The sequence below is a fragment of the Triticum urartu genome, chromosome 2 (assembly GCF_003073215.2).
Source record: "Triticum urartu cultivar G1812 chromosome 2, Tu2.1, whole genome shotgun sequence".
NCBI lineage: Eukaryota > Viridiplantae > Streptophyta > Magnoliopsida > Poales > Poaceae > Triticum > Triticum urartu.
The window spans coordinates 607832696-607904784 of record NC_053023.1 but is presented as its reverse complement, the minus strand read 5'-3'; positions in this window follow the sequence as shown (position 1 = coordinate 607904784).

Genomic DNA, 72089 nt, shown 5'->3' with positions numbered 1-72089 from the left:
TCAGTTTTTGAGAACCAAGGTATCAATCCAGTAGGAGGCCACGCTCAAGTCCCTCGTACCTGCACAAAGCGATAGCTACTCGCAACCAACGCGATTAGGGGTTGTCAATCCCTTCACGGTCACTTACGAGAGTGAGATCTGATAGATATAATATTTTTGGTATTTTTGGTATAAAGATGCAAAGTAAAAAGTAAAAGCAAAGTAAAAAAGCAAAGCAAGATTAAAGTGATGGAGATTGATATGATGAGAATAGACCCGGGGGCCATAGGTTTCACTAGTGGCTTCTCTCAAGAGCATAAGTATTCTATGGTGGGTGAACGTATTACTGTTGAGCAATTGACAGAATTGAGCATAGTTATGAGAATATCTAGGCATGATCATGTATATAGGCATCACGTCCATGACAAGTAGATCGAAACGATTCTGCATCTACTACTATTACTCCACTCATCGACCGCTATCCAGCATGCATCTAGAGTATTAAGTTAAAAATAGAGTAACGCCTTAAGCAAGATGACATGATGTAGAGAGATAAATTCATGCAATATGAAATAAACCCCATCTTGTTATCCTCGATGGCAAAGATACAATACGTGCCTTGCTGCCACTTCTGTCACTGGGTAAGGACACCGCAGGATCGAACCCAAAGCTAAGCACTTCTCCCATGGCAAGAACTACCAATCTAGTTGGCCAAACCAAATGAATAATTCAAAGAGACTTGCAAAGATAACCAATCATACATGAAAGAATTCAGAGAAGATTCAAATATTATTCATAGATAGACTTGATCATAAACCCACAATTCATCGGTCTCAACAAACACACCGCAAAGAGAAGATTACATCGAATAGATCTCCACAAGAGAGGGGGAGAACTTTGTATTGAGATTCAAAGAGAGAGAAGAAGCCATCTAGCTACTAACTATGGACCCGAAGGTCTGAGGTAAACTACTCACACTTCATCGGAGAGGCTATGATGATGTAGAAGCCCTCCGTGATGACGGCCCTCTTCCGGCGGAGCTCTGGAACAGGCCCCAAGATGGGATCTCGTGGATACAGAAAGTTGCGGCGGTGGAATTAGGTTTTTGGCTCCTGTTCTGATCGTTTGGGGGTACGTGTGTATATATAGGAGGAAGAAGTACGTCGGTGGAGCACCGAGGGGCCCACGAGGCAGGGGGCGCGCCCTAGGGGGGGCCCGACCCTCGTGACCTCCTCTTTGATTCCCTAGAGTAGGGTCCAAGTCTCCTGGATCACGTTCTGTGACAAAATCACGTTCCCGAAGATTTTATTCCGTTTGGACTCTGTTTGATATTCTGTTTATCCGAAAAACTAAAGTAGGCAAAAAAACATCAATTCTGGGCTGGGCCTCCGGTTAATATTTAATCCCAAAAATAATATAAGTGGAAAATAATGCCCAATATAGTCCCAAACAGTAGATAATATAGCATGGAGCAATCAAAAATTATAGATACGTTGGAGACGTATCACCATGCAATAGATACGTTAATAGATACGTTGGAGACGTATCACCATGACAAAATAAGAAACTCTCTATCATGAAGACCATGGTGCTATTTTGAAGCACAAGTGTGGAAAAAGGATAGTAAATTGTCCCTTCTCTCTTTTTCTCTCATTTTTTTGTTTGGGATTCTATGGCCTCTTTTTTTTATTTGGGTTTCTTTGGCCTCTTCTTTTTTTCTCACATGGGACAATGCTCTAATAATGATGATCATCACACTTTTATTTACTCATAACTCAATGTTACAACTCGATACTCGAACAAAAATATGACTCTATGTGAATGCCTCCGGCGGTGTAACGGGATATGCGATGAATCAAGAGCGACGTGTATGAAAGAATTATGAAAGTGGCTTTTCCACAAATACGATGTCAACTACATGATCATGCAAAGCAATATGACAATGATGGAGCGTGTCATAATAAACAGAACGGTGGAAAGTTGCCTGGCAAAATATCTCGGAATGGCTATGGAAATGCCATAATAGGTAGGTATGGTGGATATTTTGAGGAAGATATAAGGAGGCTTATGTGTGATAGAGCGTATTGTATCACGGGGTTTGGATGCACCGGCGAAGTTTGCACGAACTCTCGAGGTGAGAAAGGGTAATGCACGGTACCGTAGAGGCTAGAAAATTGCGGAAAGGTAAGAGTGCGTATGATCCATGGACTCACATTAGTCATAAAGAACTCATATACTTATTGCAAAAGTTTATTAGCCCTTAAAGCAAAGTCCTACTACGCATTCCCCTAGAGGGATAGATTGGTAGGAAAAGACCATTGCTCGTCCCCGACCGCCACTCATAAGGAAAGCTCTCAAAGAACACCCCATGCTTTAAATTTGTCACACAACGTTCACCATACATGCATGCTACGGGACTTGCCAACTTTAACAAAAGTATTTCTCAATTTCACAATTGCCCAACTAGCCCGACCCTAACATTACCACCTGTATATCTCAAAACATCTATCAAGAATCAGAGTATTCAATGCACTCTATATGAATGTTTTTATCATACCCATCTTGTATGCCTATCATATTAGGACTAGCTTTATAAACAAAGCAAATTACCATGCTGTTCTAAAAGAATCTCAAAATAATATAAGTGAATCATGACAGATCAATAATTTCTATAAAATAAAACCACCACCGTGCTCTAAAAAATATAAGTGAAGCACTAGAGCAAAATTATCTAGCTCAAAAGATATAAGTGAAGCACATAGAGTATTCTAATAAATTCCGATTTATGTGCGTCTCTCCCAAAAGGTGTGTACAGCAAGGATGATTGTGGTAAACTAAAAAGCAAAGACTCAAATCATGCAAGATGCTCCAAGCAAAACACATATCATGTGGTGAATAAAAATATAGCCTCATGTGAAGTTACCGATAGACGAAGACGAAAGAGGTGATGCCTTCCGGGGCATCCCCAAGCTTAGGCTTTTGGTTGTCCTTGAATTTTACCTTGGGGTGACTTCGGAATCCCCAAGATTAGGCTCTTGCCACTCCTTATTCCATAATCCATCAAATCTTTACCCAGAAACTTGAAAACTTCACAACACAAAACTCAACAGAAAATCTCATGAGCTCCGTTAGTATAAGAAAACAAACCACCACTTTAAGGTACTGTAATGAACTCATTCTTTATTTATATTGGTGTTAAACCTACTGTATTCCAACTTATCTATGGTTCATACCCCCGATACTAGCCATAGATTCATCAAAATAAGCAAACAACACACGAAAAACGGAATCTTTCAAAAACAGAACAGTATGTAGTAATCTGTAGGTTTCAGATACTTCTGTAACTCCAAAAATTCTACCAAATTAGGGAGACCTAAATAGTTTGTATATTAATCTACTTCAGTTGTAATCAGTATTTTATCGCTCTCTAGTTAAAAATCAAAATTATTTTCGTGAGCGCATACTTTCTGTTTTTTCAGCAAGATCAAATAACAAGCATCCAAGAAGATCCTAAAGGCTTTACTTGGCTCAAACACTAATTAAAACATAAAAATCACAATCATAAGAGAGGATAGATGATTTATTTATTACTAAACAGGAACCAAAAGCAAGGAACAAAAATAAAATTGGGTTGCCTCCCAACAAGTGGTATCGTTTAATTCCCCTAGCTAGGAATAAAAACAAGAATAGATCTAGGTATTGCCATCCTTGGTATTTATCTTTTTTACGGAGTTATGTTCGGATCCGGGAGGTTCCTTATGTTTCCCTTCATGCTCGGAGATCTTTATATCTAAGGCATCCAACCGCTTATTGCAAAGTGTAATCAACATATTCATGCGGCTAAGATTTCCACCAACATTTTTAAGAGGTTCAACAAATTTTTTTCAGTTCACATAATTTCTCTAAGATTTGGGTTCCTTCTTGCATAAGGTGAAGTCCCTTTTGTGGGGGAAGTACTCCTACTATCCCCTCTATAATATCATAAGCAATACTACGGTCAACCTCAATAAAGTTCCCTTTGTCGGAAAAATCAAGGAGTTGTCTATGGGGTAAGGTAAGCCCAACATAAAAATTGCAAAGTAAAATCTTGAAATCTCCCTCTATGGTGCAACTACGATAAGATTCTACCATCCTATACCAAGCATATTTTAAGTTTTCTCCTTGTCTTTGTTTGAAGTGGAGAACTTCAAAATCAGGAGTACTAACAGTAATAGAAGGACTAGGCATAACGGGAAAACAAACGATCTAACACACAGACACAAAAGAAGCAAGCCAAAAGAGACGAACGGAAGAAGGGGGAATAGAAAATAGGCGAATAAAATGGCAAGGGTGAAGTGGGCGAGAGGAAAACAAGAGGTGAATGGCAAATAATGTAATGCGAGGGATAAGAGTTTGTGATGGGTAGTTGGTATGTCTTGACTTGTGCGTAGATCTCCCCGGCAGCGGCGCCAGAAATGGCTAGTTGACGGGAGATCAAATCTTGACTTGACTTGGTGCAAATTTCCCCGGCAACGGCGCCAGCAATCCTTCTTGCTACCTCTTGAGCATGCATTGGTTTTCCCTTAAAGAGGGAAGGGTGATGCAGCAAAGTAGCGTAAGTATTTCCCTCAGTTTTTGAGAACCAAGGTATCAATCCAGTAGGAGACTACACGCAAGTCCCCTAGTACCTGCACAAACAAACAAGAACCTCGCAACCAACACGATAAAGGGGTTATCAATCCCTTCACGGTCACTTACGGTAGTGAGATCTGATAGAGATAATAAGATCAATATTTTTGGTATTTTTTTGGTATAGATTGGAAAATAAAGATTGCAAAATACATAGTAAACTAGAATTACGGTGGGTGAACAAATTACTGCCGAGCAATTGATAGAAAAGTGCATAGTTATGATGATATCTAAGGCAATGATCATGAATATAGGCATCACGTCCGTGACAGGTGGACCAAAACAATTCTGCATCTACTACTATTACTCCACACATCGACCGCTATCCAGCATGCATCTAGAGTATTAAGTTCATAAGAACAGAGTAACGCATTAGGCAAGATGACATGATGTAGAGGGATAAACTCAAGGAATATGATATATACCCCATCTTTTTATCCTCGATGGCAACAATACAATACGTGTCGTTTCCCTTTCTGTCACTGGGATCGAGCACCGCAAGATTGAACCCAAAGCTAAGCACTTCTCCCATTGGAAGAAAGATCAATCTAGTAGGCCAAACTAAACCGATAATTCGAAGAGACTTGCAAAGATATCAAATCATGCATATAAGAATTCAGAGAAGAATCAAATAATGTTCATAGATAATTAAGATCATAAACCCACAATTCATCGGATCTCGGCAAACACACCACAAAAAGAGTTACATCGAATAGATATCCAAGAATACCGAGGAGAACTTTGTATTGAGATCCAAAGAGAGAGAAGAAGCCATCTAGCTAATAACTATGGACCCGAAGGTCTGTGGTAAACTACTCACACATCATCGGAGAGGCTACGGTGTTGATGTAGAAGTCCTCCGTGATCGAATCCCCCTCCGCCAGATCACTGGAAAAGGCCCCAAGATGGGATCTCACGGGTACAGAAGGTTGTAGCGGTGGAAAAGGTGTTTCGTGGCTCTCTCCGAAGGTTTTAGGGTATAAGAGTATATATAGGCGAAAGAAGTAGGTCGGTGGAGCTATGAGGGGCCCACGAGGGTGGGGGGCGCGCCTGACCCCCCTGGGCGTGCCCTACTACCTCGTGGCCGCCTCGTTGCTTCCTTGACGTCCACTCCAAGTCTCCTGGATCACGTTTGTTCCAAAAACGATTCTCTCACCGGTTTCATTCCGTTTGGATTCCGTTTGATATTCCTTTTCTGCGAAAGACTGAAATAGGCAAAAAATAGCAATTTCCACTGGGCTTTCTCTTAATAGGTTAGTCCCAAAAATAATATAAAAGGTATAATAAAGCCCATTAAACATCCAAAATAGATAATATAATAGCATGGAACAATCAAAAATTATAGACACGTTGGAGATGTATCAGTGGGGCAGTCAGCTGGTGCAGTTGCAAGCAAAGCGTCATGGCGGTATCTACGGGCACTATAGAAAAAAGACACATCCGTGAAATTTTGGGCCGAATGATTTTTTTTCCTCTTACTTATGACACTTCTAGGACGATAATTGTGACAAAACCCGGTATCATCATAGATGTGGTGGGCTCATACTTCTATGAAAAAAATCATGATAGAAAATGGGCTTTTCGTCCTGGTCGGGCTGGAGACGCAACTGCATGACATTCTTTGGGCCGTCCATGATGGAAAAAACCGTGGTAGAAGTGAGGGCGAGGAAATTATCGGGGAGTTGCCGGTTAAGGTGGCTGGTCGGGGGCCGAGCGATGCGTGTTTCTCTCGTCTGTACGCGTGTGTGTGCGAGGCGTTGCACTCTAACCAAACCCGAGCGAAGCGTTGGGCTCTAACTAAACCCAAGCGATTGCACTGCAGGCTACGCGTTACTGAACCCGAGCGATCGATCGATGGCTGTTAACTGAACCCGATCGAGCGATTCCTTCGCTACTGCTGCTAACTGAAGCCGATTGATGCTGCCTCTGGATGAACAGTGAGCGTTGTTGGGGGGTTTGGATGAATAGTTCCCGGTGGGGGTTGGATGAACAGGAACCCGTGGTAGTAGAGGTCATTGCCGCTGGATGAACAGTACCCCGATCGATCGAGCCGGTGGATGAACAGGACCCCGTGGAGGGCTGGTTGAACAGTAGGCGGTGGAGGGCTGGTTGAACAGTAGCCGGTGGAGGGCTGGATGAACAGTAGCCCGTGGAGGGGTGGTGGAACAGGACCCCGTGGAGAGGGCTGGTTGAACAGTAGCCGGTGGAGGCTGGACGAACAGGAGCCCGTGGATGAACAGTTGCAGGTGGAGGCTGGAGGAGGTCGACGGTGGATGATTAGTAGCCCCCGGAGGCTGGAGGAGGTTGATGGTGGAGATGAACAGTATCCCGTGGAGTCCTGTTTAGTGGTACGCCACACCCCTCCCGATGAACAGGACCCCCGTTTCGACCGTTGCGCTCCAACACAAGTCGGTTTCCTCCGTTCTGCGGTACGCCACACCCCTCCCGATCAACAGGACCCCGTTTCGACCATAGGAGGTCCAAGAGAAGTCCGTTTCCTCCGTTTTGCGGTACGCTAGACCCCTCTTGATGAACAGAATCCCGTTTCCACCGTGGCCGGTCGAACACAAGGCCGTTTCCTCCATTCTGTGGTACGCTAGGCCTCGTTTCCATCGGCTGTTCCGTCCAAGCCGGTTGGCTCCCGATGAACAACACGCGTTCTGTTTCCTCCCGATGAACATGAAACATTCTTTTGCATCCCCATGAACACAACGACGATGCAGTTTCTTCGTTCCGACCCAGCCACAGCCACGTACACGAGCCCTGGCCATACATATGCGTGAGTAGACGTTCAAGACCCCGCCCGTATGTACGTACGTGGCCGTATTTACTTTCTTGCACCCTGGCGGCTGTACGTACGTGTACATGCTACATGCGCGCCTCTACTACCACACGTGCGCGCATCTACTACCACACGTGCCCTGCCTTACACGGCCACGGTTCATCGCTGCAGGCTACTGATAGACCGATCGACCAGTACGTTACGTACACGTTCGTGACCAGAATGACAACGCTACATACGCTTCGACTGGGTGGGTCCTGATTGTTAGGCACTTCCTTGCATGCGAAGATGTAGTTGGTGGGTCCCAGCAGTTAGGGGGCGAATCATTTTTTTTCTTGTAATATGGATGCACTTCCTTGTGTGCGAAGATGTAGCTGGTGGGTCCTAGCAGTCAGGGGGGAAACATTTTTTTTCGTGAAATACGGTGGCCCGTCCGGTGGGTCCCCGCTGTCAGGTGGAGGAATCATTATTTTCCGCGTAATAAGGAGGCACTTCCTTGCTACGGTCGTGGACCCAGCTGTCAGCCTCTCCACGTATAGTACTCTTCCGATGGAAGTCGTTCCTTGACCATGTTGACCACACCGCGCCAACAGCACCAGGGCGCTGGACCACGGCGAGGCCTAGGAAGGGGATGACGCGGAGCCGGGGAAGACGCGGAAGTGGATGCCCACACAGAGAGGAGTACGAGGGTTCACTGGTTCGACTTCGGTGTGAGGCTGCTATCGCCGCAGAATAACAGGGGGTGTGGGTGAGTGGAGGGATGACATGGCTAGCGGTGGGAGCAGTAGGGGGCGGTGAGGCTTCCGCGGTAGCACAGCCGGCCATGGGAGGCAGTAGCAGGCGGCATGACCGGTGCTGCTTTGGGCGGCTGGAGCAAGAAGACCAGAGGTTGAAGAAGCAGTATGGCCGTTGGATGGACATCGTACAGTCACTGGAGCTAGAACCGTTCATATGGACTAAGTTGACAAAGTCCTCCGTCCCCATCATCTTAGTAGGCCCGCAAGTCAGCCTCCCACAATGGTGGGTCCCAGCTAGCAGGGGGAGTATTCATTTTTTTGTGCGTAATAAGGAGGCACTTCCTTGTGTGCGAAGATATAGCTGGTGGGTCCGAGCTGACAGCGGGATGAAAATTATTTTCAAGAAATACAGAGGCCCTTCCGGTGGGTCCCAGCTGTTAGGTGGAGGAATCATTATTTTGCACGTAATAATGAGGCATTTCCTTGTGTGGACCCTACTGTCAGCCTCTTCCGATGGTTGTTGTCTGTTAACCGTATTGACCTCGCCGCGCCGAGAGCACAAATGCGGTGGACGAGGGCGAGGCCCAAGAAGGGAACAGCCCGAAGACGGCGAAGCCACCGTAGCGGATGCCCATGCCGAGGGGTGTACGAGCGCTGACTGGTCGGCTGCGGGGTGAGGCTGACGTCGCCGGAAAATAACAGGATGTGCGGGTGTGTAGAGGGATGGCCTGGCGGCAGCACAACCAGCCATGGGGGGAGGGAGCAGGCAGTCCCGCCGGCACTGGTTTGGGCGGCTGGAGCAGGAAGATCAGAGATTGAAGAAGCACGACGGCCGTTGGATGGACATCCAACAGTCACTGCTCTGTGTTGACTAAGTTGACAAAGCCTTGCGTATGCGTCAAATTGTTTTTTAGGACAGCGTCATCGTCAACTTAGTAGGTCCAGCAGTCAGCCTCCAAATCTGTGGAAAACAACATACAACCCATTATCCATTATTTTCAATAATTTACAACCCATTTGCTAATTCTTAAGGATATTTGACGCCCATATTCTTTTTGTTAGCATTACAGACCATATATTCTGGGCACTACTAAAAAATTCAAGAAATTTTTTCATATTTCGGTGGAGTCCAAACTCTTTTAAGCATGACATTTCTAGTCGCGTTAAAAATATTTTTTTAAAAATTATATCAAAATAAAATTCAAAAAACAATTCTCTGCAAAAAAATGAATGAAATTTAAAATCTTAACTAGCAAGATGCCTTTCTATGAGTTGTATATCTTGTGGGAGAAAAGACGATCTTTTAATGTAGTTGCGACTTGGCTTTGGTTTTTATAAGAGTAGAGAGTAGAGAAATCCTGAAAAAAAATATGATATTTTGAAGTAATTGTCGGTTGTCTTTGGTTTAAAAATTTACAGCCCATTTCTTACAACTTATAGCCCATTTTCTTGGGAAGCCCATCCCCCCTCCTCGTCTTGAAAGATTTGCTGCCCAGCAGGGCTGAGAAAAGCAAGTACACCTTGGTTTTGGTGTTCTCCAAAAAAAAGAACTGGACTAGCCATTTTCAGAAAGAAAAAAGATATCAACTGGGCTCGTCATGTGCTTAAATAAAAGCGTAAGCGTGGGCTAGACGGTCCATAGCCCCCGAACAGCACGCAGTTGAGCTAGGTCTCTAAAACTAAAAAAAAACTGGGCGAGCTTCTGGGTCCCCGGTGTAATCCGCTCGTTGTGTAATTTTAACAAATCCGCCGCCACACCGGCCTATGCATCGCCGGTGTGAGATGAGATGTCGATGACTTGTCCTGGCGACATGCAGCCGTTGGTGGACTCCGCGTCCCCCTTGCTGAAGTCGACCGCGTCCTCGTCCTCGTCCTCGTCCTCGTCTTCGGCGCCGCCCTCAAGGTTGTAGTACTCGTAGTAGTGGCTGCGCCAGAGCTCGCATTGGTACTCCATCGCCAATTCCTCGACGGACAGACTCTTCTCTACATCGACATCGGCCACGCGCAACTCCTCCTCCCGGCGCTCCTCGATCTCCGCCACCTCCTGCAACTCCAGCTCCTGCTCGGCGACCTCATGAGGAAGCATGTGCTCCATGGCCACCGCCGCCTTTTCAGACATGGGTTGCATGCTGGAGTCCGACGTGGCCTGTAATATCTTGGCGTGTGCATCCTCGATCTTGGCGTGGATGGCCTCGACCCGGGCCAGGGCGACATCCGTGGCACAAACGGCAGCTTGAGTGCTCTCGGCGTTTGCAGCCGCCGTCGCAGCAGCAGCTGCAGCTTTCTCGGCTGCCCTGTCGGCTGCCACAGACACCCTCTCAGCGGAAGCGACCGTGCTCAATGCGGATGCGGCAGCACTCTCGGAGTAGGCGGCCGTTCTCTCGGCATAGGCGGCGGTGCGGGGGGGGGGGGGGGACGCGGCCATCATACAGGCCTTGACGAAGCGTTTCCATGGCGTCATCTTTGCAAGAAGGTGGTGCGGTAATGGCGATTGGGATTCGTGGATTCGGGGGTTGCCGGCACTGGAGCAGACGAGCCGATGAAGCTTAAGGAGGGAGACTTAAATAGACCCAGATGTTTTCATCGCAAACGGTTCCTAGAAAACAACTGTGTGTGATGTTGTACATATTTTTATTAGCCGTGAAAGATGAATTTGGAGTAAAGTGGCAATAGATGGTGTTTTAAATGAACGAGAAATTTTGTAGTACTAATAAAACTGTCATGTCAAATTTTGGAAAATTTCAGGGGTCAATTGACCTTTTAAGACATTTAAGCAATTTTCTAGCAGTGAGGAATTAGGAGGAAGTATTATTTTTTGGCTTGTAATAACGAGGCACCTGCTTGCGTAATGCAATGACCCTGGTGGGTCCCTACGGTCAGCCTCTCCACGTACAATCATCTCCTGATTCCTCTTGGTTGTTGACCATGTTTTTTTTGCTGGGAGGTTGTTGACCATGTTGACAACGCCATACGGCGGCGGGCACAACGAGCGAACCAAGGCGGATAATGATGGTGAGGCCTCGGACGGGAATGGACAACAGTCGTGGAAGATGCGGCAGTGTAGTGGCAGGTGGATGGGAGTACGAGGGAAACGAAATGTAACTCAAGCTTACAAATGGTACAAAAAGCCCAAGGATTAATTGTTCATCAAAATTTTAGACAAAAACCAGATTGAACATGGCAGCAACATCTAACCCAACCACTCTTTTCCGCAGTCACAAACAAATGGATTGGTCTGATCCATAAAATCAACATCCTGTGCAAAAAAATATTTTAGGATGACTACAACTTGTTGTAAATAGAAGTCGGGCACGATTAGAAGCCCATTTGTCCACCTGAAACTTCTTTTTTTGCTGTCCAACGTGTCTGTCCATGAGAAATCTCTTGCGCTAAAACTTAAGCCTCATGGACAATAGTAACCTCGCATTCAACAGGAAGAATGTGACAAAGCTTCTGTTTGCCTGGTTGGATGCATATCCTTCCATCGTTATTGTCCTCAAACAAATGTCATGAGAACTAAGAAAATCCTGGTGCTTATTACGCCACCAATGGGTTATACGTTTTTTCCATGTGGTAGCACTGCCTAATTATACATGAAGATTGAAAACAGTTAAGGTCTGTACAAAGAGTATGTCGAAAGAGCGATAGCTGAACGATTAATTCTTGTTCAATATATACGGGCTTTCAATGTGCATGAAATCATCACCTCTATATATAAATTCCCTAGAGATGGAAAGCATCGCAGCAAGCCAATAATTATGTTCAGATCAAAACTAAACATCCGATATATAAGATCTTGATAGAATCCAGCAACATTGATAGGCTATCCACGGACGAACTCTTCATTGAGCATATAACATAATATTAGTACCCAAAGTGTACTACAAGATGATATAAAACTTATGCGCACAAATAACAAATGTAGCTTATGATTACAAATGTGTAGATGATAATATACGGTACCTGAATAAGTGTGGAGCCAAACACCAACTTGTTTTGATCATCAAATGGTTCACGAATTAAACCCAAGGTCTCCAGTTTGGGCATAGAGATGACATTTATTTACGAAGGTGTATAATAATTATCAAGGAGCAACCTTTAAAGTGAAGGAGCATCTTCGATGATGAGCTGCTGTCCTTCAAAACAAACTCCAATGCTTTTAAGGTGAGGCGACTTTATTTTGAGACAACTGATAGGAATTTCTATTCCCAAAACAATCAGCAAGCACTCCAGGGCAGGGCAACTGGAGTGGATGATGTTGTGCAGTGAGGCCTCCGACAGATAAACCACCACAAGCGAAAGTTTTTTAGCAGTGGGAGTCAAAGTATTTGTACCAGATCATCTGGTATATGGCACCGGGCGAAGGTGGCGGTGTGGAGAGAGGAGGAAAACCGTGACATGTACAATGATGGTGTGGGCACGAATTCTTGGCATGTTCGTGGTATGAAACTTTCGTGGTAATGGTATAACTCAAACTGCTGGAGTTTTCCAAATTCAGGGGATGTCAGCTAAGCGTCCACCGTGCCGGGTATGGATAGCAGGTAGCATGTCGGGATGCAGAGGCATTGAATGGGGCCCTGCTGGTGAGAGGAGATGATGGCTCTGAGGAGATGAAATTCAGGAAGGACAGATATATGACGACAATCGAGATTGTGGGGCGCGGTGCGCCATAGAGGGTGCCACCGAGTTGAGAGGACTTGTGCGCGGCAGCAATCCTTGGTGGGGAGAAGCAAGATGATCTCCTCAAGGATGACGTCCGGGAGATCGCTGATGCGGTCCATCGGAGATTCTACCGGTTCCTTAGATCCGAGTGGGGGGGGCTCGCCGCTTATCCCCACGCTGCCGTCTGCGGGATCTACAATCGGCGTTGCCGCTGGCGGGAGCCTCATCTTCTTTGCGCTAGGGCCAACCGACTCCATTTTCCTTGTGGGCGTCACGCCGAGCTCATGAGTTTGAGTAGAGTAGCCAGAGACGAGCCTAGTGGCAGTGCGAGTGGGGAAGAAGGAGGGATGGGGTTTTCTGTAGGAGTGGAAGAAGAGGAGCAGGCGTTTTCTGTACTAGTGAGGAAGAAGGTGAGCGGGGGTTTTCTGGACGAGTGAGCAAGATGGGGAGCGGGGGGAATTGGGGGGCAACGGAAGCGGGAGAGTCTCGCGAGCTGTAGTATAAGTGGAAGCGAGGAGGAAGGAGGGTTTTCCTGGGATCGCCCCCTCTTCAAGAAATATGGGCTTCTCCTCGCAAAAAACAAAAACAAATGGGCTTTAAGATGGATTAGCTTTTGTATCGGCCCAGTCGGCTGCCCGTGTTTCGTACTGGAGGGCCTTGTGCTAGAGGCAGCCCGAGACACTCTCCAGCTTATTGCCCATTTGAAAGAAAGAGAGAGAGGCCTCCAGCTTATGTCTACTCATCGGTAACCTTTTTCAACTTGGCATCCACCAAATTAGAGGATGCGGTACTGGATGCAGACACTCAGACTGGTCGCGTGGCGCGACAAAGTGAGGTGTCAAATAACAGGCCTACAATATAATTACTAGATTATGAAGGTTCAGAGGCTAGTGAACATTTACATTAAACTAAGCTTCAGAAGATACGGTATGCATACTAACATTCAGAAGAACAAAAGTTCACCATGTTTATGCATCTCAATGATTCACCATACTATAACCAATACAAAGATGTGAGAAGGTGTGGAAATAAAGAAAATCGGTCGATGCTTCTCTAAGCAAAGGGCCTCCCTACGCACACAGTAATTTCCTTAGTTTCCTGGGCATGCATGTTTCTTCTCAATTCGCGAGCACTTTGAGCATGTTGGCAACTCCATAGCTAGCTAGCTGCCTCATCTTGCAATTGATGCTGACACATTTGGAGCAAACACATGAGGCAATAGAGATGACTCAACATGAGTCCATATTGTGAAGTTCCCCTAAAATCATCTTCATTGTCCTGAATCTGAAAAGATAGGAAGAGAATAGCTATACTTAAACGATGCTGCAAAACAGTAGCACATCAATAGCTTGGCATGACAAAACATGATCATCTGGACGAATGGGATACTGACCTGCCCGAGTAAGATTATTTATAATTTCATAAGTCCTTGGTTGATTTCCACCTTTGGCTGCACTGCTTGTTTGCTACTTCACACATGATAGGATCATTCCACACTGCAATCAGCAAGTCAACAGACGAATAAGCTTATTTCATCTTGCGGTGGTGATTGTACCTAGTTACGAATGTAGGAATTCCTGGAGCACCATGAGGTTAGCTGAGAATAGGTAGATGCAGCCATATAAGTTTTGTGCGGTGCTACCAAAATTGAGGTTTGTATCCCTTCCCGTTATGAGAATTGTTCTTCAAGTTGGTAGAATGTGACGGCTTGTTCTTTGCATCAAACTTTCCTTTCCCCTGAGATTTGTTCTTGTTGTTTTGGGGCTGGTTGGGCTAGAAGTTCTTCTCGTGTACCATGTGGGCACTAGAAGCTCCCTCAGCGACCCAAGCACATGTGTCTTTTTCTCTCGCCTTCTCTTCAAAATGAAGAGTGCTAATGAGATCCGAAACTAAAAACTCATGTCTCTTATTTTTCAGAGAAGTAGCGAAATCGTTCCACAAAGGTGGAAGCTTGGCAATGTTGGTCCGAGCAACAAATTTGTCCGGCAACACACACTTGAAGTACTCAAGTTGCTTGGCGAGTGATTGTATCTCATGAGTCTGCTGAACAACAGAGCACTCATCAGTCATCTTGTTGTCACAGAATTGCTGCATGACGTACAACTCGTTGCCAGTGCCCGAGGCCCCAAACATGGCCTCGAGCGCAGCCCACATGTCTTTGCTGCTGTCAAATGACATATATGAATCCACAATGGAATAGTCAAGAACAATTAGCAGGGCGGCTTTGAATAGGGTATCCATGTTCTCAAAAGCTTCCTGCTGTGTAGGATTAAGATTGCCCTCAGGCCTGCCCTTAGTGGTGTCATAGCAGTACATGATCTGAAACCAATATACTGCTCTTGTGCGCCACCTTTTATATTGCACCCCCTTAAAAGTAGGCGGCTTCAAATGCGCAACAAAACCACTCAGAGTAAATTGCCTACAATCAGGTATTTGGATTGGATTGTTGAATATATGAGAAATTTACTATGAGATGTAATCTGAATCAACCGTAAATAGATCATGACGACAATTGCAAAGATCAAAGTAATGACGCGGAGTAAACCAGGAGGACAGAATCACATACTGTACAGCCGGAGTAGAGCCGCTGTGGTTGATGTTGTCACTCATGTTTTTGATGAAGAGGTTACCGTGGTAGGGGAAGAAGGTTGTCGTTGAGGAAGTCGTCGCTGGCAACAGTCATACGAGTGTGCTCCCCAAAAACCTGATCGCCCCTCTCCCGTACAGGATCACGAAAGGCGAGGTTCGGAGGACTATTGTCCCTTCTCGTTGTGCACGCCGGAAGGAGGGATGGAGAAGAATTGCGTGGCCGTGCTAAGATCTGGAATGGCGCGAAACCATATGATACAGCGACGGCTAGGGTAGAGCCTATCAGGTCGGTCGTGCGAGTAAGACCAAGTAGTATAATAGTAGGCCTTTGGCCCAAACCCCACGTCCAAGTCAATAATAGCCCCACTATCCAAAAGAATGAGAAACGGCTGAGTAATTAAGGCATCCATTAATTATTAATTAATGACTTAGTAAATTTTCTAACTCACACCACACTTAGAGCATGGTTAATAGTATAGCCAACATCCGGCTATATGAAGTTGACACATCATCTAGAACCAACCTAATACGGAGCCTGCTTACAATAGTTAGTCCCTTTAGTATAATACTATATCATTAATAATGGCCCCACCTTTTGTCTCACAAAGTATGTGTAGTCTGAAATGCCAGGCGTGCAGCGGGCAGTGCCCTCAGTCGGCGTGCCGCTTCAACGGCAGAAACAGTGAGAGGTCACGTCTCCCTGACTTGCCATCAATGTGGAGCGGCAGGCTCATCTGGTGCCCGGCGGGAAGGTTTCGATTTTTGATTCAGTTCCTATGCTGCTACCGTCCAATATTCGCGTGTGGTTGTTTCTAGAATAAAAAAGGAGGTACTCCTACTTATGTTACTCCCACTATGGCTAGCCTTGCGCTTGGCTCTTTGCCTCTTCCAGAAGTCGAACAATAATGGTTGTACTACAGTAGTACTTCTGGCAATCTGACACCAAATGAACTGCTGCATGTCCATCGCTTGTAAGCAAAAGTTTCTCCTCGTGCTGAGAGCCACCGCACACGCGTTGGCAAGGGAGAAGGCTTAGTAAGCAAGCTTCTCGTCGTTCTCCGAGTTGACGGTACCCATCAAAGTTATTTAGTACATACTCTCTCCAAAAAAGGGCCAACCATGTCATGGCTACCATCCCGAAAAAGGGCTGACCATGTCATGGCTACCATCCCGTGCTCCGTCATTGAGTACGTGCACCATTCACGTGCCATCGAGGACAAAAAATATTGCGTATAGGAGTAGGTGCCATCGAAGTGCATGACTCACTTACGCACCTCTTATCTGATTATCTCCATTTTCTTGCATGACACGTGCACCTTGATGCTAGATGTCTCGCGTGTTGGCAGAGGATGAACAAAGCTCACGTAAAAAAGAGAGTGGAAGAACATAGATTCCCGACGACCGAGAAGGAGTAAGGAACCTCGCGGTGGAGCATCTGCAAGGAACATTGCATGTTTTCCCCTGTTTTTTGCCGCCTGCCTGCCTATAAACAAATAAAAGAACATGAACTCTTCGCTAACCACTAGAGACGATACATCAGGATGCTAAGTTGAAGATATTTTTATTAGTTTATATTGACAACCAAGCAAGAAGCCGCACATGTACAGGACGCATGCAGCTACGCATGTACACACGCCAACGCACTAACTCATGCCGATCCAACTCATGCACAAAGCGCACAGCATGAAGCACAAAACACACATACACAACACATGCATGCACACATACTCGGCCGCAGAATACACGTGAATTACACATGCATGCACACACACTCGGCTGCACGGAGGCGTGCGCCATCTGCAGTGACGTCCGGTTCATCGTGCTACGGCGAAGCTCGCACAGAACGGTGCATACGCATCTCTTGCAGCACCTCTTTGCCATCATTGCTCAACGACTAGCCGGAGACGAAGACCACCGCAGCCTCGGCCTTAGAGCTACCACCGATGGAAAAGCACGCACGCTGCACACACACGAGCACGTACAGAGTGCCCACGACGTGGTGTGTCCCCAGTCGCCTCTACTCCTTCTGCACATATTGTCTATGAATGTGGGTGAGATCTTCTTGGACTCAGATGATGACCAGGAGGGTGTCTCCAATAGCGTCCCTCGGCTTGCACCTCTTGCATCATGGTGGTCGAGCTTGGAGTAATTCATCTGGTACACGTGACATCTCAGATCTTGACACAAGGTGACGTGCACCATCAAGGGGGTCAGGGCGGACGCGACCTCTCACTACAGCCGCCATTTGAAGCGGCGCGCTGGCCCAGGGCGCCGCCCGCTGCACTCCCAGCTATACCCGCCTGCTTGCCGCATTCAAAAACCTACATTTACTAGTATGTATACATGTGCAAGGCACGTCTTAATATAACTGTTCCATGCAACGCACGGGCACCTTACTATAGATTATTACGACCAAAAATTGAACTTACATTATATATAGTACGATAAATGCTGATGCATGTCACCTAAAATTATATCATCAAAAACTATGTTCAAATACTAATCCAACGATATAGTTTTTGTTGACATGCACTAACATTTTATCAATTAAATCTTCAGTCAAATTCAATGGGGGACTAATAAACCACGACCGATGTAGTACTAGTGTAGAGGGTGGCGCTGCACGCGAGTCTCGCGGCAATAAAGCCATCATATCACAAAACCCAACCACTAATAAGTGGCTTGGTAAAATAAATGGACAAGCAACCATCACATCCCTCTGTCTTGATTGTTCTAGAACACAGGTGTGGTAGCAGCAATGTACTGTTCATGCGAATCCTACTAATATTGGCCGTTGGATTTAGAAGATCAATGGTTATGATTGACGTTCTTAGTCCTACTTAAAATTGGTACACTATATAGTAAATATAGATATAGATATAGATATAGATATAGAAACATGCGTGGAATGCGAGAAACCAACTCCGGCCACACACGTCCGTTCAGGAGCAGGACGCCGGCCAAGATCCTCCTTCCACCATTTTGTCCACTCTCTCGGTGGCATCCGACGAGCGGGAAGAGTAGTTCTCCGGCATAAAAGTCGTCTGGGTGGCCCGCCGAGCCCAACAGCTCGCTTCTCCACCTACCTAGCCTATCCCGTCGCAGGTAGTTGCCGCACTAAGCCAGCGCATGGTTCCGCAGCTGGCCTCTCCAATACAGCTTGAGGAAGAGTGCTGACTTGCTCCACGTCAGCTTGTTGGGGAGCACGGCGGCACCAGCATCGTCGCTGCCCTCGACGCCGCCGCGTCGTACAGTGCATCCAGTGTCTGCGACTGCGCCATCCGCCGTTGACGCACGCGTAGCCGCGACATGCAGGCATAGAAAGAGTTCGCCACGGAATGCAACGAGGTGATGCGGCTACGCGGATGTGGACGAGGTGACGGGCAGCACGTCCCCGCCCGCCACCATCATCGAGGAAAAGTAGAACACGGGAGGCCGCGGCCGATTGTATCCCATGAAGGCCACCGCCGAGGCGACGCCGGCGAATACAGCAGGTGTCTTGCTTGATTCTTCTTCTGCCGGATGCTGGAGGAGGACAAAGAGATCGGACAGCGACCATTTGGATTAGGTATTTTAATTCTACTAGGCTGGTTGTAATGGGAGTATTATAGGTAGTATCATGCATGCCAACTAGTCCCTCCAGTCCTAAATATAGGAGTATTATAAGAGCATGGTTAATAGTATAACCAGCTGATGGCTACATGACACTGCCACGTCATCTATAGCCAACCTTGTAGCCTCCAAGTATAATTCTCCCTCTGTCTAGGTGTTATCTTACGAAAATCAAATAATCCCAAAATACTTAGGTGTAGTGCATTAACTTCTACCCCCTTTCTTGTTTCTTGACATATCAACCAAAGAGATGTGGGTGTGCATGCTTTTAATGATTTGAGACTAGCAAACACGACATGCAGTGGTTAGTTCATTACATGCAATGCTATTAATTAGCAAATAAATATTAAGTTCTCTCGTCTCTTCCGAAAGTCGAACAATGATGATGGTACATAGTCGATAGTGTACGTACTTGTAAGCAAAGCTTCTCCTCGTTTGCGAGTAGACCGAACACATCAAAATTAAGTAGTGCATTAGTCTCCAAAAAGGGTTGACCATGTCCATGGCTACCATCCCGTGCTCCGTCATTCAGTGTGTGCTTCTCGTCATTCTGCGAGTTGACGGGACACATCAAATTTAATACGTATTCAGTACTCTCTCCAAAAAGTGCCGACCATGTCCATCAGTCCATGGCTAACATCTCGTGCCCCGTCATTGAGTACGTGCAGTATTCACGTGCCATCGAGGAGGAAAAATATTATGTAGTACTAGGTGCCATCGTAGTGCATGACTCACTTACGCACTGCTTATCTCCATTTTCTTGTATGACACGTGCACCTTGATGCTAGATGTTCCGCGTGTTGGAAAAAAGATGAACAAAGCTCATGTAAAAAAAGAGTGGAAGAACATAGATTCCCGACGACTGAGAAGGAGCAAGGAACCTCGTGGTGGAGCGTCTGCACTCATAGTATTTTATATTATTTAGTGATATAAAATCAACCAATCATCTCCACAGTAGACAGGAAGAGTACGAAACACGGCAGCCCAGTGTAGTTACATCATACTGTACGTGGCCAACCCGCGCTATCATCATATTTCTTGGCCTCTGTGTGACACCTGGCTCTAGTAATCCACGAGCCCGTATCGCTTCTCGCTCCTTGTGTCTCTCAAAGTGCGGCAGGCTGGCGTTTTTGCCGTCTATTGAGGTCGCTTAACTCATCACATGTTAGCGACATGCCAAGAGCATTCTAAAAAAATTAGTGTACTCTATTGTTATGCCAAGAAGAGGAAGCACTTTGACCGATGGACCAAACGAGACTGGTGTGCCATGGCGTAAGTGGGTCCAGTTTCTCATTTTGAACTTTATTGGTGTAGTAGTAACACTTGGTTTTGACTATTGGTAAGATTTTATATACTCCCTCCGTCTAGTGAATAAGTCATCTTAGATTGTGCACCGTGACCAAGGAAGAGGGGAAAACAAGAGAAATTAATATTTATTTGCTAATTAACAACATTGCATGCAATGAACTAACCATTGCATGTCGTGTTTGGTAGTCTAAGTCATTGAAAACATGCACGCCCCACATCTCTTATTGGTGGATATGTCAAGAAACAAGAAACGAGGTGGGAGTTAATGCACCGCGCCTAAGTATTTTGGGATTATTTGGTTTTCATAAGGTGACTTATACACCTAGACGCAGGGAGTAGGGCCTAATGTATTCTTCGAGGATGCCTTTGACTATTGATAAGATTTTATATAATTTGAAAATTATATCATTCGAAGATCCTTTCACGTTACGTTTTCAAAAAGAAAAAAGATCCTTTCACGTATGAATTTGACTATATGCTTTGAGCAACTTGCATGTACTATACTGCTCCTGTTTGGATACTCTAACTTAGCTAGAGATTAGACGAACTCATGACTAACCCTGAACTAACTATATCCAAAGAGGTGTTTCAGTGACAGGGTTAGATTGACAATAAATGCACTTGATGGAGAGAGAAAAGTGATTTTTCAGCGGGCCCAAGGAGGTATTTACTGTGGGAAAGGTGAAGTGATGGTTGCTTCGCCCGAGCAACTTATTACTCTGGGAATATGGGAGTACCAGCTAAGGGAGTCCTGGACTAAGGGGTCCTCGGGCGTCCGACCTATTGGACATGAGCCAGACTGATGGGCTGTGAAGATAGAAAGACCGAAGACTCTACCTGTGTCCAGATGGGACTCTACTTGGCGTGGAAGGCAAGCTTGGTGTCCAAATATGAGGTTTCCTTTCTCTGTAACTGACGTAATGTAACCCTAGATCCCTCCGGTGTCTATATTAACCAGAGGGCTAGGTCCGTAGACATAGATCCTCATAATCATAGTCACACAGGCTAGACTTTTAGGGTTTAACCATTACGATATCGTGGTAGATCAACTCTTGTAATACTCATATTCATCAAGATTAGTCAAGCAGGAAGTAGGGTATTTCCTCCATAGAGAGGGCCCGAACCTGGGTAAACATTGTGTCCCCTGTCTCCTATTACCACCGACCTTAGACGCACAGTTCAGGGCCCCCTACCCGAGATCCGCCGGGTTTGACACCGACATTGGTGCTTTCATTGAGAGTTCCACTGTGCCGTCGTCAAAAGGATTGATGGCCCCTTCTACCATCTTCGATGACGTTGTCCAAGGGGAAGTCTTCCTCCCCAGACAGATCTTCGTGTTCGGCGGCTTTGCACTGCGGGCCAACTCGCTTGGCCATCTGGAGCAGATCGAAAGCTACGCCCCTGGCCATCAGGTCAGATTTGGAAGCTTGAACTATGTAGCGGACATCTGCGGAGACTTGATCGTTGATGGATTCGAGACCGTGGTAGCTGCTCCTTGACACCACGATTAACATGACGTAAATCTGTCATCGGACCATACCCAGGAGATAGTACCTGTAGCTGCTCTGGCCTTAGATCCGGAGCAGATCACACCATCTGAGGACAGGAAGGTCAGCCCCGCCGCGGAAGTCGCAGACTCAACGGTGCTAGAGCCGCACATAGACCTAACTTCAAGTGACATATGTGTCACCAGAACCATTGACTCGTCTCCGGCTATAGGTTCCAAACCTTGTGCATCCGCACACGTCGAGCTTGATTGGTCATCGATTGTCGAATTCAGCTCCACGGACATCTTCGGGAACTCACCTTTGGGCGACGTGTTAAACTCGTTAAGAGCACTATCCTTAGCGGGGGGCTCACAGCCGAAGTATATCCGGTTCAAACTGGAGGCTGATGACGGAGAATTTCGCTTCCCACCCACCACCCACTTCATAGCCACTGTCAAAGACTTAACTGACACACTCGATTACGGCTCCGAAGACATCGATGACATGGACGACGATGCTGATGAGGAGCAGGGCCAAGACTCGTCGTTTACTGGACGCTAGACGGCCACCTCTTCTTATGACGTGTACATGGTGGATACACCTAAAAAATCTAATGACGATGAGAAGGAGAATCCAATTGAGGATGAGCCTCATAAGATAGAACCAAAGCGCCGGCGTCAGCGGCGCCGCTCTAAATCATGCCGCAGCAAAGACACTAAGACCGGCACGGGAGATGATAACACTCCAGACAGTGACGAAGACAGAGAAGATCCCAACGAACGAACTGTCGAACAGGACAATCAGGAAGATGGGCAAGTTAGCCTTAATGAACAGGCCATAAACGAAGACTCGGAGGACAGTAGTTACCTTCCGCTCTCCGAGGAGGAGGTGAGCCTCGGCAACGAGGATTTTATCGTACCCGAGGAACCTCTCGAGCAGGAGCGCTTTAAGTGCCAGCTAATAGCCACTTCAAGGAGCCTGAAAAAGAAGCAGCAACGGCTTCAAGCTGACCAAGATCTGCTCAATGATAGATGGACCGATGTCCTAGCAGCTGAAGAATACGGCCTCAAGCACCCAGCCAAAAGCTACCCGAAGCACAAATTTTTACCTCAGTTCGACGACGAGGCGCCGGAGCCTATACCATCATCGCGCAATGCGGCTAACCGACCACCATGTGGTCGAGATAAAGCGGCCCGCCCCATCGTAGAGGCAGTGATAAAATAGCTCTTGGTCATACATATGACCTTCGACATGACCTAAACAATAGATCAAGACATACCAGATCTATCTACGGATCGCGAGTACGTGCCTCGACACGCGACGATGGCTATCAAGCCGAGCATGGCAAGTACAATTACGTCCGAGCCGAAAGCCGCAGACGGGCTCCATCCAAACTACGTCATGAACTGGCCCGATATAGAGGCACGACACACCCTCTCCGCTTCACTGATGAAGTCATGGAACATGAATTCCCAGAAGGGTTCAAACCCGTGAATATCGAATCATAAGATGGAACCACATACCCCGCGGTATCGATCGAAGACTTCATTCTCCAAGCGGCGATGACCTTCATGCCATTAAGTACCTCCCCCTATAACTCAAAGGTCCAGCCCGGCACTGGCTGAACAGCCTGCCTAAAAATTCCATCGGCAGCTGGGAGGACTTGGAAGAAGCCTTCCTTGACAACTTCCAAGGTACATATGTTTGACCTCCGGAAGCCGATGACTTAAGCCATATAGTTCAACAGCCCGGAGAGTCAGCCAGGAAATACTAGACTAGGTTCTTAACTAAAAAGAACTAGATCATCGACTGTCCGGATGCCGAAGCCCTAGCAGCCTTTAAACACAGCATCCGCGACGAATGGCTCGCCCGCCACCTCGGCCAAGAAAAGCCGAAGTCCATGGCAGCCCTCATGGCACTCATGACCCGCTTTTGTGCGGGTGAGGATAGTTGGCTGGCCCGTAGCAAAAACAATGCAAGCGACGCCGGCACCCCTGAAGCCAGAAGTAGCAACGACAAGTCCCGATGCAACAGACACAAGCGTCAAAACAACAATGACAACACCGATGATACAGCGGTCAATGCCACATTTAGTGGATCTGAGTCCGGTCAATGGAAGAAGCCGTTCAAAAAGAACAATTCGGGCTCATCCAGCTTGGACTGCATACTCGATCATCCGTGCCAGATCCATGGCATCCCAGACAAACCAACCAATCATACCAACATGGATTGTTGGGTTTTCAAACAGGCCGGCAAGTTAAATCCCGAAAGCAAGGAGAACGGATCACAAAGCGAGGACGACGACGAGGAGCCCTGGCCATCGAACACAGGGGGGCAGAAGAAGTTTCCCCCTAAGGCAAAACGGTGAACATGATATATGCTACCCACATCCCCAAGAGGGAGCGCAAGCGCGCGCTCAGGGACATCTATGCGATAGAGCCAGTCGCCCGAAAATTTAATCCATGGTCCTCATGCCCAATCACTTTCGATCGTTGGGATCATCCGACTAGTATCTGTCACGGCGGTTTAGCTGCACTGGTCCTGGACCCAATAATTGATGGGTTCCACCCGACGTGAGTCCTAATGGACGGTGGCAACAGCCTCAAACTCCTCTATCAGGATACAGTGCGCAAAATGGGCATTAATCCATCACGGATCAAGCCCACAAAGACTACCTTTAAAGGAGTCATACCAGGTGTAGAGGCCCGTTGTACAGGCTCAATCACACTAGAGGTCGTCTTCGGATCTCCGGACATCTTCCGAAGCGAGGAGTTAATCTTCGATATCGTCCCCTTTCGCAGCGGCTATCACACACTGCTTGGACGAACCACATTTGCTCGATTGAATGCGGTGCCACACTACCCTTATCTCATGCTCAAGATTCCTGGACCACGCAGCGTCATAATAGTTAATGGAAACACGGAACGCTCCCTCCGCATCGAGGAGCACACCGCTGCCTTAGCAGCAGAAGTACAGAGCGGCCTTTTCAATCAGAACCTTAATTCGGCGGCCGAGCTCCCGGACACTGTCAAGAGAGTCTGGACTATTCTGCAGCAGGACAGCTCGGCTCATTAAGAGATCGACTAGCAATTCGGCCTCCGTCCCAGTCCCAGCCAAGTGGCGGCAACTGTACCATGTGTACATAACTACGCACTCAAAATACCATGGGCATGGATGGAGGCATAACTAGCTTGTGATCCACAATACGGATCGACCGCCCCCGGACACACATATTTTCACTGTTTCCTTTTTCTCCCTTTTCAGGTTTCTTTTTCACAGGCCTTCCCTGACGGCTTGACCATCAGTCCTTTTCGAAGGATAAATACACCAAGACGGCAAGAAGCATGGATGTACTGGGGAAATTTGAGATGGTTTCTTTAACGATCCCTCTACCTGTTTTCAGGACCCACATGTAGCTCTCCCTTGGTTAAGGCATATTAAATAGCCTTCTGCTTATCGCACTACTTGTATAAATGCGCTTTAACGCACCAATGAAATTATAATGGAAACAGTTTGCGGCCCAAATGTTATGGCTCTAGCTTACTACCTTTTCTTCTTTTTCTTTTTTTAACTTTATAAAATAGCACCCATACACTCTGGTACGTTTCAATTTGCCAGGGGCTTCATAGCGCCCCACAACATGGCAACAAAGTCCGAACACTTTTTACAGTATAGTTCGGCACCCCGAATTTAGCACTATATGCATTGGCTCCGAATCATGTCTTTGGTCAATAGTTGGGTTGCCCGGCTCCTGTTCTTGCTACCTTACGTTCTGCTATATCGGCTAGGGTAGTAAAGGGAGAACTACTGCGATTGTGCCCTGGTTTATCCGGATGAGCACCTCAGTAGAGAATGCCAAAAACTGACTGTCATGATGTGGCAAGAGCCGGTCAGCCCTTCGGAGGTTTCAAATCCTTAGAGATTTTTTCCGCATTACGCGAGGGATCGGTACTTACCCGATCAGGTGTTTACAACATCCTAGTTCAGATACTAGGGGCCGCGCCTATCTTTTATTGTCAAACTCCTATGGCTAAGTGAGGGTGCTAAAGCCGCATAGTCCGGTTGCCTGGCTCGTCGCGCTAAACACCTCCTTTAAGGACCAAACAATTGGATCAAGAGTGTTTAGATTACATCCCGAACACCTCCGTACTACCTACTTGGGGGCAGAAGCCGACGACTGGCCAACTCTCAGATTTCACACAACACGGCTACACAGGAGGTGGAATTTTTAAATAACAAACATTATATTACATAACGACTTTGTTTCATCATACAAGGTAGAGACAACATGAATGTATTCATTCAAAAATAATGTCTTGCGCACATTGCGTTGCCACAATACGAGACCCCTCCAACACGTCTTCAAAATACCGCTCGGGCGTGCGGTGCTCCTTGCCCTCTGGCGGTCCCTCTGTCGTATGCTTGACGGCGTCCATCTTCACCCACCACACCTTGATGCGGGCGAAGGCCATGCGCGCGCCCTTGATGCAGACCGACCGCTTGACGATGTCCAACCAAGGGCAGGCATTCACCATCCGCTTCACGAGCCCGAAGTAGCTGCCGGGCATAGCTTCGGCAGGCCACAGCCGGATTATTAAATCCTTCATGGCCAGTTCGGCCACCCTATGCAGCTCGACCAACTGTTTTAGCTGATCGCCAAAGGGCACTGGATGTTCTGGCGCAAGATATTGCGACCGGAACAGCTTATCCGTTGAGCTCCATTCTTCGGCTCAGAAGAACTCCGCAGCGTCCGACACACTGTGCGGCAGATCTGCAAATGCCCCTGGAGAACTTCGAATCCGGGTTAGTAAGAGATACTTCTTCTTCACATACTTGCTTTGCATGCTAAACGCCTTACCCGCCGCGATTTTCCTGGCCTCCTAGATCTCCTGGAGGGCGCCCTGGGCTTCAACCTGGGCCTCTTCCGCGCTTTGGCGAGCCTTAGCGAGTTCGGTCTCTCAAGCCGAAACATCGCACTCCAAGGATTCGGATTTCTTCACTGCATCCTGGAGCTCTTGCTGGACCTCATCAAGCCTGGCCTCGTGCTTCTTACGGGCGGCTTTTTCCTTTAAGCTCTCTCCTCGGCCTTGGACAGGGCATGTTTAAGGACCTCGACCTCGGTCGCCGCTCCTACACATATCATGGCACTACGATCAATATGCATCATTTATTGCTTCCGAATATAAAGCAAATCATTACATACCTTGCTTGTCTTCTAGATGCTTCCTCGCTTGGCCGAGTTCCTCCTCGGCCAACTCTAGTCTTTGCTTTAGTCCGGAGACTTCGGTAGTGTGTGAGGTCGCGGCGAGCAACGACGCCTGCTTATTCATATAAGACATATTTAGTTAGTTTCCTGCGAAAATAAATTGATCCTCTGTCCGGCTCTTCTTTCCGAACACCGGACATTGTCTCAGGGGCTGCTGTCTATATTGGGATTTTCTCTTTTGCGTCGCTTACCTCAAAACCTGTCAGCAGGTTGTTGCAGTCTTCGGTTAGTCCGCTCTTGACGGACTGAACCCTCTCAATCACCGTACCCAGAAGGATACAGTGTTCATCCACAATGGGAGCGCCTCGTAGCGCTTCCAGTAGATTATCCGGTGCCTCTGGTTGGACAGAGGTCACCGGCGGAACACGCACACCCCCTTCTTTCGAAGGAGGTTGCTCGCCGGATTCCAGAGCCGTATAGGCCTCCGGACTTGTATTCAGCTGGGGGCCGAACTAAGCAAAGCCCCATCCCCAGTCGCCATGGGGTTCTGCTCCCCCATGTGTCTGGCAGCCGAGGCTTCGCCCTCTGGCATCACCCAGGAGGCCTCCTAAACCTCTCCCTGGCATGCGAAGGTCCTGTGGGACAACACCTCATCGTCGCCCTTGGCCGTGGGAGAGAGAGCAGCCGGCGGTGATTCGCTGACCATTGCCTTCGAATCCAATGAACCTCTTGATGAGGATCGCAGGGAGCTATCGTGTGCCGGACTACAATGGCATAAATTGACATATTAATATCATGAAGCAAGAGAGGCCAGATACATGGACATATGCGGGTTTTTAGTACTTACGACGCGGCAAGAGGCTTGTTTCGGGGGCGTTGCTTCGGGCTGCTGTTGACGTCCCATGTAGAGTTATCCGCAGGGGGACCCTTCCCCCTCTTGGGCACCTCCGCCTCCAGATTTGTGGAGGGCGCCCTCTTCTTCCTCCCCCCATCAGGGGGAGAGGTGCTTTCTTCCTCCTCCTCGTCATTGTCTTCGGCGGCGGAGGAGAAAGTCTTGTCTTCGGACGACACGTCCGAAGCTCCCTTGCGGCAGGGGCCACTCCGGACCGCCTTGGCCTTCTTCTTGGCCTTCTTCTCCGGTGCCTTATAGGGCGCTGGCACCAGCATCTTCGCCAGAAGCGGGATGACTAGTTCCTCGGGCAGCAGGGCCAAACATTCAATCTGCTCCGCCCTCTCCGTCCATACCTAAAAAGAAATAAAGTTTATATATCCTCATTGAAACAAGCAAGTAGAGGACGCGGCTGGAGATGTGAAAGGCTTACCGCATTGGCAGAATGGGTAATATCGTGCCCGCGGTCCGAGTCTATGGCTGGCGGCGTCTCGTTGCCCTTAAAGAGCAACTTCCAAGCATCTTCGTGAGTGGTTCCGAAGAGCCTTGCCAAGGTTTGGTGCTTCTTTGGGTCGAATTCCTATAAGGGGCAGCTTCGGCTCTGGCATGGGAGGATCAGGCGAACCAGCATCACCTGGATTACGTCGACGGGCTTGATGTTTTTATTCATCATGCTTCGGATGCGCGTTTGCAGCGCTATCAACTCGTTTGACGAAGACCAATTTGCTCCCTTCTCTATCTAGGAGGTGAGCCGCATTGGAGCTCCGGACTTGAATTCGGAAGTCGCGGCCCAGGTGGCGTCGCGGGGCTCTGTGATGTAGAACCACAGTTTCTGGCACTCCTTGACGGTCTCCACAAAAGTACCGTGTGCCATGTGACATTGGGTATCTTGCTCACCATGGCGCCTCCGCACTCTGCATGCTGGCCATCAACCACCTTCGGCTTCACGTTGAAGATCTTGAGCCACAATCCGAAGTGGGGTTGGATGCGGAGGAAGGCCTCACACACGACAATGAAAGAGTTAGGGGCTAGGTCATGGAAATCTAGCCAGTAATAGAACATAAGCCCACAGACGAAAGGGTGGAGAGGAAACCTGTAACACCCCGGATGTAATTTACCTTATCTGTACTCCAACTCTTGCCGTTTCCGGCCTAAGTTATTTTATTTTCCTCGGTGTCGGGTTTTTGTCGCTGTGTGTTGTTGTCTTTGTCATGCATCTCATATCATGTCATCATGTGCATTGCATTTGCATACATGTTCGTCTCATGCATTCGAGCATTTTCCCCCTTGTCCGTTTTGCATTCCGGCGCTCCTATGTCCTCCGGTGGTCCTTTCTACCTCTTTTCGTGTGTGGGGGTTAAACATTTCCGGATTGGACCGAGACTTGTTATGCGGCCTTGGTTTACTACCGGTAGACCGCCTGTCAAGTTTCGTGCCATTTAGACTTCGTTTGATACTCCAACGGTTAACCGAGGGACCGAAGAGGCCTCGTGAGTGTTGCATCCCGACACAATTCCAATTTGGCCCAAAACCCACCAAAACCCCTCCATCATCTAGAGCGTTCGATCACGATCGCGTGGCCAAAAACCGCACTCCATTTGGAGCTTCCTAGCTCCCCCTACCTCTATATATAGACCTTCCCCGAAATTTTCGGATCTCTTCCCCGAAATCCTAGTCTCCCTTCTTCCTCCGCGCGCCGGACAACGTCCGCCGGCGCCGGACGTGTCCGCCCCATCCCCCAGCCACTCTCCTCTCGCCACGTGGCAGCTCCTGCCCTGCCGGCACCGAAGCCCGCCGCGGCCCGTGGCCGGCCCGCCCGCGCCCGTGCCCGGGCCAGAGGCGCCCGCCCGCGCCGCCTTCGTCCCCTTCCCGCTCGTCGCCTCCCGCGTTGGTGCGCGCCGTGCCGCCGCCTCCCACAGAGCTCCGCCACCGCGCCGGCCTAGCTCCGACGAGCTTCTCTGCCGACCTCCGCCGCCGGTCACCACTCCGCCGCGCCGCCCCGAGCCAGCACCGACCTCGCCGCACCACGCCTTCGTCGCCCCCGGCCAGATCCGGTCAAGGGAGGACCGGATCCGGCGTTTCCAGCTACTCCGGCGATAGCCCGCGCTCTCCAGCGAGAGATCCGGCCGCCTTGGTTCGCGCGCCGGACGAACCCTAGATCTAGGGTTGACATTTTCCCTTCCTCCCTCATATTTTTTTTGCAAACTTTGGCATGCTATAACTCTGCATCTGTTGCTCCGATTTGTGCGTGTAGCATATCAAAATGTTCGTCTCGACGAGTACATCATTTCATCTCATTGCATAATTTTTATTTGATCTCATCTTGATGCCCGAAATGCTGTTGGAAGAGGGCTATGTGATGAATTTGTCAGATCTGTTTCAGCAAATAGCATTTTGTCATGTTTGCCATGTTTTATGTGTGCATGCTATGATCCTGAGCTCTACATGTGTTTTGTTATATGCCATGTCATGTTTACAGTGGTGCTTGCCATGTATTTTTATGATATTTGTGGTGACTAGCACAAGCTTGCAAAGTTGCGTAATCGGTAATGCTGATTTCAGGGACTATGATATTTGTGGTGACTAGCAAGTGTTCATTGCTTGGCAGCTAGTTTCACCTAGCACTGTAGCCAAATAGGGGGGGTGTACGGAGAAAACCACAATCCAATCATTTTGTGCAGCTCCACTAAAATCGAGTAGAGCATCCCTTTTTGCAAAGATATCCAGTCAGTGTGATTACAATAATAGTGGAACTAGATGATGAAATATAACACACACAAATAGAAGCTGATCACCTATACGATCTCTGTTTAGGACTAACTACTTGTCGGAGAAGATTAGGCAGGAGTCGGATGAGGAGGATAGCAAAACCAATCTCCCTTTCTACAGCACGTGTGACATTTTGGCAGAACTGCACAAAACACTCTTAAGAAAAAAAGTGATTTGTGCAGTTCACCAAAAGGTCGCAATATCAATGAGGTGAAATGGCTAGCCCTGTTTGCAAAAAAGAGGTAGAAAGGAAACAATTACTGGAGAATAACACAAGTTGAAAACACATACGCCGACAAAAAAGAAGCATATTCCATGTAATAAGGGAAAGATAGCAGCATGGTGGTTTATCAAAAATGGTTTGAGGATGAGATTACAAGATGGAAAGTACGCCGGCCGAGATACGTTTTAAGCAAACAACTAAAGAAGATCCACATGCAGCAACATGGGAAGATGGGAAGTGGAGCAAGGCCGGAGGAAGCTCTACCTGAGGGTTGTCGGGATGTTAGTAGGAGGGCGCCGGCGGCCGGGATCTGCCCATACTGCAGCAGCGAGCAAGTGGCGAAGGCCCTACAGCGCCGGAGCTTGGTCAGAGAGAACGACAGGTACCGCAGATCGAGACGTGCTGCCTCAACGCCATCAAACGGAGAAACGATGCACATCCTCCCTTTCCGCCGGCGAACGGGATGCGGCCGGATCACTGACCAACGGTGAGAAAATAGGCCACCACCGCCTTGTGTGAGATGGTGTGACGAGAGACAAACCCCAGTAGGCAGGCTCCGTTGTATATAGTGGAGCGGATTTTTCCATTTTCCCCATGACAATCATTTTATATTCTGTATTACGCGCCATTGAGGAGGAATATATAACTTTATTTAATACAAACGCGTCAAGTCGAACTTTGTTCCATCTAGGCGTGGTACCCGACCCTCCTTCGAGTAAACAACCGCTACACGCATCAAATTATCACGTGGGCTGCCTTTTCGTACAAAAATGAACTCCACTGTGTACCCACACGGGTGTGGCCCGAAACGAGACGTGAGTACGTGCGTCCTGCGTGCACCTCTTATTTAGGTGCAGGTATGTACATGGGTGGGTGTGAGAGAGATGGTTTGTGCAAAACCGAGGCAATGTGTGGATGATATCTCAAACAAAAAAAGTAACATATGCAATGTGTGTGAAACCTAGTCATGGATATATCATATATAGAGGGAGCGATCCACGAGAAGAGAGTGGAGGGACCATCGGCGTGAGATATCGATAGACTCAAAAACAGGGATGAAGTGTGTGGCTGCACGATCGATAAAGAGTGCCATCGAATTTGTGTTTGCCCACATCAAAGATATAGGGCGGCTGGCCTACTGGAATTTGAGAGGGTAGAGGTGCAGTTTTTCTGTGTGGCATGGATACGTACGTACAACGTTCGACTATCGGTGGGGGGGAGGGGGGCAGAGACCTAACTATAGAGACGTAGATCGACTAGTATATGTGTGGAGAAGGAGAGAGACCAAGCTATGTATAGAGGGAGATCGATCGACATCCATGGATATGTGTAGCAGAGGAATAAGGTTGGGAGAAAGAAAAAGGTAGAGTGTCAGAGGGTTGGTGGTGGAGTGGCGTCTCACAAATGGTGGGAGAGGCCTACTAGACAAACGGTGGGTACGAGTGCAATATCAATAAGAGAGGGCGGGGATGTCTGTCTGTCTATGCACGTGCGTGTGAGAGACAGGTCGGGAGCTATGCAAGGATTATGTGGGGAGATGATATGGTTGTGGCAGGCATACGTAACTACATAGGAAGATCAACTTTCGTGTGTCCGAGAAAGGGAGAGGCATAACTAGTGAGGTAAGTCTACCGGTGCGTGGGGAAAAGAATTATAGTCGACCTAGCTATATGTAGGGAGATTAGTGCGTATACATGCATGCAAGTGTTAGAAGCAAATACGGTCCAAAAAGAAAGACAGGGGCAGAGGAGTGTGACTAGGAGGTGCTGCGAGAGGCCTACTATGTCGAGGGGGGAGGAGTGTGCGACTATGAGATCGATGAAAAGAGGGGCGGGAGTGTGCACCTGCGTGGAACCGTATTGGACATAGGGGGCATGGACAGTGAGAAGAGAAGAGGGGAATATGTGTTTGTGGTAGGCACACTTGGCTTGAGAGTTATATCGACCGGTGTATGCCGGAAAGAAGGAGTCAGGGGGCCTAGACACACCGCGGGTGAACGACCTAAAGAGAAATAACGAACGTGCGCGATGGAGGGGACGCTTAGGGAGGGTGAGAGGGGGCGGGCGTGTGCATGCACAATAGAAAATTAGCGCTAGCTAACTACAAAGAGAAGAGGATCGTGAAGGTGTTAAAGAAAAACATTGATCATAATTCATTATAAAAAAGTGGATACAAATACTTCAAGAAGATATCATAATGTAGAACATTGATTATAATTTGGGCTAATGTGTGGCTTTTGCAGCTCAGGGCTAAATACTTATCATAATGTAGGGGGCGGGGCACTATACTTTGTGTGATAAACACAATGTACGTATCAAACATGGTTTAGATTATGAATATATAGTTAGTACATCAAATGTAGTATTATTTGGAATCAACATCAAGTTTATTCAAAAGATTGAATTTGAGTTCATATAGTACACATAGTTCATATATATCTCTATATTAATCATGTGGTTTGTTGTTAAGGTAATACACGAATAATGGTTGAAGTTGGCAATAATCATGATTGTAGATTCTTATTGAAATAGAGAAACGAATTCAAATTCAGTTCGAATTGCAGCGGTAGTACAAACAATTGGAATGCACTAAAATGTTGGTATTAGTAGGTTACATGCATTATACAACCAGCGAAAAATTTAATTGGACATAACATGGATTCATACTCTCTCTTTGTGTAGCTTTGAATAACATTTGTATAGTAAAATGGGACAAGACTCTCTCTTTGTGTGGTGTGAATAGTTTTATCTTTTTCGTTGAGGGAAGTGGGAATTGATTTAGTACGTACAAGTACAATATTACACTTTAGGCTTGTCGCTAAAATTCAACCCACGCCTTGTTATATCCCGAAAATTCTGATATCGTGCTCCCGAAACTGGCGTCCTGCGATCCCGAAATTACAACGCGCGCGAAAACTCCATCCAGCTGCCAGTGGTGGGGCGGTGGCGTGGGGATCACAGGAGAAAAAGCTTGGCGTGCGGGGGGGGGGGGCTAGATGGCTGGCCGGGGCGGCGGTGGACTGACGGTGGGGAGTTGTTTCAGGGCGGTGAGGCGGCGGTAGACCGGTGGTGGGGAGTTGTTTCGGGGTGTCGAGGCGGCGATGGGGAGTTGTTTCGGGGCGGCGAGGCGGAGCGGGGTTCGGCCGGTTGTGGCTGACGGCGCACGGGGGTGCAGGTTGAAGATGAACTGCAGGACCTCCCTAAACTATCCCATGTGAAGTGCCTCTCTGCTACCACTGCATTCAGTTTCGACAGTAACATTCAGATTCCGTAGTAAATTTCAGTTTCGACAGTGAAGTTCAGAGTCAATATTTTTTACCTCATCTGTTGTAGTCAGGTGGTTTTTGGTGATGTAAATTTTACACCTATCACTTTTTGGTAATGCATTTTACATCATCTATTGGAGATGCTATTAGAAACCCACTTGAGATTAATGATGTTTGTCTTGTGCTGCTTCAGCCTTGACGTGTTACGGCTCACCTGAGTTGCTCCAAGGACGGAACGATCCATCACAATAGAGTAGTGCCCTGTACACCATCTACAGATTCCTCTGATCTTCCTCCACACCTTCGACAGCCACCTCTGCCTCAACTTCTTCAGCGACCAACCCAATGATGCTGAGGTCGACACGGCTACGGCAAAGAGGTTCTACACTTGTCGCATCACTTATTACTCTACATTCATGTTGACTCATTAGGGCTATTGCGGTTCAACGGAAAAACATATCAATTGGAAATTTTCCTATGGCACTATACTATTCAATTATTCATGCATTTTGTTGAAAGGAATGGAGCAAAACATCCACCTGGACCTACTTTTCAAAATCCTATGCATGAAAACAAGACCAAGTGCATTGGTGGCAGAATAACATTCTAACTGTACACGCTTTCATATGGTTTCACATTATTTTGGCCATGTTTCTTTGCATTCCTCTACTCCTCCTTTTCCTGTGAACCAAACACCCAAGTTGACCGAAATCCCGTGTTCACAAATGCTCTGTTTCCCATGTGCATTCCTATCCTATTCCAGCGTTTTTCCTCCTATCCCTGCATTTTTAGAATCATGCAAGCCAAATGAGCCCTTACAGAATTACTTCAGTTACAGGTAGGTGACGAAGATAACTTTGTGTGGTTTTTCCTGCTCCTGCCGCGATGTCATCCACCTCACCTGAGCTGCTCCATCAACAGAAGCATCCACCAAACCAGACATCACGACTCCTGACCGTCTTTCGCCGCATCAGGTCTCCTTCCCTACCGCCGGTACCCACCGCAATGGCATCACCATCATTGACTCAGCAGATGAACCTGAGGAGTATGCAGGTCCATAAGATAGGCCGCACTCTTTTGTTTCTGCTTATGTTATGCATTGCTTAATATTACCTACTACTTTATTGTCTTGTTCACCTCTTAGGCTCCAAGCCAGGTCCAAATTGATGTTCAAACTTGAGTTCTAAATTAGTTGTGAGGCACATATCGAGGAAACAATGAATAGTATCTCTGTCTAATATCTGGTTCACCTAGGGTGTGCCTATGTTGTTCATCTTGGGTGGGAAACAAACAGTAAAGCAATCCTCATCTTTTTTTATTAAATTAAAGCAATCATCAGCCTCCTATCATTATTTTTGGATCCATCCACTGGTTGTTACAATTACTCTAGATTTCTGCATGCTCTCCTTACATAATCTCACTATTTTTTTGTATGCATGTTAGTGTTGTACACAGTCATGCTGAACATGTAGATAAAAAGAGATGAGTTTTGCGTGGCAATACAATGTCATGCAGACATCGCTCCATGGTATGTTCAATGGCAAACCCTCCCCCCTCTCCAGATTGTAATCCAGAGGAAGATATCTGTTCTGAGGCGGATTCAAACGCAGCTGACCACTCCTATTTACCCCGAAGGTGTTTGCTCTAACTTGGTATCATGATGTTATTCATATCATGCATATGTTGCCTTGTAGTGCCTACTTTCGACATCATATATGTCATCTGCTGTAACATCCCAAATTTTCAATTTGGAATGTTATACATTAGGTCATCGTTGCATATCATATTTTATTGCATTTTGGCTTGATCCTCGAATTCCTAAGCAACTCAAGGACCCTCGGAGAGAGAGAGAGTTGGGGATTTCACTGTTTTCATATTCGAATTTAATCAAATATTGAAACGAGGATTTTTGGTTTTAATTATTTTTCTCTCTGAAAATATTTCATGATAAAATATATGATAGGAGATAATATGACTTCTCCAAAAGAAATGAAATATTGGAGGAAAAATATTAAAATCAAATATTTGCTTTTATTCGGATTTTATTGCAATTTTATTTGCATTAGAAAAATTGCACGTTTTCAAAAATTGCATTTTAGGGCCAAGAAAATGTTCATCTTGTTCTAAATATTTTATTTAGACGGTGAAAAATTATTTTGGCATCTTTAGATTTTTATTTATTTTTCTAGGATTTATTTTCAGCAGAATCTGTTTAAAAAAAGTTAGCGTCCAACTGGGCGGAAGCCCAGCTGAGCCGGCCGGCCCAACCCCGCGCCGCCACCGACATCGCCGGGCGAGTCCGAGCCGGACACGCCTCGCAGCCGCCGAGCCCCCCCGCCCAAGACGCCTCCGCCCCCCCCCCCTTTATAAGCCGAGCTCGGGGCCCCTCGGGACCCCAAGTCGCCGCAGCCGCCGCCCTCTGCCGCCGCCTGCCGGAGCCGCGCCCCAGCGCCTCGCCGCCTCGCCATCGCCCCACCGCCACGACCGAACCCCGCCGGAGCCGCCCCGCCTCGCCGGAGATATACGCCGCCGTCGCCGTCGTTCGGTTTTATTTTAAAACCGATTCGGTTTTTTTAGAAAACACTAGGTTTTGTTTTTTTAGAATAGATCGGTTTTAGTTTTTTTTCGGTTTAGTTACTTAGCGGACGCTCGTCCGTACATTCGTTTTAACGAACGATTTTCATCGTTTAGCCGCAGACGATGAACGTTCATTCGTTAGCCTGTTCGTTAGTTTTTCTTTTTCTCGGATTTTTCCGCGATTATTTTCGATCGCGATTTCTGATCCAATTTTCGTTTTAGTTTATCTTTTCGCTCGTTTACCAGAATTAGGCGATTCAAGCGCCTAGATCTTCGTATCGAAGCCCTGTTTCCGTTTAACCAGCTTAAACAAGATTTTGATACAATAAAGTGTGAATTTAGTCCAGATTAGTAATCGGATCTTGTTTCTTTCACAATTTGAGTTTCGTTGCTCCGTTTGATTTGATTCCTTTTTGCAAACCGGAGTTCTTAAGTTGAACTTTCTGGTTAGATCTTCTTATTCGTGTGTTACCCGTGCTTCTTCGCTTGTTTGCTTATGCATGCTATTGTTTTTTTGTTTGCGATAGAACACCCGGAGTGCGAAGCGTGCTACTACAACTCTCTAGGTTTTGCAGATCATCAACAAGGCAAGTAACACTTTGATCATACTCCTTTATCACCCAGTTTTTATGCATTAGTTTCAACCCTCAAACATTGCATGGTTATGACTTGATAACATGTGGGATTGGGAAGTAGTTGATGAGGTAGAACCTATTTCCCTGTTATTATCAAACCCTTGGGAGTTACCTCTACGTATTGCTTGTATTCCCATGCTATGCTCGTAGACGTGGTTTGGGTGAGTGAATACATGATAGATGTGAGATTGTTAATTAATGGTTCAACTTAAGGTGGCAACTTTAATACACATCTGGGCGGATTGCTTGTCGGGCACCTGGAGAATCCAGTGTTGTCCTAGGATATCCCGGAGTACCCGTGTGATAATCCTAAGGTCGGCCACCCAGGCTCAAAGGGAACTGAGATATTTCATGCTAGAAACTTCCGTGTGTAGCCACAAGCTATTATGGGCTCTAGCATAATTGAGTAAGTTGCATGACCTCTTCCAGTGGTAGGCTAGCAGATGTAGGGGATGTAGGTTGGTACTGTCTACCCGGGGTTAGAGTTAATGTTTCTGAAAGACTGTGTCTCAGTCATCCGTTTCTCAAACACCATGTAGTGCGAGAAATCCAACGGAGTGGATTGAGTCTTGTGAGGAAAAGTGTGCAAACCTCTGCAGAGTGTACAAACTAATCATGGTTAGCCATGTCCTCGGTTATGGACATCTTGAGTATCTAGTACTTGGATTATCATATGTATCTCATCACCCTAAATTAATATTGTTGGGTTGATAATTACTTTTAATTGGGATTGAGTTGGAGGAACCTTCTCAATGATGTTTCAACTACAATGATAGTTAAATAAAATCTATTCCTTTGTTGTAGGGAAAAATAGGCTTTTCGCAAAACTTTAACCATAGAGCTTTCCACCAGCCAAATATGCATATAGTGATAGCATTATTTTGTTCTTGCTCTACTCTGTTATATTGCCAGCATATTCCATGTGCTGACCCGTTTTCGGGCTGCAACGTATTATGTTGCAGACTTTTCAGATGTGGAGTAAGGTTCGTTAGGTCGTTGCCATGCAGCTCAGCTATGCCGTTGGAGTTGATGGACTCAGTTTATCTTCCAAGCCTTTCGCTGTTATCGTATTAGATGACCTTAAGCCATATTTATTGTAATAAGTTCTCTTTTGAGACATTCTATGTAGTAAGTGTGTGATTGCTACTCTGTTATAAATCCTTCGAGTACTGTGTGTGTCAGCATTACCGATCTAGGGAAGACACTGAAGCACAGAGACTTGACCGTTTGAGGTCGGGTCGCTACAAGATGGTATCAGAGCACACGCTGAGTGTAGGACACGACCACTAAGTTAAAGCCCTAGATCACTACTCTCTTCTCATTTTTGACTCCTCTCCATTTTCTACTCTTTAGGATGGCGGACGTAAGGAACAAGTTTGCACAACCGGATGAAGAAGCACCTTTTGGATGAAACTTGAAGGAATTCACCAAGTACCTTAACATTGGAATACCAAGCTTCACTGGGAATTACAATGCCACTTTACTAGAAGAGGAGCGATGGATGATTCAGGTTCAAGTTCTAGGAAGGACATTCGCGCCAGTCACTAAACCCATAGAGTTTTCCTTTGATGCCCCAACCCGGAGTCTAGGAAAGAGTATGGCAGCTCACATCACCATGGCACGCATTGGAGAAGTTTACCATAAGGAGCTTAAGGATACGATCTACCAGATTTGTGGGTGCCGAGATGAGCAATGGGAGATGATCAGCACCAGGAAGGATAGATCAATCGCAACTTTCATCTAGGAGTTAAACAGCACATTCGTCGCCAGGAAAATCAGATGTGCGCACTACTCGCGAAGATTATGAGGAGGAAATCATCGTACTAGTGGAGAAGAATGATGATCTGGAAAGGAAGCTAGGAGTATTCATGGGAGACCCCGCGCCAGGAGGAGAAGACGATGAACCCAAAGAGATTCGTTCTGAGGACTACATCATCATCGAGGACACCAACTCGGACCCTGACGATAGCGATGATGACTATGAAGACGAAGCTGGAGCAGACCTCATGGAGTCTTTGACCGATCAATATTTCTAGTAGACCACCACATGAGTAGTAGTATTCCACCATGTATATAATATAGTGCGAGCACTTTTGTAACGATAGTTAGATCGATTGTACGCCCTTGGTTGATTGATTGAGTGATATGATTGTGTTTGTCTCATGTGCATATGGGTAGTGTTTCTCTCACTAGACCTCATTCTATTCTATTCTCTTCCCTCTAAACCATCAGATGCCTCCGAGACGTGACCCCGGATTTACTTTCCCACCGGAGCTCACTCAGTTGATCCTGCAGCAGAATACACTGATGCAGTTGTTACTTCAGAACCAAGGGAACAACAACAACAACCCACCACCACCACCACCACCATTTGACAACTTAGCCCGTTTTCTGAGGTTGCAGCCGCCGGTGTTTCGCTGTAGCACCGAGCCGATAGTGGCAGATGATTGGCTCCGTAGGATTGGAAGGGAGTTAACCACTGCAGGATGTACAGATGCTAAGAAGGTGCGTTTTGCCGCACATTAGTTGGTTGGACCAGCACCTCAAGGTGGGAGAATTACACAGTCACCTACCCTATAGCCACTGTTACATGGGATCAGTTTCAGCAAGCATTCCGCACCGCCCATGTCTCAACGGGAGCTATGAGCATGAAGAAGCGTGCGTTTCGCAACTTGCGCCAAGGGAACCGTACTGTGGGGCAGTACGTGGATGAATTTAGTAAGCTGTCTCGTTATGCCCCTGGCGATGTGGCCACAGATGCCGCGAAGCAGGAGAAGTTTATGGAAGGGCTAAACAATGAGATGAGAATGCAATTGATGGTGGCAACATTTAACAACTACTAGGAGTTGGTTGACGAGGCTCTTATGATTGAAGGGAAGCAGCAGCAAATTGAGAGCCGCAAAAGGAAATATGGACAAGGAAGGTACAACTCAGGAGCCCAGCAGAAGCCTCGTCTAACCCCGAACTCGGGAGGACTTGTTCATACCCATGGAGGTCATAACCATAACGGAGGAAGTTCGCATAACCACAATGGTTCCAAGAATGGGACTGGGAATGGAACAAGCAACAATCAGAACCGCTCCAATCCAGCCACACCCGCCAAGAGAGACCTAAGTCACATTACTTACTTGAAGTGTGGGAAGACTGGACACTATGCCACGGAGTGCCCGGAAGCGAAGAATAGAAACGGTAATGGGAGCGCTGGGAAGAAGCCTAATCCATTCAACAAAGGACAAGTGAACCACGTTAACGTGGAGGAGGTTGAAGGGCAACCAGACGTAGTTATCGGTAAGTTTTTCGTTAAGTCTTTTACCGCCCTTGTTCTTTTTGATACAGGTGCATCACATTCATACATATCAAGGGGATTCGTGGATAAATTTAAACTACCAACCCAAGCCCTTAGGATCCCTCTGTTAGTAAGTTCACCTGGAGCAGAGTATATGGCTAACCGATGGTGCGACCGGATACCCTTAACCATTGGTAGCCATGTTTTTCTGTCAGACCTAATAAATTTTGGAGTCACAAGGATTGGATGTGATATTAGGCATGGACTAAATGTCAAAGTATGGAGGAAGCATTGACTGTGCTAGTAAATCAATTTATCTCACCACCTTGGAGGGAAAAAGGATCAAGTATGTCTCTAGACATGCGCCTAGGAGGACCCAAGTATATACCCTCACGGGAGTTGTTCAGGAGGAAGTGCATGTAGTGAAGGATTACCAAGATGTTTTTCCCGAGGAGTTACCAGGCATGCCACCAGATCAAGACATCGAGTTTTTGATAGAGCTATTGCCAGGTACCGGGCCAATATCAAAGAGACCCTACCGGATGCCCGCAAATGATCTGGAGGAGATTAAGAAGCAGATAAAGGAGTTATTGGAGAAAGGTTACATCCGACGGAGTTCATCACCATGGGGAGCCCCAGTGCTTTTGGTTGAGAAGAAGGATAAGTCTCTAAGGATGGTTGTTGATTATTGTGCATTGAATGAGGTGACGATCAAGAACAAATACCCACTGCCGATGATCAATGATTTGTTTGACCTGTTGCAAGGAGCTAAGGTGTTTTCGAAGATCGATCTACGATCAGGATATCACCAGCTGAAGATTCGGGAGAAGGATATACCTAAAACCGCATTTACCACAAGGTACAGGTTATATGAGTATATGGTCATGTCATTTGGACTGACTAACGCCCCTGCCTATTTCATGAGCATGATGAATAAGGTGTTCATGGAATATTTGGATAAGTTTGTTGTGGTGTTCATTGATGATATAATGGTATACTCAAAGAATGAAGAGGAGCACAAGGAGCATTTGCGTTTAGTTCTCGAGAAACTCAGGGGACATCATTGTATGCCAAGTTCAGCAAATGTGAGTTTTGGTTGAAGGAAGTTGGATTCCTTGGACATGTCATATCAGGAGAAGGTATAGCATTAGACCCCACCAAGGTCCAGTCTGTCACTGAATGGTTGGTACCCACTTCAGTTAGCGAGATCCGCAGTTTTCTTGGAGTCGCAGGACACTATCGGAGATTCATTGAGAATTTTTCCAAGATTGCGAAGCCAATGACGGAGTTATTGAAGAAGGATACCAAATTTAAATAGACGGAAGAATGTGAAGCGAGTTTTTAGGAGTTAAAGAAACGTCTGACCATAGCCCGAGTACTGATTCTGCCGGATATATGCAAGGATTTACAAGTGTATTGCGACGCCTCTTGAGGGAGTCCGGATTAGGGGGTCTCCGGATAGCCGGACTATATCCTTTAGCCGGACTGTTGAACTATGAAGATGCAGGATCGAAGACTTCGTCCCGTGTCCGGATGGGACTTGATAACCCCCAAGTATAGGGGATCGCAACAGCTTTCGAGGGTAGAGTATTCAACCCAAATTTATTGATTCGACACAAGGGGAGCCAAAGAATATTCTCAAGTATTAGCAGCTGAGTGGTCAATTCAACCACACCTGGAAACTTAATATCTGCAACAAAGTGTTTAGTAGCATAGTAATATGATAGTGGTGGTAGCAGCAACAAAAGTAAACACAGCAAAAGTAATGTTTTTGGTATTTTGTAGTGATTGTAATAGTAGCAGCAGGAAAGTAAATAAGCGAGAACCAGTATATGGAAAACTCGTAGGCACCGGATCAGTGATGGATAATTATGCCGGATGCGGTTCATCATGTAACAGTCATAACATAGGGTGACACAGAACTAGCTCCAATTCATCAATGTAATGTAGGCATGTATTCCGTATATATTCATACATGCTTATGGAAATGAACTTGCATGCCATCTTTTGTCCTACCCTCCCGTGGCAGCGGGGTCCTATTGGGAACTAAGGGATATTAAGGCCTCCTTTTAATAGAGAACCAGAACAAAGCATTAACACATAGTGAATACATGAACTCCTCAAACTATGGTCATCACCGGGAGTGGTCCCGATTATTGTCACTTCGGGGTTGCAGGATCATAACAGATAGTAGGTGACTATAGACTTGCAAGATAGGATCAAGAACTCACATATATTCATGAAAACATAATAGGTTTAGATCTGAAATCATGGCACTCGGGCCCTAGTGACAAGCATTAAGCATAGCAAAGTCATAGCAACATCAATCTCAGAACATAATGGATACTAGGGATCAAACCCTAACAAAACTAACTCGATTACATGATAAATCTCATCCAACCCGTCACCATCCAGCAAGCCTACAATGGAATTACTCACGCACGGCGGTGAGCATCATGAAATTGGTGATGGGGGATGGTTGATGATGACAACGGCGACGAATCCCCCTCTCCGGAGACCCGAACGGACTCCAGATCAGCCCTCTGGCTTGGCGGAGGCTCCGTATCGTAAAACGCGATGATTTCTTCTCTCTGATTTTTTCTCTCCGAAAGCAAATATATAGAGTTGGAGTTGGCCTCGGAGGGTTTCCAGGGGGCCCACGAGGTAGGGGGCGCGCCTAGGGGGGTGGGCGCCCCCACCCTCGTGAGAAGGGTGTGGGCCCCCTGGTCTTCATCTTTGGCGAGGATTTTTTATTGTTTTTTCTAAGATGTTACATGGAGTTTCAGGTCATTCCGAGAATATTTGTTTTCTGCACATAAAACAACACCATGGCGATTCTGTTAAAAACAGCGTCAGTCCGGGTTAGTTCCATTCAAATCATACAAGTTAGAGTCCAAAACAAGGGCAAAAGTGTTTGGAAAAGTAGATACGATGGAGACGTATCAACTCCCCCAAGCTTAAACCCTTGCTTGTCCTCAAGCAATTCAGTTGACAAACTGAAAGAAAGAAATAAAAACTTTTCCAAACTCTGTTTGCTCTTGTTGTTGTAACTATGTCAAGCCAGCATTCAAGTTTTCAGCATAGATCATAACTAACCACATTTGCAATAATTCTCAGGTCTCATAATTACTCATATCAATAGCATAATCAACTAGCAAGCCATAATAATAAATCTCGGATGACAACACTTTCTCAAAACAATCATAATATGATATAACAAGATGGTATCTCGCTAGCCTTTTCTGAGACTGCAAAACATAAATGCAGAGCACCTTTAAAGATCAAGGACTGACTAGACATTGTAATTCATGGTTAAAGAGATCCAATCATAGTCATACCCAATATAAATTAACAGTGATGAATGCAAATGACGGCTGTGCTCTCCAGCTAGTGCGTTTTAATAAGAGGGTGATGACTCAATATAAAAGTAAATGGATAGGCCCTTCGCAGAGGGAAGCAGGGATTTGTAGAGGTGCTAGAGCTCGGTTTTGAAATAGAGATAAATTGTATTTTGAGTGGTATACTTTCATTGTCAACATAACAACTAAGAGATGGCGATATCTTCCATGCTAAACACATTATAGGCGGTTCCCAAACAGAATGGTAAAGTTTATACACCCCCTCCACCAACAAACATCAATCCATGGCTTGCTCGAAACAACGAGTTCCTCCAACATACTTCAGGTCCCAAGGGGAGTTTTGTTTGCAATTAATTTTGATTTAGTTTGCATAAAGCATGGGACCGGGCATCCCAGTGACCAGCCATTTTCTCGTGAGTGAGGAGCGGAGTCCACTCCTCTTGAGAATAACCCGCCTAACACGGAAGATAAGGACAACCTTGGTTGATACATGAGCTATTCGAGCATACAAAACAGAATGTTTATTTGAAGGTTTAGAGTTTGGCACATACAAATTTACTTGGAACGGCAGGTAGATACCGCATATTGGAAGGTATAGTGGACTCATCTGGAATAACTTTGGGGTTTAAGGGATTGGATGCACAAGCAGTATTCCCGCTTAGTACAAGTGAAGGCTAGAAAAAGACTAGGAAGCGACCAACTAGAGAGCGACAACAGCCATGTACATGCATTAAAATTAATAAACATTGGATGCAAGCATGAGTAGGATATAATCCACCATGAACATAAATATCATGAAGGCTATGTTGATTTGTTTCAACTACATGCGTGAACATGTGCCAAGTCAAGTCACTTAAATCATTCAAAGGAGGATACCACCCCATCATACCACATCATAACCACCTCAATAGCATGTTGGCACACAAGGTAAATCATTATAACTCATAGCTAATCAAGCATGGCACAAGCAACTATGATCTCTAATTGTCATTGCAAACATGTTTATTCATAATAAGCTGAATCAAGAACGAGGGACTCGTCATATTTACAAAAAAAAGAGGTCGAGTTCATACCAACTTTTCTCATCTCAGTCAGTCCATCATGTATCATCATAATTGCCTTTCACTTGCACAACCGAATGGTGTGAATAATAATAAGAGTGTACGTGCATTGGACTAAGCTAGAATCTGCGAGCATTCAATAAACAGGAGAAGACAAGGTAATATGGGCTCTCGGTTAATTCAACAAAGATGCATATAAGAGCCACTTCAACAATTTAATTATGGTCTTCTCCTACTGACCCCCAAAATAAAGAAAAGAAATAAAACTATTTACACGGGAAAGCTCCCAACTAGCAAATGAAGAACGGGAAATATTTTTGCGTTCTCTTTTTAATTATTACTACTATAGTAGAAAAATAAACTACTACTAATTTTTTTTCTTAAGGTTAAGCAAACACACAAGAAGAAAGCAGGAAAAAGAAAATAAACTAGCATGGATATTACAGTGAAAAAGTATGAGCACCGACATCTAGCAATGAGTGTGTGTGAACATAAATGTAATGTCGGTGAGAAATACGCACTCCCCCAAGCTTAGGCTTTTTGCCTAAGTTGGTCTATGGCCACGGCTGGCCTGGCGGATATCCATAATAATAGTTGTTGGGGTCGTACTGTGATGAGGAAGAATAGTTGGGATCATACTGATGTGCAGCGGTTATCCCCTGCTGAGCTGCAGCGTGGAGGCGAGCTACCTCCGCTCTCCTCTCTTACTCTTCTGCCTCCTCTCTGGTAATAATATATCTTCCTTTTGTCTGTGAATCAAAGAAGGCAGGAGTAGGGAGAGTAATACGGAAAACACGTCGTTTGTCAAAAATTAAACGATATAAGAGAGGTGATTCAGGCCTCTCGACAAACTGGTGCGAAGCCATAGAGTCATAATCTAAATATGCAGGAGGCAACTCCATATCACCCTCACGAATGTCTATCTCAAGAAAATGAGCTAAGCGGGTTGCATAAATTCCTCCAAAGAAATCTCCATTATGTCTATTATGATGCAACCTACGAGCTACAATGGCTCCCCTATGATAAGATTGGTCTCCTAACATAGCACTCCTGAGAATGATAAGATCAGGGACACACATGTGACATGCTTCATCCTTAGCATTTATGCATCTACCGATGAAGAGAGAAAAATAATGTATAGCAGGAAAGTGAATGCTCCCTATGGTAGCCTGCGTTATATCTCCAGATTCCCCCACAGTTATACTAGCAAGAAAGTTTCTAAATTCATATTTAAGGGGATCCCTAAAACTACCCCATGATGGAAGTTTGCAAGCAGAAGTGAAATCCTCTAAGTCCATTGTATAAGATTTGTCATAGAGATCAAACATGACTGAAGGAGAATTACGCGAAGATGAATACTCAAACCTCCTCGCAAATGAACTTGTGAGATCATGATACTGGGGGCATTTGTTAGCCTCAAAATCCTCCAGACCGGCATTGCGCAAATATGCTTTGAATTCTTCTTTAATTCCCGCACGGTCCATAAAATTTTCCGACGGCCATTCGCAAGGCCGTACTGGAGCGTCTCTTGGTGGATCCTCGTCAGCATCGCACGTAGAAATCCTGGGTCCTTGCTTCTTAGAGGAACCACCTTGCAACATCTTCCTAAGCATATTGTTTTTCTCTGAAAAATTCTGAAATTTTTAGTAACTTCAAAATAAAAGTAAACCGAACTCAATAATATTGATAGCAACTACTCCTACAAGTGCCTAGAGCCTATATCAAGAATTAGAACTACTTGGAACCATATAAATTTGACATGCAAGCTCAAGAACATGGTCACCTATGCAGCACAAATTTGCAAAGAATAAAGCACTAGAATAAAAACTAATTGGTCCAATGGAGGAGTCACATACCAAGGAACAATCTCCCGAAGCAGTTTTGCGAGAGGTGCTTTGAGCAAGGAGATTGAATATCATAGCAAAAGTGGCTGGAACTCGTGCTTGAGTTGGCTTTTCTGGTTTGTGTAAGATAGAGGAAGAAGATGGGTGCTGGGATAAGTGGAGGAGGGCCACCGTGGGCCCACGAGGCAGTGGGGCGCGCCCAAGAGGGGGGGCGCCCACCACCCTCGTGGCCAGGTGGCAGCTCCTCCCGCAGTAATTTTTGCACAGTAAATCCTTAAATATTCCCGAAAAAATCATATTAAATTGGCATGGCATTCTTACGACTTTTATTTTTGGGATATTTTTATATTGCATGGATAAGTCAGGAAACAGACAGAAAAATACTATGATTACTTTATTTAATATAAATAACATAAAGTAAAAGTGGGGTACAGAAGGTTGTGCTTCTAGTTTCATCCATCTCATGCCCATCAAAAAATAATCCACTAACAAGGTTGATCAAGTCTTGTTAACAAACTCATTCCGATAATCATGAAACTGGAGAAATTTTGAATAACACTAAGTTACCTCAACGGGGATATGCACATCCCCAATAATAAGAATATCATATTTCTTCTTGACAGTTGGAAGAGGAAATTCAAAACCTCCAAATATAATCGATGGAATTTTTCAAATAGAGTTGATACTATGAACTTGAGGTTGTTTCCTCGGAAAGTGTACCGTATGCTCATTACCATTAACATGAAAAGTGGCATTGCCTTTGTTGCAATCAATAACAGCCCCTGCAGTATTAATAAAAGGTCTTCCAAGAATAATAGACATACTATCATCCTCGGGAATATCAAGTATAACAAAATCCGTTAAAATAGTAACATTTGCAACCACAACAGGCACATCCTCACAAATACCGACAGGTATAGCAGTTGATTTATCAGCCATTTGCAAAGATATTTCAGTAGGTGTCAGCTTGTTCAAGTCAAGTCTACGATATAAAGAGAGAGGCATAACACTAACACCGGCTCCAAGATCACATAAAGCAGTTTTAATATAATTTCTTTTAATGGAGCAAGGTATCATAGGTACTCAGGGGTCTCCAAGTTTCTTTGGTATTCCACCCTTAAAAGTATAATTAGCAAGCATGGTGGAAATTTCAGCTTCCGGTATCTTTATTTTATTAGTAATGATATCCTTCGTATATTTAGCTTAAGGATTTGTTTTGAGCACATCAGTTAATCTCATACGCAAAAAGATAGGCCTAATCATTTCAGCAAAGCGCTCAAAATCCTCATCATCCTTTTTCTTGGATGGTTTCGGAGGAAAAGGCATAGGTTTCTGAACCCAAGGTACCCTTTCTTTACCATGTTTCCTAGCAACAAAGTCTCTTTTGTCATAATGTTGATTCTTTGATTGTGGGTTATCAAGATCAACAGCAGGTTCAATTTCTACATCATTATCATTACTAGGTTGAGCATCATCATGAACATCATCATTAATATTTTCATTAGGTCCATGTTCATTACCAGATTGTGTTTCAGCATCACACATAGATATATCATTTGGATTATCAGGTGGTTCAGCAATAGGTTCACTAGAAGTTTGCACAGTTCTATCATTTTTCTTCTTCTTATTTTTAGAAGAACTAGGAACATCAATATTATTTCTTTGAGAATCTTGCTCGATTCTCTTAGGGTGGCCTTCAGGATACAAAGGTTCCTGAGTCATTCTACTAGTTCTAGTAGCCACTCTAACAACATAATCATTTTTCTTACTATTCATTCATCAAGCACTTCTTTTTGAGCCTTAAGTACTTGTTCTACTTGAGTTGTAACCATAGAAGCATGTTTGCTAACAAGTTTAAGTTCACCTTTAATATTAGCCATATAATCACCCAAGTGTCTAATCATATAAGTATTTTCTTTTAATTGTCTACCAAAATAAGCATTGAAGTCATCTTTCTTAAACATAAAGTTATCAAACTCATCCAAGCACTGACTAGCAATTTTAGTAGGAGGGACTTCAGCTTTATCATATCTATAGAGAGAATTTACCTTTACTACCTGTGTCGGGATATCGGGATTAGGAGGTTCTTCAATAAATAAAGAATTAAGATCATAAGTTTCTTCAACAGGCGGTGAATTAAGACCACGCATTTCTTCAATAGGAGGTAAATTCTTAACGTCTTCAGCTTTAATACCTTTTTCTTTCATAGATTTCTTTGCCTCTTGCATATCTTCGGGACTGAGAAATAGAACACCTCTCTTCTTCGGAGTTGGTTTAGGAATAGGCTCAATAATTGGAGCAGGAGTTGGCTCAGGAGCTGGCTCAGGAGGTGCCCAATTATTTTCATTTGTCAACATATTATTCAATAGAATTTCAGCTTCATCCGGTGTTCTTTCCCTGAAAAGAGAACCAGCACAACTATACAGGTAATCTCTGGAAGCATCGGTTAGTCCATTATAAAAGATATCAAGTTTTTCAGGTTTCTTAAGAGGATGATCAGGCAAAGCATTAAGTAACTTGAGAAGCCTCCCCCAAGCTTGTGGGAGACTCTCTTCTTTAATTTTCATGAAGTTGTATATTTCCCTCAAAGTAGCTTGTTTCTTATGTGCAGGGAAATATTTAGCAGATATGTAATAAATCATATCCTGGGGACTACACACACAACCAGGATCAGGAGAATTAAACCATATCTTAGCATCACCCTTTAATGAGAACGAAAATATTTTGAGTATATAGAGGTAACGCGATCTCTCATCATTAGTGAACAGGGCAACTATATCATTTAACTTAGTAAGATGTGCCACAACAGTTTCAGATTCATAGCCATAAAACGGATCAGATTCAACCAAAGTAATTATATCAGGATCAACAAAGAATTCATAATCCTTATCAGGAACACATATAGGTGAAGTAGCAAAAGCAGGGTCGTGTTTCATTTTATCTCTAAGTGATTCTTTGTTCCATTTAACTAATAACCTCTTAAGCTCATACCTATCTCTGCAAGCTAAAATAGCGGCAGAAGATTCCATATCAAAAAGATAACCCTTAGGAATAACAGGCATATTTTCATCATCACTATCATCATCGTATTCAGATTCAAAAATTTCTTTTTCTCTAGCCCTAGCAATTTGTTCATCAAGAAATTCACTAAGGGGCACAGTAGTATCAGGCATAGAAGCAGTTTCATCATAAGTATCATGCATAGCAGAAGTGGCATCATCAATAACATGCGACATATCAGAACAAATAGCAGAAGCAAGTGTACGTGTCGCAAACTTACTCATAACAGAAGGTGAATCAAGTGCAGAGCTAGATGGCAGTTCCTTACCTCCCCTCGTAGTTGAGGGATAGATCCTGGTTTTTGGATCTCTCAAGTTCTTCATAGTGTCCAGCAGATATAAATCCCAAGTGACTCAAAGAATAGAGGTATGCTCCCCAGCAACGGCGCCAGAAATTAGTCTTGATAACCCACAAGTATAGGGGATCGCAACAGCTTTCGAGGGTAGAGTATTCAACCCAAATTTATTGATTCGACACAAGGGGAGCCAAAGAATATTCTCAAGTATTAGAAGCTGAGTTGTCAATTCAACCACACCTAGAAACTTAATATCTATAGCAAAGTGTTTAGTAGCACAGTAATATGATAGTGGTGGTAGCAGCAACAAAAGTAAAGACAGAAAAAGTAATGTTTTTGGTATTTTGTAGTGATTATAACAGTAGCAGCGGGAAAGTAAATAAGCGAGAACCAGTATATGGAAAACTCGTAGGCACCGGATCAGTGATGGATAATTATGCCGGATGCGGTTCATCATGTAACAGTCATAACATAGGGTGACACAGAACTAGCTCCAATTCATCAATGTAATGTAGGCATGTATTCCGTATGTAGTCATACGTGCTTATGGAAAAGAACTTGCATGACATCTTTTGTCCTACCCTCCCGTGGCAGCGGGGTCCTATTGGGAACTAAGGGATATTAAGGTCTCCTTTTAATAGAGAACCGGAACAAAGCATTAGCACATAGTGAATACATGAACTCCTCAAACTATGGTCATCACCGGGAGTGGTCCCGATTATTGTCACTTCGGGGTTGCCGGATCATAACACATAGTAGGTGACTATAGACTTGCAAGATAAGATCAAGAACTCACATATATTCATGAAACCATAATAGGTTCAGATCAGAAATCATGGCACTCGGGCCCTAGTGACAAGCATTAAGCATAGCAAAGTCATAGCAACATCAATCTCAGAACATAATGGGTACTAGGGATCAAACCCTAACAAAACTAACTCGATTACATGATAAATCTCATCCAACCCATCACCGTTCAGCAAGCCTACGATGGAATTACTCACGCACGGCGGTGAGCATCATGAAATTAGTGATGGAGGATGGTTGATGATGACGACGGCGACGAATCCCCCTCTCCGGAGCCCCGAACGGACTCCAGATCAGCCCTCCCAAGAGGTTTTAGGGCTTGGCGGCGGCTCCGTATCATAAAACGCGATGATTTCTTCTCCCTGATTTTTTTCTCTCCGAAAGCAAATATAGAGTTGGAGTTGGCATCGGAGGGTTTCTAGGGGGCCCACTAGGTAGGGGGGCGTGCCCTAGGGGGGCGCCCCCACCCTCATGAGAAGGGTGTGGGCCCCCTGGTCTTCATCTTTGGCAAGGATTTTTTATTGTTTTTTCTAAGATGTTCCGTGGAGTTTCAGGTCATTCTGAGAATATTTGTTTTCTGCACATAAAACAACACCATGGCGATTCTGCTGAAAACAGCGTCAGTCCGGGTTAGTTCCATTCAAATCATACAAGTTAGAGTCCAAAACAAGGGAAAAAGTGTTAGGAAAAGTAGATACGACGGAGACGTATCAGGACTCTCCTTGGCCTTGAAGGCAAGCTAGGCAATACGGATATGTAGATCTCCTCCCTTGTAACCGACTCTGTGTAACCCTAGCCCCCTTTGGTGCCCATATAAACCAAAGGGTTTAGTCCGTCGGACAACATACAATCATACCATAGGCTAGCTTCCAGGGTTTAGCCTCTATGATCTCGTGGTAGATCAACTCTTGTAATACTCATATCATCAAGAACAATCAAGCAGGACGTAGGGTATTACCTCCGTCAAGAGGGCCCAAACCTGGGTAAACATCGTGTCCCCTGCCTCCTGTTACCATCCGCCTTAGACGCACAGTTCGGGACCCCCTACCTGAGATCCGCCGGTTTTGACACCGACATTGGTGCTTTCATTGAGAGTTCCACCGTGCCATCATCATAAGGGGGGATGGCTCATCTCGTTGTCAAGGACAACATCACTTCTGGGGGAGCCCTGGCTGTAGGCCAAACTCTTCGACTAGGCGGCTTCGTCATCACCGCCCGCTCGGCTGTTTCACCGACGATGACTTCTCGGGTCATCGAAAATAGCCTCCACATCGGCTCAAAATTCACCGAGCAGATGGATCCAATGGAGCTATCCTCTTTGAACGAGCTCTTGGATCGCTTCGCTGCCCTGGGAGTCACTATGGACTACGATTAGATCGGGCTTAAACCCGACCAATGGGAGATTAACTCTCTGCCGGTCACCCATCAAATAGAGGTGGTGGAGGAACAACGCGGCGGTTCTCCCTCTATCCTGAGGACGAACTATGTCCGGATTCCCGAGCTCTCCGAGCCGCATACCCACTCACAGGAGGACATCGCCCTGACCCTGAACCTAGAATCAGGTCGCATACCGAACCCGTGGAGGAACCTCCCGGAGCACGAACTTCCAAGATCGGAAACTCCCCTACCCCGGGATCTCAGATTGGGTCAGGGTCCGGACTTAAATCCACCCACCCACCCAGATACAAACAATCTTTCCCACATTAGGAAAGCGCCCCAAGAGACAATACATCACTATTGGGCCAGATTCCTCCTTGTAATGAACAAGGTCAAGGACTGTCGCGAGGAAGATGCAATTTCGTTCTTTTGCAACAATTGCACGGACAAGGGGATCCTCAACGCCATAAGTCGCCGTGACATAGCACACTTCGCTGACTTGGCGGCCATAGTACGGAAGTACTGTGCGATGGAAAGCGCCTGGAAAACCCAAACACAATTTTGGGGCAATCCGGCTCTGACAAAACCCCCAGTCCGAACTAAAAGGGTGCACTCTCGTAAGTCGCTCGACTCAATTACAAATAAGCAAAAACCCACTACAGGGCATGGAACCGTATTGGAGGGATGGCTTAACGGGCCCTGCAAAATTCATAGTACAACAGATACCATATCGACGCATAGCCTTAGAGCATGTTGGGTACTCCGGCAGGTGGCCAAGAGCGGTGAGGATCTTGTCGTCCAAAACACCCCAGAACACCCTCCCGTGGATAACAATACAGTATTAACAGGCTTCGAGACCTTTGCCTCAAATAATAGGCGTAAGCGAGAACTCCACAGCCTCGCCGAAGTCTGCCACATAGCAGCAATAAATCCATGGAACGACACGACCATTACCTTCAATGCCAGTGACGAACCTAAATTCCAAACAGCCCGAGCACCAGCCACTTTGGTCCTCGGTCCAATTGTGGACGGCTTTTGGCTCATTAAAGTGCTCATGGACGGCGGCAGCGGATTAAACCTCATTTATGAGGAGACTCTTCAAAAAATGGAAATAGACAGCAACCGTATTGAGCAAAGCAGCACGACCTTCCGAGGAATCATCCCCAATCGGGAGGCACGTTGCGCTGGGAAAATCACACTAGCTGTGGTATTCGGCACTCCGGAGAATTACAGGTCCGAAGAAATCACATTCCAAGTGGCCCCGTTTAGTAGCGGATACCACGCCGTTCTAGGGCGGGAGGCATTCACGATTTTTCAAGCCATACCCCATTACGGGTACATGAAGCTCAAAATGCCTAGACCCAATGGAATCATCACTCTAGCTAGTGATCTGTACATAGCACTCCGCGCCGAGAACAAAACAGCCGCACTGGCCCTCGAGGCATTATCCGAAGCCCTTATGGCGGAGGAGTTAACCGCGCTGCGCTCCACAGTGGACAGGGACGATGTGATACTAGACAAAAGATCCAAGTCCACCTCCTTTAAACCAGTGGATGGAATAGTCAAATTCCAGGTCCATCCAACGGACCCCACAAAAACAACGTCCATTGGGGCACAGTTAAACCCCGCCGTAGACACCACACTACGGGAGTTCCTGCGCGAGAATCAGGATATATTCGCCTGGCATCCTTCACACATGCCAGGAATCCCACGCAGGCTGGCCGAGCATAGCCTTAACATTCTAAAAGGATTCCGGCCGGTCAAGCAGACTCATCGGCGTTTCTCCGAACCTAAGCGACAAGCCATGGGAGAGGAGCTAGCCAAATTACTGGAGGCCGGATTGATTAGAGAAGTAAAGCATCCGGACTGGCTAGCAAACCTGGTGATGGTGCCAAAAAAGGACAAATCCTGGTGCCTATGCGTTGACTTCAAGGACCTTAATAAGGCTTGCCCAAAGGATACCTTCCCCCTCCCTCACATCGATCAAATTATCAACGCTACCACAGGACACAACTCATTGTGCTTCCACGACGCATACTCGAGTTACCACCAAATTAAGATGGCGGAGTCCAACCAAGCCGCAATGGCATTCATCACTCCATATGTACCCTTCTGTTTTAACACAATGCCCTTCAGGCTCAAAAACGCTGGCGCAACGTATCAGCGCATGATTCAGACATGTCTGGAAAAGTAGATCGGCAAAACAGTGGAGGCATACGTCGACGATGTGGTTGTTAAAACCAGACACGTCGACTCCTTAATAGATGACTTGAGGCTCACGTTCGACAATCTCCGAACATACGAAATTAAGCTCAACCCGGAAAAATGCGTTTTCGGTGTACCCGCCGGAAATCTCCTGGGCTTTATAGTCTCCAACAGAGGAATCGAAGCAAATCCGGCCAAAATCCGGGCCCTGTCGCAGTTGGCTATCCCAACTGACCTCAAGAAAATCCAGAAGTTAACTGGATGTGTGGCGGCTTTAACCGCTTTATCTCCCGACTAGGAGAAAAGGCACTCCCCTCTATCTCCTTCTTCGGCGCACCGAACACTTTGAGTGGACGAACGTAGGCACGCCCGGACTGGAAGAAATAAAAGCCATCCTGGCCACGAACCCAATCTTGGCTGCGCCAAATGTTGGCGAACCAATGCTATTATATATAGCGGCAACTCACCAAGTTGTAAGCGCAGTGCTCGTCGTCGAACGAGAGATGGACGGACATAAATTCCCACTTCAAAAGCCGGTATATTATGTATCCACCGTCCTCACTCCTTGCAAATGACGGTACCCACATTATCCAAAGATAGCATACATGGTATTCATGGCATCCCAGAAATTACGACACTACTTTCAAGAGTGTTCAATTATGGTGGCCTCCGAAGTACCACTCAGCGACATAATAAAAAACCACGATGCCATGGGCCGGATTGCCAAATGGGCTATTGATCTCCTCCAGTTTGACATAACATATAAACCACGGCGAGCCATTAAGTCGCAAGTATTGGCCGATTTCGTAGCCGAATGGACAGAAGCTGAACTCCCTAAAGAGTACGGCGCATACTCCAATTGGATCATGCACTTCGACGGCTCTAAAATGCTAGCTGGTCTGGGGGCTGGCGTCGTCCTGACGTCCCCCACCGGAGATACAGTGCAATACATACTCCAAATACTATATACAGACTCCAACAATGCAGCCGAATACGAGGCCCTGTTACACGGTCTCCGGATGGCATTTTCCATGGGCATTCAATGCCTGGAGGTGCGTGGGGACTCGAACCTCGCAATATCCCAAATAAATGGAGACTTCGATGCCAAGGATCCAAAAATGGCGGCATATCGCAATGTCGTCCTCAAAATGTCAGCTCGGTTCGAGGGGCTTGAATTTCACCATGTGGCTCGGGAAAACAACCAGGCGGCGGACATCCTCGCCCGTATCGGCGCTAAACGCAACCCTGTCCCACCTAACATCTTCCTGGAAAAACAGTTTAAACCATCCGTGGTATGGGAAGGGGACACCGGCAACAATAGTCGGGACCCGGCCAAAACCCCAGATACCGAACACTCTGACACAACCGGAGGCTTTTCCATCGAAATAACACCTTCAACCCACGTAATAATGGCCATCATCGCCCCGTGGACAGAACCATTCCTGGCCTACCTAACCAGGCAGGAACTACCCGAGGACCAAAATGAGGGACGCCGCATAGTGCAGCGATCTAAAGCCTACAAGGTCCACAAGGGAGAGCTTTATAAGAAAAGCACTACCGGAGTCCTTCAAAGGTGCATCTCCGACAAGGAAGGGCGGAAGCTTTTGGTAGAAATCCATGCTGGACTCGGCGGCCACCACGCCGCAGCCCGGGCCCTTGTAAGCAAGGCCTTCCGTATAGGTTTCTATTGGCCGACGGCCCAGGCAGATGCGCAGCATCTGGTCCAACATTGCGTCGGTTGCCAGCTTTTTGCAAACCAAAGCCATATGCTGCCTACCGCTCTCCAAACAATCCCCATTACTTGGCCCTTTGCGGTCTGGGGGCTTGATATGGTTGGACCCCTTAATGGGGGAACCCATAAGAAAAAATACTTACTGATCATGGTGTATATATTCACCAAATGGATAGAAGCTAAACCTGTCAAAACGGCCGAATCCGGACCGGTCATAGACTTCATATCCGGGGTCGTACACCGTTATGGCGTCCCCCACAGAATCACCACTGACAACGGCACGAACTTTATAGCCGACGAGGTGAAGCTTTGGTGCAGCAACATGGGCATCAAGCTCGATTATGCTTCTATCTATCACCCACAAACTAACGGTCATGTCAAGCGAGCGAATCGTCTTATCATGAGCGGCATTAAACCCAGATTAGTGTGGTCCTTAAAGGAGTCAAAAACGCATTGGGTAGAGGAGCTCGACTCCATACTATGGGGGCAGCGGACCACACCGAATCACGCTACCGGATACACACCATTCTTTATGGTGTACGGCGCAGAGGCGATTCTGCCTTGCGACATAATTCATGACTCACCTCGAGTGCGCATGTACGAAGAAAAAGAGGCCGAGCTTGATCAGTAGGACAGTTTGGACACCATAGAGGAGGAGCGCGACGTGGCAAAGGTATCAAAGAAGAGAAGTACGGGCCAAAACCTATAACGTTAGCGAACTAGTTCTACGCCTGCCGGGGAAGAAAAAGAACAAGCTCAAGCCCAAATGGGAGGGTCCCTTCATTATTGACCAGGTTCTGATGGGTGGAGCGTACCGTCTGCGGGATGCATCGGATAATCGACTCGAGCCAAACCCATGGAATGCAGCCAGACTCCGAAGATTCTACGCCTAGCGCCGGACTCTATGTTCGTCTCCATACATCCGCCAATTTATTTCATATCTATCTTTTCTCTCTTTCTCCCTTTTTACTCTCTTCAAGACCCTTAAAGGCTATAATTGTGTCCTGGTTACACAATCTCGACGTGCTAACCGCGCCCATTATACCTTGGGGCTTCTTACACAGAAGCTTAATCTAACTATTTTCCTAGGCTTTACGTCCCATACATGTGTTATTCTTCCGCATGTACCTTTTTTCGCCATTATATGCATCGATATGACTTAAGATTTGGCCAAGCTAGGTTGCCTGGCTCTTGTACTTATGCCCTATGTTCCCGTTAATTCGGCTAGGGCATAAGGGGAGCACCTCTGCGATTGTTACTGTCGGGTTAGCCGGATGTGTACCTCAGACTGGGTGAAGCCGAAAGCTAGCGTTCTTAAGGGAATATTCGGCCGGTGAATAAAAGATGACTTTTATCTAATTTGGAACATGCCCCCAGATGTTTATATTCTGCGTCTCTTTTTGCAGTTCGGACATGCACATTAGGGCATGCGTACCTAGGGAAAGGAACCCTTAACAGAACTATTCTCCCTGGAAGATGTTTCTTACTACCCATGTAATATAACATAACTAGTTGGGTACTTGTCTGTTCAAGCACTTATGACCCCTACGCCTGGTCTCCATGCATACCCCGATTTTTACATAATCGAGCGGGTATTCGGATACACTCCGGACTATCGGGTCCAGAGGTCGAAGCAAAAAAGGTCCGCCATGACAAATGATTTACAATCCGGCTAGGGACCTTACATATGTCACTTGAATTACACAGTCGCTAAGACTGATTAAATTCTTCTTCTATACCATCCAACAGGCTGTCTAGCCTACAATCCTGTTGGGAATACTTTGCGGCTAATTCTACTTGATCATACACTAAACTGATGGGGATCTCTTTCCCATCATGCCCCACAGGTCCAACCTCGGCCATGTGGTTTGGGTCCGCTTTGGTATAGCGCGTCTTCACCATAGCCCAGGCTTCCCTTGCACCTTGTCGGCAGGCAGATATCTTCCATAATCGGAAGCGGCGCTGTGCTCCCTTGAGCTTCTCTATAAGCTCCCCTATGCCTCATGGCGGGGACGGGGATGGCCACAAGGCTTGGGAAATACCCTGCATCATTTGCCGAACTTGTTTGTGCAGTTGTGAGAGCTCTGGTAGAAGATCACCCGAAGACCCGGGCATCTCCTCCGCGGGACGACCCGTCAGCATACCTGCAGACATAACTTTGTTAGCCGGCTTCTTCGCCGAACTCCTTTAAAAGTTCGTTCAAGCACTTACTAAAAATGCCGCACCGAAGCCGTTTATTCTCCTTCACGGAGTCCGCAAGCTGGGCTCGGACATCTTTCAGTTCCATGCCCAGCCGGATATTGGCGTCTTGGATATCATTTTTCTCCTACCTGACTCACGTAAGCACGCGCTCGCCAGCCATTTCGTTGTCGATCATCACGTGCCGCATCCATCGCCATGGCCTCCGGATTCACTCCGGGGCCACCTGCAACATCTATTGTTAGATTTGCATACATGTCGCATACTACTTGGTACCCATATTCTTTGCAATGGAAACAAGTGTTAACAGAAGGACCCTTCTCGGACTCCATCAACGCGGCAACAGCAGTCCCTAGCTGGGCCTTGCACTCGTCCAACTCTTGAGACAATTGGGAATTCTTCTCTGTAAGAACCTGCACAAATAATGATCCTTAAATCAGTTGCGTCAACTATTTCAAGTCTCAGGGGCTACTGATACATATAATCGTCAGATTTTCTTACCCGTATATCCCTTACATACTGGTCTGTGGCTCTGGCTAGACCATTTTGATCGGCACGGATGTATGCGTCTCCGGAATTGAAGGCATCAAATGCCTCTGGTGAGAAACAAGCATCACGGAGTACGGCCCGGCGACGCCTGTGATTCATGGCACTCTCCACTTCGGAATTTGTAGCGGATAGTCTGTCCGCATCCTCTGTAGGAGGAACATCCGGCGTCTGCCCCGCGTTAGACTCCGCCTCTATGTCCGGCTCTGGAGCCCGACTGGTCGAGGCGTGATCGGAAACCTCTCCAGATATAGTCCGGCGAGCGTTTTTTCTGCTAGGAAACATGGACATCATTATATTTTAAGAAATACGACAACCACAGAGTGAGGTTCTGTGTCATACCTCTGTGCCGGCGTCTCCGTCCTGGCCGCCTTCCTTTTTGGCCTACCCGGCTTCCGTGCCTCTTGTTGGCGAGTTACTGCGGGTTCGGCACGGCGTCCCAGAGGCCTTCCCTGTAAAACACCATATGTGTACGGTAGGTGAAGTGCATAAAAGGGGATCCTTTTGGGGAGTTGGGACTTTGGTTTTTATTACGTGTGACACAGGGAGTTGTCCAGGATAGTTGGCCGTTATGGCCACCATGGCGTCATCGCAGCTCAATTGATAGAATTTTCTGTCTATCAGCTCCACGAATATGTCCGGATCCTCTTCGAGTCCGGGATCGAGGGCCCGGCCAGGGTCCTCTAGTTGTGGAGGTGGGCTGTTGACCTCCCTTACAACTTTTTGCAGTTCCTGCTGTGAAATGGCAAGGTGAGTATCTACGACGAAGAATGCGGGAAGGTCGGGGGTAAAGAGGTACAACTCACCCAGCTTGGAGGGTTGTACATGGAGAATCCATCCCGTGGCTTGATACGGATGAACTCCTCTTCCTCTCCCTTGAACAACTTGGACAGAATTTTTGCTAAAGCAGCAGCGGAGTCTAGTCCCTTACACCCATAATGGGTGGCATCATCTTCCCCGTTAAAACACCACAAGGGTGCCCTCGATATTGAAGCGCTGCACTCCCCGCATTATGCATATTGACATAACCTCGATTATTGGCAATCCTGATTGAGCCAGCACTTTAATCCGGTTCATCAGGTAAAGGACTTCTCCGTTGTCTTCCTCCTGGGGGCTCCGTGGGTGCCAGCTTCGGCATTTCTTCAGAGGAGCGTTGTTGAACTCAGGAAGACCCTGCCGAACAGGGTCTGTAAGGGGGACGTCCTCCATGAAAAACCACTCTAAAGGCCAGTCTTCGGACGTCTTCTTCGGAGTACCGGATAGGTATTTGGTCTCGGCGATGCGCCATATTTCGGCTCCGCCCACTTGATAAAGTGAGCCCTTCTATGTGCGGGGCACAAGGCAGAATAGCCTTTTCCACAGCTCGAAATGAGCCTCGCAGCCCAGAAACAACTCACAAAAGGAAACATAACTGGCGATGTGTAATATGGAAGCAGGGTTGAAATTATGTAACTGGAGGCCGTAAAACTCCAAGAGCCCGCGGAGGAACGGATGAATTGGAAACTCGAGTCCCCTTAGTAGGTAAGGGACAAGGCATACCCGCTCCCCTTTGGAGGAATTGGGGAAGCTCTCCACTTGCTCCCCGCCATTATAGATGGCGAGCCCGGCTCGAACGGGGATCATATACGCTTGAGGGAGAAATACCTGGGTCTGCAACTCTACTAATCGGCTGTGCGGGACCGAACACTTCTCCCAATCACTGGGCTTAGGGCTACGGGAGCGAGAGGAGGAGCTGCGATGGCCAGCCATGATGGAATGGATTTTTCCGAGTGCGCTCTGATGGATTCTCGCCGTGGGAGGATGGTGTGGATAGGATCTAAGAATCCCCATCGCTTTAATAGATGATTTATTTACCTGGCTAGGGGGCGAATATAAAAACGCCCTGGCTCCTCGCATTCGCTCGACTCATGGAAGATAGCCCTTATTGGGCGCAGAAGCCAAGAAGTCTAATATTTATGGGAGCCGGGCACTACTTAGCAGATATTCAGGATTTGGAGAAGAAGCCGCCTTGCAATGCCGAAGACAATACCGCACGCTGGACTCATCGTCATTGAAGCTGGGTTCAGGGGCTACTGAGGGAGTCCTGGATTAGGGGGTCTCCGGACAGCCGGACTATATCCTTTAGTCGGACTATTAAACTATGAAGATGCATGATCGAAGACTTCGTCCCGTGTCTGGATGGGACTCTCCTTGGCGTGGAAGGCAAGCTAGGAAATACGAATATGTAGATCTCCTCCCTTGTAACCGACTCTGTGTAACCCTAGCCCCCTCCGGTGTCTATATAAACCGGAGGGTTTAGTCCGTAGGACAACATACAATCATACCATATGCTAGCTTCTAGGGTTTAGCCTCTACGATCTCGTGGTAGATCAACTCTTGTAATACTCATGTCATCAAGAACAATCAAGAAGGACGTAGGGTATTACATCCATCAAGAGGGCCTGAACCTGGCTAAACATCGTGTCCCCTGCCTCCTGTTACCATCCGCCTTAGACGCACAGTTCGGGACCCCCTACCCGAGATCCACCGGTTTTGACACCGAGACCTCTCGCTTAGGACTTGGAGGAGTACTGATGCAGGTCGGAAGAGTTTTTTTGTATGCCTCGCGACAACTAAAAACGCATGAGTTAAATTATGCCACGCATGATTTGGAGTTAGCTGCCGTAGTGCATGCGTTGAAGAATTGGAGACATTACCTTATTGGAAACCATTCCAATGTGTACACTGACCATAAGAGTTTGAAGTACATTTTCACACAGAAGGAGCTGAGCCTTAGGCAGAGGAGATGGTTGGAGCTTATAAAGGATTATGACATGAAGCTTCACTACCATCCAGGCAAGGCTAACGTCGTAGCAGACGCTTTGAGCCGGAAGAGTTATGCCAACACACTCATAAGCGTAGGATTGCCAAAGGAGTTGGCAGAGGATCTCAGGGAACTTCGATTGGAGATTGTCCCTAGAGGTTTTGTTGCAAGAATGGAAGTTCACTCTACATTGTTAGGAAAGATTCGAGAAGCTCAGAAGGATGACAAAGAGGTCGCCGAGATAAAAGAGAGAATGAGCAAAGGAAAGGCCAAAGGTTTTCGTGAGGACGAGCACGCCACCTTGTGGTTTGAGGACTGTGTTTATGTGCCCAATAACACTGAGATCAGGAAGTTAACACTTCAGGAGGCTCATGACTCACCATACTCGATACACCCCGGAAACACCAAGATGTATGTGGATTTAAAGGAGCGTTTCTGGTGGACTGGTATGAAGAAGGATATTGTCGAGTATGTAGCCATGTGATGTATGTCAGAGAGTGAAGGCAGAACATCAAAAGCCAGCCGAATTGTTACAGCCTATGCCGATACCCGAATGGAAGTGGGATAAGCTTGGCATGGACTTCATCACCGGATTGCCCAGGACCAAATCAGGATATGATTCTATATGGGTAGTAGTTGATCGCTTGACTAAAGTAGCTCACTTTTTCCTAGTGAAAACCACCTATACAAGTGCCAAGTTGGCCAAGAGATACATGACCAGGATCGTATGTTTGCATGGAGTTCCAAGGACCATTCTATCAGATAGAGGAACCCGGTTTACCTCAAAGTTTTGGAATCAGTTGCATGAAACTTTGGGAACCAGACTGGAGTTCAGTACAGCTTTTCACCTGCAAACAGATGGACAAACCGAGAGAGTCAACCAGATTCTGGAGGATATGTTGAGAGCTTCTACACTAGATTATGGATCTAGTTGGGATGACAACTTTCCTTACGCAGAGTTCTCATACAACAATAGTTACCAGGCTAGTTTGAAGATGGCGCCTTTCGAAGCCTTGTACAGAAGGAGGTGCAGGACACCATTGTTGTGGGATGAAGTTGGAGACCGTTAGGTATTTGGACAAGATTTGATTAAGGAATCAGAAGAGAAGGTTAAATTGATTAGAGATAGACTAAAGGTAGATCAGTCCCGACAGAAGAGTTATGCAGATTCAAAACGCAAGGAGGTAGTCTATGAAATTGGAGAAAGAGTGTATCTTCGAGTATCACCACTCCGAGGAGTTAAGCGCTTTGTAGTTAAGGGAAAGTTAGCGCCATGTTTTGTGGGACCATAGAGAGTTTTGGAACGTATGGGAGAAGTTGCTTATAAGTTGGAATTACCCGAAGGATTATCAGGAGTTCACGGTGTGTTCCACGTTTCTCATTTGAAGAAGTGGCACACAGAGATGGCTGACATTCCTCTGAGAGATACAGTACCGCTGGACACGATTCAGTTGGACAATGATTTGACCTATGAGGAGAAACCAGTCAAGATTCTCGAGTTTGCCAGTCGGGTTACCCGCAGCAAGGTTATTAAGTTTTGCAAAGTTCAGTGGAGCCACCATACCAAGGACGAAGCCACCTGGGAACGAGAGGATGATCTTCGCAAAGACCACCCACACCTATTTTCTAGACAACCCAAATCTCGAGGGCGAGATTCATCTTAAGGGTGGTAGCACCGGTAGAAAAAGGGTCAAATGTGAAGCACATTAGTGCCGGTTTGAATTTGAGCCAGCACTAATGTGTGCATTAGTACCGGTTCCAACGGCTAGCCAGTCGCTCTCATTAGTACCGGTTCGTGGTGAACCTTTAGCACTGGTTCGTGCCACGAACCGGTACTAAAGTGAGTGGTGGCAGGATGTTGTCAGTCCGGGGCCCCTCCAGCACCTTTAGTACCGGTTCGTATCACGAACCGGTACTAAAGGTCGTCCTACATAGACCCTTCGTCCACCCGAGCTCGCTCTGTTCTTCCCCTTTCCCCTCTCCTCTCTGTTCTTTTCCCACTTCCTCTCAAGCTCATCACACATTTTGCCCAAAATTTGTCAAGATTTGAAGGCCCCCTTCCATTCAAATGATCACAAAGGTTAGCAACTTTGTCCTTTCATCTCTCATTGCTAGATTAGCTCGTGCAATGCTTTATATAGTGATTGATTTTTCTGTTTAGTAATTTCGGAGGAATTATATATATGTGCTAGTATTTGATTTATATGCAATTTGAGGTCAAAAATAACACTTAGTTTGCATATGTAGGTGTGGTTTACTTGGTACCTTCTAAATCTCCGTCGTAACCACCGTCGATCGCTCGCAACGTCCCGTCGCCAGCACCACCTTGTGGTGAGCCTCTTGTTCATGAAGTTTTATATAAAAAATTGATGTTTGTGTGATTTGGATATATAGTTACTCGTATAATTATCTTACCCATACGTAGTTTGTTATACATAGTGCCATGGTTTTGATATCCGTCCTCGTCGGCCCTCGTCCGGGTTATGATTCGGATGTGGTATATTCTCTTTTAAAACTATTCATTGCATTTCGTGTTTATGACAAATTATGCCCATGAAGTTGACATAGATATTTGTATGTAGGAGATAGTTGAACCGGAAATTCCAACCGACCTTATTGTCGAGAGGTTAAATTTAGTTGAAAGAGAAAACAAGGATTTGAAGGAAAAATTGAAAAGAATTGAGGGGGAGAAGATGGAATTGGAGTTGCATGTTGCCGATGTAGTCGATGATCACAAGATTAAGATGGAGAAAATGCGCTTGAAGATTAGAAAGATTAGAAAATATGCCATTCATAGTGATGCTTGGTATCATTATGCTATTGGATCAATTGTTACCTTAGTTGCAATCTTGATCGCATTTGTTCTTGCATTTAAATTCTTTAGCTAGAGAGTTATTTGTTTGTTGCATTTAAGTGTTGTATGATCTTTATGTATGAACTTTATGTATTGTATTAATTTGGTGTTTTCGGTGTTGTGTATTGAAGATGAGCCGGCAATGGATGTACGATGACCGGTGCTCTCCCGAGTTCATTAATGGCGTGCGTACTTTTCTGCTTGCGGCTGAGGCAAACAAGCGGGCGGATGGCTTTTATGCCTTGTGCATGTGCTGGCTATAAGAATGGTCACAATTACTCTACGTAAAGAACCATTCACGTCCACCTGTTTGAGTCCGGTTTCATGCCCCACTATAATGTTTGGACCAAGCATGGAGAAAGAGGGGTTATGATGGAAGACAATCACTAGTAGAAAACAGAGCTTTAAAACTGGTTCGTAAGGGCCTTTAGTGCCGGTTCCATAACCGGCACTAAAGGGTGGGCACTAAAGGCCCCCCCCTTTAGTACCGGTTCGGCATGAACCAACGCTAAAGTGCCACCACATGGCGTGAGCTCGCGCCCTGGTTTTTTTTGAAATTTTTTTTGAAAATTTTGGAAAAAAATTTGATTTTTTTTTCAATTTTTCTGAATTATTTGATGATTTAGTGTCTAATCACCTCTCTTAACTGCTCAAGTGTGGATCACTCATTCCAAATCGCCTAATTTCCCGGCCGGTCACCCATCCTCTCACTCCCCCAGCCTAAGCACGCTTAACTTCGGAGTTCTATTCCCCCTACATTCCAAGTCTGCACTTGTTGTTTTCCTGACAAATGTAAGCTATCAATCCTACTAACCCTCAGTAGTTTAGCTTGAGCATTAGGTCACATGTTTCACCGTTTGAGTTTGAAACTATTATTCTAAAAAACAGTAATTATTTAGTAACACTAATATTTCTTGAATAAGTTTGACCATAGTTTGACCACAGTTTGACCAGATTTGACCAAAATTCAAAAGATTGAAATAATTATTTAGTAACACTAATATTCTTGAATAATTATGTAGTAACATTAATACTTCTTGAATAAGTAGTTTGACCAGATTTAACTATTTTTTTAAAAAAACTAAAATTTGACCATATATTTTTTTCCTTTTGGAATTTGAGGATTCTAAAAAATTGCAAACAGGCCGTAGGCGGTCTCCATCGGATGCGGATTTTCGTGCTGAATTTTTTGATATGTTATACGTTTTTTTCCGACATCGTATGCAAAAGTTATAGTCGTTTTACATTTTCCCTACACTTTTTGCAAAACATGTCCAAATTTAAGTTTTCAAATTTTCCTAACTAGTAGATGTAGTAATATAACTACCTCTCGAAGGATTTTATTTTTTGAAGTTTTTATCATTTTCTTTTGATTTTTTCAAAACTGAAATGGCAATACACGGGGGGGGGGGGGGGGGGGGGGGGGGGGGGGGGGGTAGAGTTTGAAAATTGCCCTATAGTGCCGGTTTGTGCCTCCAACCGGGACTATAGGTTAAGACTCTTTAGTGCCGGTTGGTGACACAAACTGGTAGTATAGGTTAGACCTTTAGTACCGGTTTGTGTCACAAACCGTCACTAAAGGGACTCGTGGGGCACTGGCCTGACGCCAGCCTGCCACCACCGCTTTAGTACCGGTTCGTGGCACGAACCGGTACTAAAGGTTCATTACGAATCGACACTAATGCATAGCCATTCGAACCGGCACTAATGGTCACATTAGTGCCGGCTCAAATACAAACTGGGGCTAAAGGGGTGAACATTTGACCCCTTTTCTACTAGTGAATGAAGAAGAAGAGGACGACGCCAGCTATCCTGGCCATGGGTTCCCTGAATACGATGATACAACAATGAGGGAAGAAGCTGAGCCAGTAATGCGGGAAGAAGCTGAGCCGGCAATGCGGGAAGAAGCTGAAGAAGAGGCATCGCATGAGCCCGTTGATGATCTAGGTCGGGCCATTGCCGATGCAAAGAGAAATTGCACAAGTGATTTGGAGAAGAAGAAGTTGCAGCGCATGTTAGAGGATCACAAAAAATTGTTGTACCCGAATTGCGTAGGTGACAAGAAAAAGCTGGGCACCACACTGGAATTGCTACAATGGAAGGCAGAGAATGGTGTATCTGACAAGGGATTTGGAAAGTTGCTGGTAATGATAAAGAATATGCTTCCAAAGGACAACGAATTGCCCGAGAGTACGTACGAAGCAAAGAGGTTGTCTGCCCTCTAGGGTTAGAGGTGCAGAAGATACATGCATGCCCTAATGATTGCATCCTCTACCGCGGTGAGTACGAGGATTTGAATGCTTGCCCAGTATGCGGTGCATTACGCTATAAGATCAGCCGCGATGACTCTGGTGATGTCGAGTGCGAGCGCCCCAGGAAGAAGATTCCTGCCAAGGTGATGTGGTATGCTCCTATAATACCACAGTTGAAACGTTTGTTCCAAAACAAAGAGCATGCCAAGGCGATGCGATGGCACACAGAAGACCATAAGAAAGACGGAAAGTTGAGAGTACCCACTGACGAGTCGCAGTGGAGAAAAATTGAAAGAAAGTAAAGGAAGGAGTTTGCAGATGACGCAAGGAACGTATGGTTTGGTCTAAGTGCAGATGTCATTTATCCTTTTGGGGAGCAGAGCAGCAACCATAGCACCTGGCCTGTGACTCTATGTTTGTATAACCTTCCTCCTTGGTTGTGCATGAAGCGGAAGTTCATTATGATGCCAGTGCTCATCCAAGGCCCTAAGCAACCCGGCAATGACATTGATGTGTACCTAAGGCCACTAGTTGAAGAACTCTTACAACTATGGAATGGAACAGGTGTACGTGCGTGGGATGAGCACATGGGGGAAGAATTTGACCTAAAGGAGTTGTTGTTCGTGACCATCAATGATTGGCCTTCTCTCAGTAACCTTTCAGGACAGACAAACAAGGGATACCGCGCATGCATGCACTGTTTGGACGATACCGACAGTATATATTTGGCTAATTGTAAGAAGAATGTGTACCTAGGACATCGTCGATTTCTTCCGAGCAGGCATCCCGTAAGAAAGAAAGGAAAGAATTTCAAAGGTGAGGCGGATCACCGGACGAAGCCTCGCCACCGTACTGGTGCTGATGTACATGATATGGTCAAGGATTTGAAGGTGGTCTTTGGAAAGGGTCCTGGTGGACAACCTGTTCCGAATGACGCTGACGGACGCGCACCCATGTGGAAGAAGAAATCTATATTTTGGGACCTGCCCTATTGGAAAAACCTAGAGGTCCGCTCCGCAATCAACGTGATGCACGTGACAAAGAATCTTTGTGTGACCTTGCTTGGCTTCTTGGGCGTGTATGGGAAGACAAAAGATACACCTGAGGCACGGGAGGACCAGCAACGTATGCACGGAAAAGACGGCATACATGAGGGTCATGCAAGCTACGCACTTACCAAAGAAGAGAAGCAAATCTTGTTTGAATGCCTGCTCAGTATTAAGGTACCGTCTGGCTTCTCCTCGAATATAAAGGGAATAATAAACATGGCAGAGAAAAAGTTCCAGAACCTAAAGTCTCATGACTGCCACGTGATTATGACGCAACTGTTTCCGGTTGCATTGAGGGGGCTTCTACCAGAAAACGTTCGATCAGCCATTGTGAAGCTATGTGCATTCCTCAATGCAATCTCTCAGAAGGTAATCGATCCAGAAATCATACCAAGGTTAGAGAATGATTTGGTGCAATGTCTTGTCAGTTTCGAGTTGGTGTTCCCACCATCCTTCTTCAACATCATGACGCACGTCCTAGTTCACCTATGTGAAGAGATTAACATTTTGGGTCCTGTATTTCTACACAATATGTTCCCCTTTGAGAGGTTCATGGGAGACTTAAAGAAATATGTTCATAACCGTGCTAGGCCAGAAGGAAGCATCTCCAAGGGCCATGAAAATGAGGAGGTCATTGAGTTTTGTATTGACTTTATTCCTGACCTTAAGCCGATTGGTGTTCCTGAATCGCGGCATAAGGGAAGACTGGATGGAAAAGGCACACTAGGAGGGGAACAAATAATATGTATGGACGGATATTCTCTCACTGAAGCACACTACACAGTTCTACAGAATTCCGCCTTGGTGGCTCCGTATATGGATGAACACAAGAATTTGCTACGCTCCAAACACCCGGAGCGGTCTGATCACTAGATTACACGTGAACAAACCAGGAGTTGCGCCAGCTGGTTGCAGACACGTACCATGCATGACGCCTCTATTGAAGATGACCTGTACTTGCTGCCCCAGTTACCATCTTTGAATATAATGACTTTCAAAGGGTATGAGATAAATAGTAATACATTTTACACGATCGCCCAAGATAAGAAGAGCACCAACCAAAACAGTGGCGTCCGCTTTGTTGCAGAAACCAAGACGGGAAAGGAAACATATTATGGTTATATACAGGACATATGGGAACTTGACTATCGACGTGGTTTGAAGGTCCCTTTGTTTCGGTGCAAATGGGTCAATATGACACGAGGCGGGGTAACGGAAGACCCGCAGTACGGAATGACAACAGTGGATCTCAACAATCTTGCGTATGCAGACGAACCATTCGTCCTAGCCAATGATGTGGCACATGTTTTCTATGTGAAGGACATGTCTACCAAGCCGAGAAAAAGAAAAGATAAGGAAGCGAATGCATCATACGATGAGCCAAAGCAGCACATAGTTCTTTCTGGGAAGAGAAACATCGTGGGAGTCGATGACAAGACAGACATGTCAGGAGATTATGAAAAGTTTGATGAAATTGCTCCATTCACAGTGAATATTTACCCGAGCATCCAGTTAAATGATGAAGATTTTCCATGGCTACGGCGCAAAGGGACACACGTGAAGAAAAAGTTTTACACCCAAAGATCTGGGATGGGATCGGCTTCACTATCATCACTTTCTTCTGTGTTTCACACCCAGGAGGGAATCTCTGTAATAGTTAGGGTAGCTAGTTATGTGTTTTGGCATTTGAAATGCGAAGAAATTTTATGTGCAAGCAAATTCTTTCATGCATTTACTGATTTTTTCAGCTAAATGACCCTGAAATTGAAAAGCATTTCAAATGAACTCAGAAAAGGTTGAAAGTTGGCATGGTATCATAATTTCACCCACATAGCATGTTCAAAAAAGTAGAGAGGGTTACCGCAAAAACTGGATGCACTTCGTATACGAAATGGACAATCTCTTTCGAAGTATGAGGGTTTCGGACGAAAACTCATCCGTTACAAAGGCATTTCATTTTTTAAATAACCTAAGAATTACCAAATTGAATATAATGATAAAACACACTAATATTAAACATAAGAAAAAAGGATCACCGAAAAATCTATTTTCAAAGTTAAGTTATTCACAAACTAGTGATTCACACAAATTTCAAATAATTCAAAATTTAAACTATTCAAATTTGTAAACTACCGGTACTAACAGAAAGTTTGTAATTTTTTGTACCTAAAGAAAAAATATTCACAAAGAAACTCTAAATACAGCAAAAAACAACTCAAAAATAAATAAAACAAAAATAAATAAAGCAAAAAAAAAGAAAAAAAAGCCCACCTACTGCGTCACAGCGGCCTGCATACGACTAGAAACCCAACCTGTTGTTGAGCTAGGATGCAGGCCCGCAAAGGCCCAGTAGGCCCATAGGGCAGCACAAAACATTTAGGCCTAGTAGGCCTGCTTTGGAGAGGACCTTGAGGGAGCTACCGCACTTGGGCTTATAAACCAGTGCGGACGCCCCTCGGCTAGTGAGGTGGGACTAAACATTTCACACCGCACCTGCGCCAGCGCACCCCCTTTAGTACCGGGTGGTGGCTCGAACCGGTACTAAAGGGGGGTCTTTAGTACCGGTTGGAGCCACCACCCGGTACTAAAGGGGTGCCATTCCCGCCGCTTGGCCTGGCCAAAACAGACCTTTAGTACTGGTTGGTGCCTCCAACCGGTACTAAAGGTTGTTCTATATAAGAAAACACTTCAAAAAATTTGTCAGTTTCTCATCTCTCCCTTTGCTTCTTTCTCCTCTGCCCCGTCGCCGCCGCCCCTCGTCGCCGACCCCGTCACCGTCCGTCGCTGTCGCCGTCCCCGTCCCCGTCGTCCCCGCCGCCGCGCCGCGCCCCGTCGCCGCGCCCCGCCCCGTCCTCCCGTTGTCCCCGCCCGGCCCGTCGCCGCCCCATCCCCGTCGCCGTCTCCGTCTCCGTCCCTGTTGCCGCCCCCCGTCGTCGCGCCTCGCCGGTGAGCTCCTGCCCCGGCCGCCATGTACCACACACACACACACACACACACACACACAATCTTTCTGTTTTTTAGTTATAGAATTATTAGAAATGTTAGTTATATAGAAATGTTTTTTAGTTATAGAAATATTAGAAATGTTAGTTATATAGAAATGTTAGTTATATAGAAATATTAGAAATGTTAGTTATATAGAAATGTTAGTTATATTAGAAATGTTAGTTATATAGAAATGTTTTTTTAGTTATAGAAATATTAGAAATGTTAGTTTTAGTTATAGAAATATTAGAAATGTTAGTTTTAGTTAAGAATTTGCATATATGAAATCACAATCCATCATTTAAAAAATGTTACTTTATGTTTGCGACATATAGTATTTGTTGTCGACGATGCCCGGCCCGCATCCTCGCCGTCGACCCGTTCGCGACGATGTCCTGCTTCAGAGGACCCATGTCCGGGACTGGGCTCCGCAAGGCTGGCACTAGGAGGTGCTACCTTCAGGGGCGCGACGCTTGGTGAGGAACCCAGCCCCGGGTCCCATCGTCGACCCTCATCTCCTTTGGTGGCGTTCGCGTGGGCCACTTTCGGTGCGGAGGGAGCCGGCCCCGCCGGTGGTGGTACGTCGTCGTGTTAGGGAGGAGGACGAGCATGTCTATCTCTACATGGCTGCTATGGACGTCAGGTTCCCCAATACCTGGCAGGTTCTTTGGGGAGATCACCCGAGCTATGATCCAGTGATGGTTCCTTCACTTTGGTTGTCCACCGCCTAGATTACTCTCTAGCATTCGATCTTTATTAGCTAGCTAGCTAGTGATGTATTCGATATATAATATTCGAGATGATTTATTCGAGATTATATATACTATTCGAGACGATGTATTCGAGATTATATCTATTATTCGAGACAACATATTCAAGATTATATTCGATGATGCTTATTATGTACTATGATTGGTTCACTTTTTCCTTATTAATTGATTGCATCCATGCATTGTAATTTGAATATATTTCTTTTGGATTAGTTAA